General features: G+C 44.4%; 1 protein-coding gene and 1 long non-coding RNA gene across 3 annotated transcripts; one reads left to right on the forward strand and one right to left on the reverse strand.

Moving 5' to 3' along the window:
- Positions 1-3,703: 3,703 nt before the first annotated feature.
- On the reverse strand, positions 3,704-55,829 carry NDRG2 (NDRG family member 2). 2 transcript variants are annotated; one of them, XM_040416740.1, is made up of 17 exons: positions 55,680-55,829; positions 39,543-39,613; positions 39,421-39,462; positions 37,105-37,210; positions 35,186-35,306; positions 34,057-34,119; positions 33,679-33,739; positions 21,160-21,246; positions 20,343-20,399; positions 20,154-20,257; positions 18,722-18,766; positions 18,584-18,635; positions 18,453-18,500; positions 17,738-17,773; positions 13,609-13,660; positions 5,865-5,898; positions 3,704-5,288 (listed from the first exon to the last, which is right to left on the reverse strand). In XM_040416740.1, exons 2-17 carry the CDS (start codon positions 39,603-39,605, stop codon positions 5,117-5,119), a joined length of 1,143 nt encoding a protein of 380 aa, XP_040272674.1. In that variant the 5' UTR covers positions 39,606-39,613; positions 55,680-55,829; the 3' UTR covers positions 3,704-5,116. The 2 variants fall into 2 exon arrangements, with proteins under 2 accessions (XP_040272674.1, XP_040272675.1); XM_040416741.1 differs by lacking the exon at positions 5,865-5,898 and having other exon boundaries at positions 55,680-55,828.
- On the forward strand, positions 11,805-35,777 carry LOC120988946. Its single transcript, XR_005776205.1, has 4 exons — positions 11,805-12,653; positions 33,552-33,559; positions 34,394-34,400; positions 35,765-35,777. It is a non-coding gene; the product is annotated as an uncharacterized LOC120988946 (long non-coding RNA).
- Positions 55,830-72,089: the final 16,260 nt, after the last annotated feature.

Consider the following 72,089-nt stretch of genomic DNA (forward strand, 5'->3'; position numbering starts at 1 on the left):
AATGCCTGTGCCGGAAGGAGAGTGTGTTCCACCCTGGAACGCACGCCTCCGTGCGCCGTCCTCGGCCGAAGGAGCGAGCCGGCCAACCAGGCCCCCCCACCCCCCCAGAATATGAAGAGAGCCGTGCTGGCTCCTAGGTGCGCTCCCCGCCGCCGAGCCGCCAGAAAGGCAGGGAGACGGGCGGTGACCAGAACCAGGAAGCGCGTGCGTTCCACGCTGGAACGCACCCGCTGAATGAAGAGGCGGTAAGGAGCCGGACTGCTGCTGTCCTCTGCTCCGCAAAAGTGCCTCATACTTACCCACTAGAAGAGAAGAACTCTGCGCGAGGCGGCCGGAGGAACAAGGAGACACACGTAGCAAACACAAGTGCAAAATCCATGAACCGGAACGCCTACTAAGGTGAGAGCAGAGGGGTTTATAAAGGCTCAAGCTCCTCCCACAAATGCAGGCTGAACTTCAGCCTTACCAACTTGTAGAAGCCAACCTCTTTTCTGCGTCAGCTTTTTTACAGTTGGTGTTAGGTTTGCTTCCGGAATTTGCCTAAATTTCATTGAATCCATTCTTTCCATTATACATGAAATGTTCCCAAAGCCATTGGCTGCAACACAAACCCAAAGTGTCATTGCTCCACCCCATGCTTAATGGTTAGCGTAATGTTCTTTTCATGAAATATTATGCCTTTTTTTCCAAACATACTTTTGCTCATTGTGGCCAAAGAGTTATTTTAACCTAATCGGTCCACAGGACCTGTTTGCAAAATGCATCAGGCTTGTTTATATGTTCTTTTTGCAAACTTCTGGTGCACAATTTTGTCTTGGGGATGCAGGAGGTTTTCTTCTTATGACTCTTCCATGAAAGCCATATTTGTTCAGGTGTTGCCAAGCAGAACAATGTACCACAACTCAGTCTGCTAAATCTTCCTGAAGGTCTTTTGCAGTTCTAGCAATCCTACGAGCAACTGTCTGTCTTCCAGACCTTCTCTTGACCTCCACTGTTTATGTTAACTGGAATTTCATAATTACATTTCAACCTGATGAAATGGCAACCTTAAAATGCTTTGCTATCTTATTATAGCCTTCTTTTACTCCTTTGTGGGCCCCATCCATTTTAATTTTCAGAGTATTAGGTAGCTACTTAGAAGAACCCATGGCTGCTGCTTTTTTATGACAAGGTTAGAGGACTCAGGTATTTATAAAGCTTTGAAATTTGCATCACCTGGCCTTTCTTAATGATGATTGTGAACAAGCCTTAACCCTAACAGGCTAGACTGTTACAATCCCTTTATCACTAAAGCAGATAACTTTCTCCACATAATAAATGCTAATACAAGCCACTTAGTAAATGTATAGTTATTATCCATATTGCTTCCTTTGCTGACTGGATTCATTTTTCCACCACATTATACACTTCTCATTTCCATGGTTATGACCACCCTGCAATCCATTAATGGTGGTCGTGGTTGCTCACTATAGGAAAAAGCGCAGACCTATGTGTACTCCCATGGTCCTGGCCACCAGAGAGGCCTTTTTTCCTATAGTGTGCAAACATGAATACCACTGATGGATTGAGGAAGGGGAGGGGGGGGGGGATGTAACCATGGAAACAAACAGTGTATAATGTGTTAGAAAAATGAATCTAGCCAGCAAAGGAAGCAATATGGATAATAAGAATGCACTAGTTGGCTTGTATTAACTTTCTCTACATGATAAATGCCACTTGCTGAAGTGAGACAACCCCTTTAAGGTCTGAGACCTCGGTCAAAGTTATCTGAGCACTCAAATCTCCTTGGGTTCCCGAATTTTTGTAAGGTACGCTTTTCCTTTTTTTCACTTAAAATTGTACAAAACCAAAACATTACACTAATATTGCTTAAAATTTTGAAAAGTGTGTTTCAACTTTAACTTTATGCCTTTTGGAGATCATTTCATCTTCAACTTGCTTAACTGTTCACAGTAACAGTAATTTTGACCAGGAGTGCCCAAACTTTTGCATGCCACTGTAGCTACGGTGGTACTTTGAAACGGATGCACTGTTAAGAATTTTCTGTATTTCTGCATAGATGTGACCTAAAACTACATAAGATTTTCACACAAGTCCTAAAAGTAGATAAAGATAACAAAATCTTATTAGATGTAGTAATTGTATTGAGGAAAATGATCCAAATGGTCATAGCTCAAAGTTTTCGGTTTTGAGGCAATTGAATAATTGGTTTCTTAGACAGTAAGAGGGTTGGTGTAGCGCCAAACTGATTTAGAGCTCTGTGCTACTACATAATTTTGATACTTCCGCCGGCAGCGCAGAAGGACTTGGGACCGGCGTAGAAAATGCAAGTCTTAATAATTGTCACTATTTTTCTTGACATGTGGGAACACAATGTGAATGCACCCGAAGTGATCATTCCTTTTCAGCTAAAACAAATATGTTATCAATACGAAGTCCAAAGGAAGCTAAATCCAGTAGGGGTTCCTTCAAATGATTTGATTCAGAACATAAAAGAAAAGAGAAATGTGAAATGGCTCTCATGCATGTCACAGCTACTCATAATTGCTTCAATAAAATATTACTGAACTTTATGACGACACAAAGCAGTTCTTTAATTTTTTTTATTTTACAGTGTGAGGGAAAAAAAAAAAACTAAAAACAGAAAAATATAAAGAGTACAACAAAATGAATCCTATACAGAATGCCCCCTTCTATACATCAACTCTTCAGAACATCCAGAATTAAAACGTGATGTAGTGCCTTTCTCTATACAAACTTAAAAACATAAATTTTTTGAGATTGAGTAACCTTTTAGTAGGGCCAGAATCACAAAATATCAACTATGCAAAACAGCATCTCAAACTTGGACACATAGGGGTATGCCTGTGGAAGACTACTGCATCATTCAAACAGAATCTCAAGACTATTAAAATCTATGTAGAGTCACAGGTTTTGGACTTATGCATACGACTATTTTTTGGCCTTGTCCGATCCGCATTTTTTTTGCAGATTGCACAGAGACCCATTCATCTCTATGGGTCTGCAAAAAACAAACACCTGTCCTATTTTTGTCGATTTTGCAGACGAGAAAAAAAAAAAATATATTTTTTTTTTTTACAGTGGGTCCCATGAAGACTGTGGGATGCACACGGACCGCATCAGATTTGCTGCTTGTCTTCAACTCGTGTGATATGACCCTGAACATACAGGTTATGCGGGCCTTGCACTTTAGATAACTGTGAGTAACCTCCCATAAACAAATGCTCAGATCCACAAGCAATTGTATTACCATATGGAGACAGGATAGTCAACTACCAGACACATTCAATACTGCTTATCACTCTCGGCAAGAAAAAAGAAAAGAAAAGAAAAAATACAAAAATTGGACACGTTGTACATGCTCAATCCATGTTTTCTCCAATGTACACACACAGTAGATTGTCTGATGATCTGCTCACAATTATCTAACTCTGTATAACCAGCGCAAGACTGTGCTTAAATGTTGAGAATACTTGCTCTTTGTAGGTCCCTTTCACATTAGAGTGTGTAGATTGAAGGACCCACTGTAATGAGTAGGGGACCCAGCATTTACCATGCCTGCATTAGTATGTTGGGTGCATTCTGCACTAGGCTTGGCTAAAATTCAGCAGCTCTCATTTTATTAACAGTAAGAGAAACAAAGTTCCCATTCTTACTCGCAAGCCTTCTAGATCTTATTTTGTATGTATAAATAGCTGATGAAGTAGCTTCTGCCTTTGAGTGAAAGCCTATATGATACATAATGTTTCTGACAATAGTCTTAAAATCTGTGTCCATACATATTCTTATGCGTTGTGAGAAACACGCAAGGCGAAGTAGTGAAACAGTGTATGGTTGGCACAATGACCATAGTACAATACTGATTGTTTTCTTGAAGTCACGGCTTGCAGTTAGCACTAGTGATACTGAGCTGTTCAGGATCTTGATGAAGGCATAAATTACCATACTCTAGCTAAAAACAAAACACTGTAGCCTTTAATAAAAATTTTGATACATTTAAGAGTAGCGGATAACTGGCTAAATTATTAATGTCCTCTATATTACTCCTAAATCCAATTCTAACATTTATTATTAGGTTTCATTGATATTACACCTAGAAATTATGATAGATAGGGAGATCTCCGGCTTGTGTCTACAGTGGGGCCATTACTGGTAGGACACCATTTTGAATGAGGATGGAAGTACATGACACTTAATCTTATAACTATACATGTCCCCAACCAATCTACACCTTTATTAAAATAAAATAAAAAAAATGCATCTACCTTGTGATTTATCTACATGTTTTACAACTGAAAAGCAAATACTAGTCTTGTAAAATCTCCCCCTAAGACTCATGGAAGCAACCCTGAGCAAGTGGCAGCGGGGAAGAGTTATGGCAAAGTATTCAAAAAGAAAAAAAAAGGCATCAAACACTACTACTTCAAGGTAAAGCATGTAAAGGGAGTTGACTTAAAGACAGCAGCTTTAAGCTTCTTAATAGCATGAATGTCTTATTTTGCGCCGTCCTCTATTGTGTGCTGTAATCTTTACACTGACCTCAAAAATGTAAGTATTCCAGTGGTTGGACCTTTGAGAACCTCCCCCCTTCCCCCAATTCCTCTTGGGCATAATGATAGGAGATGAAGCTATCCCACATTATAAGTTCTAATGTGCCATGGAGGGCTTGTTAGGATAATACAATGCATTAGAGATACATAGAGGTGGAACTGTAAAGAACTGTTCTGTAGTCTGCCTGGCTTTGGAGAGATCAAGAGCAACCAAAGGAGAAAAAACAATTACAGAATATGCTGAAGAAAAAGTAACATTAGATACTTAAATATCCCGTGTGATCTCGGGTTAGTCTATTCAGCTGTATGCTACTACAAAATAAGCAACCCTGCAAATCTTTTACACAAGTATATGAATTGTAAGTAAAAAAGAAGAAAGGCAAAGTGATCAGAAAAAGGGGTAATACAAATCTGGCGATAGGAGAGAAAGAAAGACAGGTACAGACATCTCATCTCTCATGTGAAATCTGGGTTTGTGGTTTAGTTTCCTAATTCGCATAATTAGCTCTGCTAAAATGCCTTCCCCTCAGACAGAGCGGGGCTGATCACATGTCCCCAGCGTCACGGCTTCTCAGCAGGTCACCTCCGTGAATGTTCCTGTTGGTCCTCCCCCCGACTCGCTGCTCTGTGACAGGGTACGAGAGCGTGAGCGATTCCCCTCGCTGGAGAGAGAGGCGGTGCGGGAGCGAGACAGACGAGTCATGCAGGAGGATGCCACTGCAATGAGAAAAACACAACAGAATGAGAGAAGGAATGGACAGAAGAAACAAGGATCTTTACTTCAGGTTTATCCAAAGCACTTGACCACCGCTCCATAAAATGTTTCACAATTCTGCTAAATACGCAGGAAAAAACAAAGGTGTGAACGGTTTTCTTTTTTTTTTATGAGCTCTCCTAAAGCATTTTAAGAAAAAAAGTGACAACACAGTGACAAAACTAACATGACGTGGTGCAGCTGTGGGATCTTGTAAACTACAGGTCAGCAGTCTAAAGTAGGATAGCCATGCTTAGGTAACAGGTCAAAGGGTCGTCGGCCAATAAATAAAAGATCCTCCATAGTCCAAACAAGCTGCAATGAGTTCAGCTCATCTGACCAAAAAAAGATTGTAGCTAGGTATTAAGGTATAAGCTCACACAAGATATAAAAGTACATTGTAAGCACACAAAAGGTGAGGTGAGTGTCATGCCCAAGCACCTGGACAGAAGCTGGGTGACAAGAGGCAGCAAGGGTGCAAGGGCTAAGAGCAGTGAAGGAGGATGGAAAAATTGATAGGTTCTTCAAAGATACTTCACCCCATACTGCGCTTCTTATCCAGAATGTGGGGGACTGGGAAAAAGAAACAGCAAGACAAATGAAAACTACTGGAAGTGCTGAGAACATCAGTAAGCACTTGGCCAGTATTTAGAGCCTGTGGGGTTGGACAGGCATCAATAGGGTTCTTACAGGATAAAACATCCATACTTCTGGAGAAAGCTCATCTGACAGGTCTTTAGGGTTTTGACATGCCAGTGGACTATGATAAAGTGTGGAATTTTAGGTGGCCTTGTGAAGAAGCCACTTATAGATTCAGGATATAGGGAATACTTTTTTGGAAACTAGTCTCCATACTTGAATTATTGACCTCTACAGTATATTCTCTTTACCAACTAACCAGACTGATGGTTACATATGTCATCACAAGTCACCTCCAGCAGCAGCCAGAGCAAGTCCAGTTGAGGTTGAAGCCAGTATACGTCATTGCACTGTACAGGTACCAGATGGTGCTGGAGTTGCCTTGAGCTGGTCATAGTGATGCTTCAGAGAAGCAGCCTCACCCCAATGAGACCCTACAGTTCATTTGAATATTGCTTTGGTGCTTTATACTCTTGATGGGTTCCCTTTAAATATTCAACTAGTACCAAGTCTGGATTTCCACATTGTTCAGGTTTTCTGATGCAGTTCTGAACACCTCCCCACCACACACTGGACTATTACAACATGGTAAGCAGCCTGTTGCTGTGAACTCATGTAATTGTACTGTCCATCATGTAGACGGCAAGGCACTGGAGCTGTGCCCTTCCATCTGCTGCAGAAGCCAGGTGTTATTGCATCCCCCACATGATCATGTTGTAAGGTGCCAGTGATTATTATTAAAGCTGAAAGCCCAACAACGGCCTCCAGGTCCACCAAGTATAGAAACCTATTAGGCTCTGTGCATTATGTAAAGATAGGTTCATGTTTGCGTTTAACGGATCCTGCAGGCCGTTTCAGCCAGTTAGTCCAGATACTGCCGCTCACTACAGGACCCCATTGACTATAATGGAATCTAGCGACACAAAAACTGTTGCATGCCATGTTTTTGTCTGGCCAAAAGCCACCATTTCACCGGCCGGATCCCATTATAGTCAGTGGGTCCGGCAGTGAACGGCAGTATCTGGCCTAGCCAGATCCGGTTAACTCCAGCCGACTGTTCTTTGCTGAAACAGCCTGCTGGATCTGTTAAACACAAATGTGAACCAACCCCTATCAAATCAAAGGATCAGATGTTTAAGTTGCATTTTGGGAGGTATAGACAGACATAGTATTAAAAAAACAACAACCCCCCCAAAAACAAAAAAAAAAAAAAAAATGCATTAATTTTGCCTCCCAAAACATGAATAACAATTCATATATTATCAAAAATGGTACCAATAAAAACTACAACTCAGGATACTTTCAGACTAGGGTTAATATTTTCCGGTATTGAGATCCGTCATAGAGTGTCAATACTGGAAAAAACGCTTCCGTTTTGTCCCCATTCATTGTCAATGGGGACAAAATGTAACTGAACAGAACAGAATGCTCCAAAATGTATTCCATTCCGTTCTCATAACGGAGAGCAAGTCCTGGAATGTGGAGCAAGACAGATCAGTCATGACCCACAATGCTAGTCAATGGGGACACAATAGAAAACTGATCCGTCCCCCATTGACTTTGAATAGAGTTCATGACTGATCCGTCCTTGCTATGTTAAAGGGGTTCAGCAGTTTTTTTAAACTGATGATCTATCCTCTGGATAGATCATAATCATCTGATCGGCAGGGGTCCGACACCTGGGACCCCTTCTGATCAGCTGTTTGAGAAGGCAGCGGCGCTGGCAGTTGCGCCGCGGCCTTTTAGTTGTTTACCGCAGGCCCAGTGATGTCATGGCTAGTATCAATGGCCTGGGGCTAAGCTCTGTTCACTTGAATGGAGCTTAGCGCGGCCCAGGCCATTGATACTAGTCGTGATGTCACTGGGCCAGCAGTAAACAGCGAGAAGGCCGCCGCGCTACTGCCAGCACCGCTGCCTTCTCAAACAGCTAATCGGCAGGGGTCCCGGGTGTTGGAGCCCCGCCGATCAGATGCTGATGATCTATCCAGAGGATAGAACAGTTTAAAAAAAAAACAGCAGAACCCCTTTAAAGATAATACAACCGGATCCGTTCATAACAGATGCAGATGGTTGTTTTATCAGTAACGGAAGTATTTTTTGCTGAACCTTACCGGATCCAGCAAAAACACTAGTGTGAAAGTAGCCTCACCCAGTATTCCATAGAATTGTAACACTGACAGGCAACCTATTAGGACACACCTCTGGTATGGTCTAATAGACAGATATCAATGGCAAACATGGGGGTCTTTGTTAGTTCTTGACTGTCATGGTAACCAACGATGTCCCACAATTGTATTAAAGGGGGGAAAGTGGGAGGTTGGATGGGCTGAAATGGTAGCTCCCTTACATGCCACTGTCACTATTGACTGCAGCATTTCTAAGGGGTTAAATATTATAAATCAGAGGTTCGACTGATCATTGCCTAATATTACAGCTCCTCATTGTGCAGGCAGTTGTTTTGTCTATACAGTTATCATCATCCTGATGTGGCAATTGCCTAAGAAAGGAAGATCATAACATGGACAACACATATACAGCAAATCCTGAAAAAACTGCTTCCAAAAACCTGAGCGTGGAAATTCAGCCTAAATACCATACTTAGGGCTCATGCACACGAATGTATTTTCTTTCAGTGTCCGTTCAGGTTTTTTTGCGGACCGTATGCGGAACCATTCACTTTAACGGGTCCGCAAAAAAAAGGAAGTTACTCCGTGTGCATGTCCGTTCCGTCAAAAAATAGAACATGTCCTAATATTGTCCGCATTACGGACAAGGATAGTACTGTTCTATTAGGGGCCAGCTGTTCCTATGTAACCTATGATGCTGTGCATTCCTGTGCGCACGATTTATGCCGCTCCGGGACATATGGCCCGCTCACGAACCGTATGTCTCGGAGGGCATACGGTCGTGTGCATGAGCCCTTATGCATAGGATTGCAACGGATCCGTATTTTTTTTACAGGATCCAGTAAAAAAACAGATCCTGTTGCATCAGTTTGAGCCATTTCTGTCTTGAGATAAAAATTAGACGGAAACAAAACTACGGCATGCAAAACTTTTTTCTCCTGTTGAAGGGTACTTTCACACTAGCGTTAAAGTTTTCTGGTATTGAATTCCGTCATAGTGGCTCAATAACGGAAAAAAACGCTTCAGTTTTATCCTAATGCATTCTGAATGGAAAGCAATCCGTTTAGTATGCATCAGGATGTCTTCAGTTCAGTACCTCTTACGGTATTTGTTGGAAAAAAATACTGCAGCATGCTGCGATATTTTCTCAGACTAAAATTCCGGAACACTTGCCGGAATGCCGCAAGTATTAATGCTGCATCCGGTACCAAGTGTTCTGGAAAAACGGGTCCGGTTTCCCAGTCTGCGCATGTACAGGCCTTTAAAAATGCAAAAATAAATAAATAAATACCGGACCCGTTTTTCCGGATGACACCAGAGAGACAGATCCGGTATTTCAATGCATTTGTCAGCCGAATCCGCATCCGGAAACAAATGCTATTCGTTTGCATACGGATTTCTGGATCCGGTATAATTTTAGCACTTCACCACACAACGGCTAATAAGCCCTGCCTGCCGGAATCCTCTAATGCAAGTGTGAAAGTACCCTAAAGAACGCATCTCAGACGGAAATGGCTCAAACTGATGCAACAGGATCCTGTTTTATTTCTCCTCCTCCTCCTCTTCTGAGATCAGAAGAATGGAAAGCCAAAACGGTAATGTGAATGCACCCTGAATTATGCATTAATGGAAGTCAAAATCAGCTGGACTTTAAGACATATGGTTACCCAGATGGGAAATGTCTTCAAGACTTTTAATAGGTTTATTTTGTCCAGCTAACAAAAATATACCTTAATTTAGGTGAATGAAAACCAATGGAAGGATTGTACTTTACTTTCTAATTGCAAAAATTAGGAGACTTAAGCCTCCTGCACACAACGTATCCATTTTTCAGTCAGCAAACCGCTGATCTGCAAAATAAAGATGCCTTCAGTGTGCAATCCGCATTTTTCTCAGTCCCATTTATAGAAATGGCAATTCTTGTCCACAAAGTTGACAAGAATAGGACATGTTCTATAATCTGTGGGACGGGCATATGGATGCGAAAAGCATGTGGATGATATCTGTGTGCTGTCCATTTTGTCTGCAGACCCAGAAGAGAACAGCCATAGACACAAAACCCCCAAAATCTTTATTCATCCCTAAACAAATCTTAAGTCAGTCTAGGGGCAAAAGAAAGAGGACGTGACTCATGGTATTTGTGACTATTCTCTTCTGATCCCAAATGGCAGAAGAATCCTTTTATTATGTAAATATTACTTTATTATTATAATTATATTACCAAATACCTTTCATTAGTTATAATAGCAGTTTTGTCTAGGGAGCAATGATTAAGAGAAACAAAATGGCCGCTGTCCTACTACTACACACAAAACCTGTCCTGATTACACAGGAGGACAAGTTAGTTCACAACGCTGAGGTAAAAAGCTGCCTCATCCTCCTCTCTGCTCTGCTTATCAGGGATTATGATCCTGAATGCAGTTTAATATGATAGATGAATCTTTGTGGGAATGGAGTTCATGAGGAGACATGAAGTACAGAGAGGATGGACAGGACAGACTGTGGTAATGGAGAATGCATACAAGTGCTGCTGCTCATTAGCCACATCTGCTCATGAACTAAATTCCTACAGAGATTCAGCTAAAGATCTTATCTGTATTCAGGATCATAATGCCTGACAAGCAGAGCAGAGAGGATGATGAGGCAGCTCTTTATCTCAGTGTTGTGAAGTAACTTGTCCTCCTGTGTGATTAGAACAGTTTTTGTGTGTACTAATAGGACGGCGGCCATTTAGTTTCTTCTAATCATTGCTCCGTAGACAAAACGAGCCTTTATAACTAATGTAAGGTATTTGGGAATATATTTATAATTAAAGGGGTTGTCCGGGTTCAGAGCTGAACCCGAACATATCCTTATTTTCACCCAGGCAGCCCCCCTGAGGCTACCATCGGAGCATCTCATGCTCAGATGCGCTCCCTTGCCCTGCGCTAAATCGTAGTGTGTTCTGTGACATCACCGGCACTGATGGGCGGGCTTTAGCGCTGCCCTAGCCGTTTTACTGGCTAGGGCAGCGCTAAATCCCGCCCATCAGTGCCGGTGACGTCACCAGGCTTCCTGGCAGCCCCATGGAGATCCCTGGTACGTCACCGGATCTCCAAAAAAATGCCTTAGCCCTGCGCGATGTAGCGCAGTGCAAAGGAGAGCATCGGAGCATGAACTGCTCCGATGCTCAAGTCAGGGGGGCTGCCGGGGTGAAAATAGAGGTATGTCCGGGTTCAGCTCTGAACCCAGACAACCCCTTTAAGTAATATTTAAAGGGTTTGTCACCACAATTAACCCTATTAAACTAGCTGACATTAGCGATGTGCTAATGTCAGCTGAACCCAACTAGCCTATTCCTACTTTTATCTATGCCTCAGTTACTGCAGAAATATAAAACTTTTATAATATGCTAAATAGCCTCTAGGGCCAGGGAGGGGGGGGGGGGGGGGGAAGGGGTTACCACTGCTCCTAGAGGCTCTGTTCTCCCACCTCTAGCCACGCCCTACTACACTAGATTGACCGGGCCAGACAGCCTTCACCTCCAACTGCTGGCCCTGTGGAAATCTCACGTCGTTCAGTATCCGGCAGCTGGTGAGCGCCCTTCATTCACTGCACCTAATACTGAACGGGACGGCGCAGGCGCGAGATTTACACGGCAGACAGGGCCGGCAGTAGGAGACCAACTCTGCATGGCCAGAGGTGGGAGAACGGAGCCTCTAGGAGCAGTAGTTAGATTCAGCTGACATTAGCACATCGCTAATGTTAGCTAGTTTAATAGGGTTAATTCTGGTGACAGAAACCCTTTAAGTATTTTCAATTTCTTACTTCCCAGAGAACCCCTGGGAAAAACCTCTGTGTGTGTTCCCATTGTTACGCATTTAAACAAAGAGTGATGTACATATCCTCACAGTGTGCATCTGGATGCAATTAAGGATAATCTAGCACAGGAAAAACCAAAGCAAAGTAATTCTTTTGTCTAGACACATGATGTCCTCTATGTAGCCATCGAGCTTTTATACCAAATATTGCAACCTAGATACATCCGGGTGTATTCTGTCTTATATAGGATTCAGAAAATAAATTGCTCAGTGTCCAAAGTGTCTCTATATCTGTAGCTAATGGCGCTCCATCCCATCACTCCTGGTGTAGGTCCTATGTGTCTCCGCACTATGTATAATGGGAGTAGGTACTCTCCAGCCCTCCTGCAAACTCTGATTCGGCCATCGTTAGTACCAAGGTAGAAAAGTGCTTTGCCTTTCATTACTGAAAAACTCCTTGGAATGCACTTAGTGTGTGCACATAATGGAGAGCACTGCAGGAGAAGCCCTCTCAAAGTCCACAGGGTATGGACTGGAAGTCAGCAGCAGTCCTATTCATGTAGTACTGCCCGTTTTACCACTTCCCAGCTCTGGATCAAGGCTCATGAACACTGAATCCCTAAACATGGGGTAGAGGGGCCTGCGCGTACATATTCAGAACCTGCAGAAAATGGCTGCGTAGCCAGCTGTTTGCAGTCTGAACTCCAAAGGGAAATTATAGACACCGCAGTCTGTAGTGAATAGAAAGTGAAACTCATGACCAGTCCTTTGTTTTTGGAGAGATTCCACCAGTGACCGTACATCTGCTTTTGCAACTCCAAACCAGAACTACCATTATACCATGAACTACCATTAAGTACATTTTGAAGGTTTTACATTGATTAGTTACCAAGTTAATGGGGTTGTGTCATCTCAGACTTTGAGGACATATCACTAGGATGTCAGATAGGTGCAGATCTCAGAGGTGGGACCCGCACCTATCTGCAGAACGTGCCCCCGAAAGTGAAGGAGGGCGCACCGAACATGAGTGACATGCTCTCCATTCATTTCTATGGGAGTCCCGAAAACTGCCAAGCGAGCGTGCTCGGATGTTTTCAGAAGTCCCATAGAAGAAAGAGGACGGACGTGCATGGGTGCTCTTTTGGGGGGTCCTCTTACTGGAGATTGGTGTGGGTCCCAGAGATGGCCACCAATGTCTAAGATGAGACTGCATGTTTATTTAGGAGAAATAACAGACTTATCATGAAACTAATTCAAGGTTTGCCATGGGAGAAAGTCATAGCAAACCAAAGCGCAGAGTCAGCAGAAATTACATGATGTAAAGTTTTCCAATATGGGGGAAACCTTAATTATATTTGTTCTCAAATAAGTACACAAGTAGTTTATAATAAAAAATAAAAATAAAAATAAAAAAAACTTTTCTCCATTAAACGCTATCATTTACACGTTTCATTGCATCATGAGCTTTTATATTGGAGCAGAAGGCTGCAGCATTCATTATGTTGTATTTCAGCGAACCATTTATATGTATGAGTAATTGAAACTTGACTAGAGCGGGACCAGACCAACATCTGTCCTGCAACACAGCTTAGCTGATAAGTCTGCAGATCATGCAATTGCTTCTAAAGCCACCATTTTAAGAGGACAGCTGTGAGGCTCGCCTACTTTAGAGGACAACATGTGTAGTCAGTGCCGAGCACAGAGACGTCAATACTTACTGTAGCCCATTCCCTGCACAAAGTACTTGAAAGCCTCAGCGAGTTTTCCAGGCTATAATAGCATGGAAAGAATAATAAAAAGTCAGAACGTTTCATTCTACAACATTAGCTAATGAGACTAGAAACATATAGTGTATTATTATTGTGATGCTATTCAGTACATGGGTGTAAAAAAGAGTGCAATAATCTAGAAAAGAAAAAATTTGAAAAAATATAGGGGCACATCTATTAAAGGGTTTCTGTCATCAGAAAAATCGTTATGTATTTGGCTGACATTAGCGATGCGCTAATGTCAGCAGTACATAACAGTGTGCTTTATATCTCCCTGCATGCCGCCGATCCCTCAAAATAAAGACTTTTATAATATGCTAATGAGCCTCTAGGTGCTAGTGGGGCGTTGCTGCAGCACCTAGAGGCTCAGTCTTCTCACCCTCTGGCACGCCCATGTCCAGTTGATTGACGTCCTAGTTCTCCTCAGTGCCCCGTAAATTCTGCGCCTGCGCCGTCCCGTTTAGTATTCGGCGCAGGCGCAGTGAGTGAAGCTGGCAGTATGAGAGCGTCCTTCACTCACTGTGCCGAATACTAAACGGGACGTTGCAGGATTTACGGGGCACTGAGGAGAACTAGGACGTCAATCAACTGGACATGGGCGTGCGAAGGGTGAGAAGACTGAGCCTCTAGGTGCTGCAGCAAAGCCCCACTAGCACCTAGAGGCTCATTAGCATATTATAAAAGTCTTTATTTTGAGGGAACGGCGGCATGCAGGGAGATATAAAGCACACTGTTATGTACTGCTGACATTAGCACATCGCTAATGTCAGCCAGATACAGTACAGACCAAAAGTTTGGACACACCTTCTCATTCAAAGAGTTTTCTTTATTTTCATGACTATGAAGGCATCAAAACTATGAATTAACACATGTGGAATTATATACATAACAAACAAGTGTGAAACAACAGAAAATATGTCATATTCTAGGTTCTTCAAAGTAGCCACCTTTTGCTTTGATTACTGCTTTGCACACTCTTGGCATTCACTTGATGAGCTTCAAGAGGTAGTCCCCTGAAATGGTCTTCCAACAGTCTTGAAGGAGTACCCAGAGATGCTTAGCACTTGTTGGCCCTTTTGCCTTCACTCTGCGGTCCAGCTCACCCCAAACCATCTCGATTGGGTTCAGGTCCGGTGACTGTGGAGGCCAGGTCATCTGGCGCAGCAACCCATCACTCTCCTTCATGGTCAAATAGCCCTTACTTTCAAAGTTTTCCCAATTTTTCGGCTGACTGACTGACCTTCATTTCTTAAAGTAATGATGTCCACTCGTTTTTCTTTACTTAGAATTTGTATTATGGCAAGAAAAAAACAGCTAACAGTCTATTCAGTAGGACTATCAGCTGTGTATCCACCTGACTTCTCCTCAACGCCACTGATGGTCCCAACCCCATTTATAAGGCAAGAAATCCCACTTATTAAACCTGACAGGGCACACCTGTGAAGTGAAAAACATTTCAGGGGACTACCTCTTGAAGCTCATCAAGAGAATGCCAAGAGTGTGCAAAGCAGTAATCAAAGCAAAAGGTGGCTACTTTGAAGAACTTAGAATATGACGTATTTTCTGTTTCACACTTGTTTGTTATGTATATAATTCCACATGTGTTAATTCATAGTTTTGATGCCTTCAGTGTGAATCTGCAATTTTCATAGTCATGAAAATAAAGAAAACTCTTTGAATGAGAAGGCGTGTCCAAACTTTTGGTCTGTACTGTACATAACGATTTTTCTGATGACAGAAACCCTTTAAGACCAGCGTTTTTAGATCTTTAGGTCTTAATAAACCCCCAAGTTGGCGGTGGTCCGCCGCAGGCCTATCCACAACTTCAGTGCCAGTTCTAAATGTAAGACAGCTTCCCCACCACACCCACTTTTTGTTGTAAAATTATTTTTATTGTTTTATGTCATAGACAATAAGTTAGGTCACAAAACGCATGTACATTATGCTTTTTGACATTCAGGTGATAACATAACTTTTGGAAATAATTGCCCAAACAGGGTCAAATTTTTACAGGACTGTATATAGCCGTGTACCAGACTAATAGTGCAATACAAATATACAAAAAAAATTATGAACAAAATAATGGATTTAAGGGAACAGGGGGGGGGGGGGGGGAGCCTGGATGGTCTTCAGGTAGGTTTCAATTGTAGGCAGGGTACTGTGACAGGTATGGCACTACATGGAACAGTTCTCATGGAAGAGGGGCATTGTGTAAATGTAATTTAGTAAGTATAGTGCATCTCGTATGATATTGTAGTTGTACTCAAAGAGGAGATCTATTTCACCATGCCCACTTTTTTAGACCTGGCGTAAGCGGGGAGAAGTTGCAGATTGCAGCACAACTTGCCGTTGCACCGCAATCTGCCCTGAAAACTGCCTAATATAGGCGTATTTCAGCTTCATAAAATGACCCCCAGAGTCTTAAGAAGTATTCATACAGTAGAATTTCACATACCCTTATAGACAAAAGATGTATAGAGAAGAAAATAAAGGATGGCGATAAGAGGGTACACCATCTTGCTATTTGTCTCAAGAAGAGGCATTTACAATAAAAGCCGAACCTAGGAGAATTACTAAGAAATGATGGAGGAATAAACATACTGTCAGGATGAGGAGATTACAGTGCCAGGAGAGTGATGGAGTGGTTGACAGTTACTCAATTTATTGCAATATATAAACATACTACTAACATAGAATGAGTAAAGGAACATTCAATATACCATCCAGAAGAAACCTTGTAAAATAAACCTTAAAGAGATCATCCCATGATTAATGCAAAAAAATTTATAATCAGACATCATACAAAACATGACCATCTCTTTCTTGCAAAAGCTAGAACCAGCCAAGTACCTCACGTGGATCGAGAGCTCCTCCGATTCATTACTTCAATTGCAGCTCAGGAGGAGTGTCCTTTCTACTGCAGCTCTCTCCCTGTCACTGCTCAGGAGGAGTGTACTTTCTACTGCAGCTCTCTCCCTGTCACTGCTCAGGAGGAGTGTACTTTCTACTGCAGCTCTCTCCCAGTCAGTGCTCAGGAGGAGTGTACTTTCGACTGCAGCTCTCTCCCAGTCAGTGCTCAGGAGGAGTGTACTTTCTACTGCAGCTCTCTCCCAGTCAGTGCTCAGGAGGAGTGTACTTTCTACTGCAGCTCTCTCCCAGTCAGTGCTCAGGAGGAGTGTACTTTCTACTGAAGCTCTCTCCCAGTCAGTGCTCAGGAGGAGTGTACTTTCGACTGCAGCTCTCTCCCAGTCAGTGCTCAGGAGGAGTGTACTTTCTACTGCAGCTCTCTCCCAGTCAGTGCTCAGGAGGAGTGTACTTTCTACTGCAGCTCTCTCCCAGTCAGTGCTCAGGAGGAGTGTACTTTCTACTGCAGCTCTCTCCCTGTCACTGCTCAGGAGGAGTGTACTTCCTGCTGCAGCTCTCTCCCTGTATCGGTCACAGCTTCTAAGAGTAGATATGGCTGGTTGCAAGTGAAGGATAGAACTGAGCATGTGCGACCTTCTCCGTGGGTGGACAGAAATATAGAACAAACAGCAGGAGGTACTATAAAGATACATTTTACCGAGTAGCTCAATAGCTATACTAAAATTTTAATTACATGCAAAGGCAAAGTATTCAGATCCAGGTGTTGGTTTGCAAAATGTGAAATATTTTTTTGTGGGACAAATCCTTTAATTGCTAGTTATGGACTCTGAATGCATCAACATGTACTGCATGTTGGAAGGGGACACAAAACAGCTGACTACCAGTAGAGGTAGTGGGTGGTTGCCTGTTCCCTTAGTACTACCTGGCACCCACTGAAATGAATGAGCTGACATGAAGTAAATGCAGAGACTGCCAGAGCTGCAGCTGCTCTTTCTAGCAGCTCTCCATTTTGGCTCTGAGTTGTGTCACGGGGGGGAGCCCCCTGCCAAATCACGTCCAAATGCCCTAAACAGACATTTTTTTTATACAAATTTAGAAGGTCCTTCAAAAAAGAACTTTGACAGTATGATAATGATGTGAGGGAACTGTTGTATTTTAGCTAGCTATAAGATGCCGTTTATTGCAGTTCTTTGGCAATATTCTTGATGCGTACCTGTGTTATCTGTGGCTGTCCACCAGAGTCTGCCATCTGAAAAAAAAGTTATAGTAAAAACAGTTCAGGCATCTTGATCCATTTTGGTGCCCTCTGACTATGCAGCTTACCAACCATCCCATGGTTCTACTTCTGTGCTTAGTGTTGGCAGCAGGGATACTCCTATCTGCCAAGAGGGCCTCCCCAGACCCTAAATATAGTCTCATGAGCTGTAAGAGCTGACCAAGTCTAAAAGCTGGAGGAGTTATGACATTTGGAGCCTATACAAAATTAAAGTGTATCTGGGATCTTAATATTTATTGTACAAACTGGCCGGGTGCCTTCCATCATTATAAAAGCTCTAAGCATATACTCAGGCATAATTAACAGTCTATTGCTGCCCATCACCTCAGGGTTTAGTACAATCCAACACCCTCACTTTCCGTGCCATAAGTATTCGCTTTACTCATTGCTCTCTTTATACAAGTTTCTTTGTTTCGGGTGTATATTAGGTTTACATGCTTCTATACAGTTTATACTCAAACTGAACCAAAACACCACATAAAAACACAAATGCTGATCGCCATTGCTACTATTTAGCTTTTAAATCGATTATTTTACTTTCACTTCTACACTGGTAATAAGATTGGAAAGACCCTTGTCCCAGTTTCCAGACTACACTGCTACTTCTGCGCAATCCCCAGCACTGGGGCATAGAACTGATCTTCTAACTCACCTTTAAGAATGAAGTCTGGGTTGGATCCAGTTTTGAGTTGCATTCCACCTGCAAGGACACATCATGTGAGATGGCAGAAGATTCACCCACGAAAGAAATCTAACACGTAGCATAAATACATTTATCCTTACCACTGCATCCTCATGAGGAGCTTGATCACCAACTACTAGCATCACAGGGCACCTAAAATTAGAAGTAGTGGGAAGTCAGAACACTGCTTGCTAAATTAGTATGAACTGATAAGTACAGTATGCCTTCATATCACTTACTTTAAAGTGACATCTCCACCACGTTCCAGGTTCAAGTCTCTGCGGCTGTAGATAAACAGTACAAAGTTTTATTAACGCAGAAGAAGCAGAACAGAATGTTGCCAGAGGCCATCTTTGTTAAAGGGTTTTTCCAGAACTTATGCTTTAGGCAGGGGCGTAATAAGGGGGGTGGAGGAATGAGCGGAGCACAGACTGTGGGTGCAGAGGGTTGGGGACACAACCGGACAGTTTATTTACACGGTGAAGCAGGGAGCTGTCCGCTACTGTGAGGAGGGCACTATGTGGGCATTACTACTGTAAGGGGGGCACAATGTGAATAGTACTGCCGTGAGGGGGAACAATGTGGATATTACTACCATGAAGGAAGCACAATGTGGGCATTATTACTGTGAAGGAGGCACAATATGAGCATTACTACAGTGACAGGGCACACCGTGGCCATTACTACTGTGAGGGGGCACAATAAAGGCCAAACTACCTAGAGAGGTCACAATGTGGGCATAACTACTGTGAGGGTGCACAATAGTACTGAGAGGGGGCCGGGGCCCAGGAGTGACAGACACCAAACCCAGGTAAGTATGATCTCCACCGGGGGTTGGCCACTCTGGGAAGTCTGTATCAATGTTGAATAACCCCTTTAAAAAGGGGCCATAACTGCCGGATTACAGTGTGGTTGTAAAGAAGGAAACGAACCACATACAATGCCATGGAAAAATGAATCCAGCCAGCAAAGGAAGCAATATGGAAAATCACAATACATTAATAAGTGCCTTGTATTAAAGGAAATGTGTAATCAGAAAACTACCTATTATTTAAATCACGTTTTTATGTTTAACATTTTAAAAAAATATTTGAGGATGTTATTTTTAATTTTCCATGTCAATATCTATATTTAAACAAAAAACATAAAATCCTGCGGTTTTCGCACTGGTCACTAAGCCTAATAATAGGCGTCAATTCTTGGTCTGTACAGATCACTTTACTGCAGTTACCTGCTTATCTATACACAAAGGTGATATCATTAGAGGCAGGATTACAATGACAGATAAGTCCTGATCCACTATTCATAATAGGCGATTGTCACAGTTTATCTATTCTTTCTTCTTACAATAACCTCTGCACAGGTCACAGTGCATGCCTAGAAAATTCTCCCATAGAAGTCAAAAAAGTACCTCTCGGAACCAAAGCAGAGTTTGGATCCAAGTTTTAAAGTGATTTTCCACCTTAAAAATCAAATATTGAAGTTATTCAACGAAGTCTTGCTCGACTTAGTGAATAACTAACTTCGCCTCATTAAGGCCGTACATTTTAATGCTGTATGGAGACGGGTCTACGTACAGGATTAATCCGAAGTTTTCATCAAAGCAACTTTGGATCTATGAACCAAGCCCTCTTCGTTCAACTCTAATCCAAACTTGACTGTTTTGCTTACCTGTTGTAGCTGTTCCAGTACAGATGGTTGTTGCTGAGAATAGGAGAGTTCAAAATGGCGGCTTTGTACTGACTCACAACATCCGAGTTTCCAGAAAGCTCCTCCTGCACAAACACATCCAACAATGGCACTAATAAGCATTTTATTCACTTCACTAGCAATATTGCATTATCTGCAGGCTTTACTTACTGTACTGAAGAGGTGTGACAGAATCATTTCTGGGATGGATGAAGTGAGGCCTGTAAGCTAGAGAAGAAAAAGACAATGTGTGGGAAATAATAGGGAAATGCCAAGCAATATGATAGGTTTCATCTAGGTTTAAAAAGGCAATGGACACCTTTGATATCGAAAATGATTTTTACATATGTTAGTGGTTACCTTGAGTAAAAAAAAAAAAATGCAAGTCTAAGGACACCTTATTCAGACTCCTTGATACACAGTTTGCAACATGCTCCTAGTTCAGATCCTTTTCATGTGGATGTCTCACCAGCTAATATATGTAAGCTTTAAGATCTGTGTGGCCAGGATGCTGCTGTCTTCCCCTGTGACTACCTTGTGTGTGCTTTCCTCCCTATATACAGCCTGTGTGAGCTGTGCTCCTTAGATTCTTCCCGTTTCACAGGCTGATCTTACCGTGTACAACCTCCTCCTTCCTGCTGCTATCTGTAACCCTGAGAGACTGGGAGGGACTAAGCATTAGAAACAGGAGTAGAGCTCCGAAGGATTAATGATTCAGGAGCTAGGTGAAGGACACTCAAGGCCATTTAGAAAGGAGCTTAATTTGTATTCAGGAAGTACATGAACAATAAAAAAAAATCCTTGCAAAGATGTCCATAGTCTTTAAATAAAAACCATGGCCATACAACTTGGCAGAGGAAAAACGGAAGTATAAATGAGTATACAGGTATTGAAAATTACATACAACCTCCTTAGAACACAATATAAGCAATATGCTGTATATATCAATGCTTGAACAGTACAGCAGATAACACAAATCTTATTCTACCTTATGTGCTGCCCAGTCCATCCAGCCTTTGGCATTTGGATCAATATTAAGGAGAACTAGACCTTCCACTGTGTTCGGATGAGAAAGCTGTTAGGAGACGCAGAAACGCATGAAAATTAGATTTTAATAATACAAACCTGAATTACATGATACTAACAAAAAGGATGGTTTTCATCAAAAACCTTGCTTCCAGAGCCAATTTACCAAAGCTAGTACACATTTCCTTTTTTCTATGTAATTACAATCATTCCAATAACGCGCTACTTTTAACGGCCAAGGTAGGCCACGCAAGCAGAGACTTCTGCTGTTTAAGGATCCAGGTTTAGACTACATTCACACTTCAGTATCTCCCATCAGCATTTGTAAGCCAAACCCAAGAATGTGTTCAAACGTGGCAGAGGTGCAAATCTTCCAATGATAGTTTCTCTCTGTAGTGGTTTTGGCTAACACATTTTGTTATTAAAGGTAACCCGTCACATTGAACCAGCAGGTTATAGAGCAGGAAGAGCTGAGCAGATTGATAACTGGATTTCTGTACTCACCGTAAAATCCTTTTCCCGTAGGATGCATTGGGGTACACAGCACCATGGGTATATGCCCAGCTACCACTAGGAGGCACTAGGTATAAAAAAAAAAGGTTGGCTCCGCCCAGGTGGGCTATACCCTCTCCTCAGCACTAGGCTATCCAGTTCATACCAAAAGCAGTAGGAGAGAGAAACAAAAGCAAAGAACCAACATATCCCAGACTGGGAAACAGCAGTCCGGTGACAGGGAGAGTAAATAAAAACAGAGGGTGGGATCTGTGTCTCCCAATGCATCCTACGAGAAAAGGATTTTACGGTGAGTACAAAAATCCAGTTTTCTCTTGAATGCATTGGGGGACACAGCACCATGGGACGTCCTAAAGCAGTCCTCGAGGGTGGGATTGAAACCTCATGCAAAAAGAAGGATGCACAGGTGCAGAAGAACCATGTGACCCAACAGGACCAGGAGAGACCCTAGCATGAAAAGGTCCCAAGGAAAAATGGAAAGATCCCAAGGTGCCTGGAAAACAAGACCTGCCAGAAGGACCAAAGGAACACCCAGCTCCACCCAAAGTGGGAAACAATAGAGCGCTAGAGGATAAGGGACAGGGCCAGATGTCCTGCGCGAGAGGCTGACAAAAATGCACTTAAAGAGGACCTTTCACTAGAATAAAAAATGTAAGCTAAGCATATAGACATGGACAGCGGCGCCCAGGGATCTCCCTGAACTTACTATTATCCCTGGGCGCCGCTCCGTTCTCCCGGTATAGGCTCCGGTAGCTTCATATGTTCGGTTCAACTGGGTGGAGCCTGCCGGCGTCTCCTTCTCCCAGGCTATAGCGCTGGCCAATCGCAGCGCTCAGCTCATAACCTGAGAGTTTTTTTTCTCTCTCAGGCTATGAGCTGAGCGCTGCGATTGGCCAGCACTACAGCCTGGGAGAAGGAGATGCCGTTAGGCTCCACCCAGTTGAACCGAACATATGAAGTTACCAGGGCCTATACCGGGAGAACGGAGCGGCGTCCAGGGATAATAGTAAGTGCAGGGAGATCCCTGGGCGCCGCTGTCCATGTCTGTATGCTTAGTTTACATTTTTTATTCTAGTGAAAGGTCCTCTTTAAGAGAGCCAGAGAATGGATCTAGAAGAACCAAGGCTCCCCCTGAGGAAACAGGAGACTAGCACAGCAACGCCTGTTGGTAATGACCTAGCGCTCTGCATATGGAAGGACGTAAGTTGGAAACAACCTAGCGCTCTGCATCTATAAGGAAGCTCCAGGGAAGACACAGAGAAGCACTGGAGACTAAACTCTTGAGAGAAATCATAACGAAGGCTCACAAGGGAAGGGAGCGAGCCTCCTTTCACAGCAAGGAAGGGGGAAAGAGGAACACCCATGAGAAGGTGGAAACCTCTTCCTGCCAGAGAACATCCGACCCCCGGAGGAGGGGGCCTAGGTAATGGTCCGGAGAAAAAGATCTGCCCCCCATGCAGAGGAGCCGAGGAACAAGCCTCTGTAAGACATAATATCACTGTGAAATGTAAGACCAGGGAAAACCCTAGCTACATAAAGCCACAGGGAAAAAAAGGGACCAGTCGCAGGTCCTGGAAATACAAGCGGAGATGCACTGGTGTAAGAGATATTGGAGTAGAAGGAGAGGACTCCAAACAGCCTAAGGAGGAACATTGCTCCGAAGGAGGGAAAGCTCAGTCACAAAAGTGACCATATGATGTAAACTACAAACCATAGCACGAAACAACTAGGTACCAGGTCTTGACCTGGGGGGATGGGAAGAGAGGTTAGAAGCTCAAAAAAAAAACAACCACCTTTGAGGACCCAGGGGAAAAAAGGAGCCATGGTGGAGGCCGCAAAGGAAGAGGAATGACCAGGAGAAGGGGAAGGAGGCCAGGGGTGGGGGGGAAGAGAGGACCGGAGAGTAGGTCCCCCTCCCTCTCCCAGAGAGAGAATTCCTCCCCGCATGAGAGAGAAAGCGACTCCCCAGGTGGAAAAAACTTCCACATCGGCCACGGGATGGATCCCACTCCCTGGCCACAAAAAGGGGACCTCACCCTGGACCCCCACTAACTCTGGGACAGGGTCGCAGGAGGAATACTCACTGTCCGACGTCTTTGGGCGCCGCAGTGTCACCCCATCGGCAGACTCAACACGGAACCCTGTGGAATGCCAGCATGCAGTCAATGGGGACTGGGTGACCGGCGAGGTACCTGGGTACACGCCCGCAGGGGGTGCAGCTAAAGTGGCAGCCCGCGATGGAGTACCCGCCTGCAGCAGGTGAAAACCTGCAGAAAAGAAAACTGCAGAAAAAAAAACTGCAGAAAAATCTTGCTGCAGAAAAAGCAGCAAGACCTGCAGGAAAAAAGCAGGACACGTCTGCCTCCTACGGCACTAGACAAAGAACTGGATAGCCTAGTACTGTGGAGAGGGTATAGCCCACCTGGGTGGAGCCAACCTTTTTTTTTATATCTAGTGCCTCCTAGTGGTAGCTGGGCATATACCCATGGTGCTGTGTCCCCCAATGCATTCAAGAGAAATATAGCTTTATGTGGAAAGATTCAGTATAACTTGTAATTTATACATTTATATCCCTGCTCATTCTGGGCTGTGAAGTCATAGAGGCGGTCCAATCAGTGATTGACAGCCTTCCCTCTATGACTTTGTATACAGAGACAACTGTCAATCACGGATAGGACCGCCTCCACTTCAAAGCCCAGAATGAGCAGGTATTTAAATGAATAAATTAGAAGTTTTACTGAACGTTTTCCAATAAAACAATATACTAATCTGCTCAGCTCCTCCTGCTCTACAACCTGCTGCTGGCAGATAACACTGCATTTTCATGGTGACAGTTTTTACTAGACTGCAACTGATTGCAATAGGGTCAAGAACACAAAAGTAGGAATCAAAAGCCGCTCACAAAGCATCTCACCGCAGTCCTGTGGAGCGTAAAGGGGTTATCCAACATTGTATCAGATCTCATTGATCTCATTGAGTGTCCAGCCCACCGTGGTGATCATACTTAACTGGTGCCTGCCACTGGGTTTGTTCTCTGTTGTTCCCTGGTTGCTGATATCATCCTGTCCCCAGGGGGCACATGACTGCTGCAGTCAATCGATTGCCACAGAGGTGACCTGCTCCCCTTGCGTCACAACAAATGGTCACGTGACGCATGGGAAGCAGGTCACCGCTGAATGACTGCGGCGGTCACATATTCCCTTCCTTCAACAGAATGTTGATATCAAAGAGCCGACTGAAGAGTGACAGAGACAAAACCCAGAGGGTGGGATCAGTTAAGTATGATCACCACCATCGGTCAGCCACTCTGAGGTCTTGGATAACAACTTTTTTTTTTTTAAACTCGTTTTATTAAAAGATGTTTATCACAAGCATGATGCACACAGGACATTGCATCAACCCACGCAGGGGTCAAACGTTTGAACAGCAAGTTAGACAGAATTACATTGGACAGGGTTGCAAATATGCCATGAGCCCCAGGCGGGGGATAATAAATTGGAAGATGAACAGTCAGCACATAGTACAGCATCAGGCACAATAGCGCATAATTACAATGAGAACCGCATTTGACATTATAATTTCCTTGGGGCTGAGGAGGAGGGTCACTGAGGACCATCACCTGTCACATACATGTGCAAAGAGTGTAAAGTGATCGGAGAGGCACACCAGTCACCCCACACTCTATCGAATTTCTGAGGGCACCCTCTGTGCCTGTAGACAACCTTCTCCATAGAGACTGTGTGGTTCACCAGGGAGATCCACTGTCCCTTAGAGGGAGGGAAGTCACCCATCCACCTCAAGGCAATTGCCTTTCTGGCAAGGAATAAAGTTTCAATTATAAAGATTCTATGGTAATGGGACCATGACTCCTCATCCACAACCCCCAGTATAGACAACTTGGGGCAGAGAGGTAGTTCCTCTGGGACCATGGTAGTGAGGACTGCCAGCACTGCTATCCAGAATTGGCGAATGATTTCGCAAACCCAAATCATATGCCAGAAGTTTGCTCCCTCTATATTACATCGATGACACCTATTGAGAGCAAGTCTTCCCATCTTTTGAAGTCTAGTGGGAGTAAGGTAGCTGCGATGGAGAATGAAAAGTTGAATCAATTTGTTATTTATGGAGGGTGATACTTTGGTCAGAACTGCCAAAGCCTCCTCCCAGTCTTCAGGAGATAGAGAAGGAATCAGCTGCCTCCATTTATCCTCAACTGTCAGCGGAGCTGCCGTCATGCGGCAATTAAGCAGGTGAGTGTATAATGCTGACACCATGCCTCTCGGACCCTGCGATTTCAAAACACCAATGACGGGGTACTTAGACATGTCTCTGCATCCCCCCGGAAATTGGGCCTGTAGTGCATGTCTCAGCTGGAGGTATCTGAAGAAGAGAGTGCGAGGCACAAGAAATTTGTCTTGTATTTGCTAAAATGAACAGAGTTGGGCACTCTCATATATATCTCCCAATGTCAAAACGCCGTGCCGTCTCCAGTCAGACACACCCTCCAGCCGAGCCAGGTGAGGGAACATGAGATTGTCCCAGATCGGGACCTCGTTGGGAAGATCCGTATAAACACTCAACTTAGAGGCCTGCCATATCTGATGGGCCAGCTTGTGGATTGAAAGGAGCCCTCTACGCAGATGGGCAGATCCCTCCAATACAGGCCACAGCGTAGACACCCTCAAGTGTTGATGAAGATAGAGTTCGGAACTGGGCATTAGAGCATCAGTGACCCAGCTCCTAAGGAATCTCAGTTGGCTCGCTATGAAATACAGAAAGAAATCTGGGAGGGAGGCGCCCCCCTGCAGCTTTGATCTCTGCAGGACCGCCATCGAAAGTTTCCTCCTAGATTTGCCCCACACAAATGAGGTGACTAATGCATGGATACGTTTGAAGAAACCCCGAGCTTGAAGAGCCTCCCAAGCTTTAAATTTCTCCATAAACAGAGATTCCAAGGGTTCAATATTCAGGGTATAGGAAAGGTGCGGCTCTCTGGTAATTATTACCCCCAGATATTTAAAACTATCTACTACGGGCAGATTATAATGACTCTCGGGCCAATCGTGCAGCCATAGGGGCATGATGGCCGATTTGCCCCAATTGATATGCAACCCCGAGTAGCGTCCAAAACACTCTATGATCTCAATTGCTCTGGGAAGGGACACCTCCGGGTCCGACATAAACAAAATCAGGTCATCCGCATATAACCCAATTCTGTCCTCCCTCCCATCCGCTCCCACACCAACATATATCTGATCTTGTCTGAATCTAATGGCCAGATGTTCTATCGCTATTGCGAACAGTAGAGGCGACAGGGGACAACCCTGCCTCGTGCCTCTACATAAGGGAAGTTTGTTAGAATGAGATCCATTAAGCTGAATGCTAGCAGTGGGGCACCTATATAGTGTTTCAATCCATTTAATAAAATTAGGGCCAAAGCTCCTGAGCGCTGCTAACAGAAAGGGCCATTCCAAAGAGTCAAAAGCTTTGGCGGTGTCTAGGGAGGCTAGGGCCCATCTCGCTTTCTCCGCCACCCCAACCTGTGCGACAACCTGAGCTCTCCTTATATTGTCTGAAGTAGACCTACCAGGCATGAAGCCCGACTGATCAGAGTGGACCACAGATGTAACCACCTTATTCAGTCTATTGGCCAGTATTCTGGTCAGGATTTTATAATCCAAGTTCAAAAGAGAAATTGGACGATAAGATCCGCAATCCAGAGGATTCTTGCCAGATTTGAGGATCACGACAATGGCGGCATCATACATAGAGTCCGGCAAGGATCCGCGGGAGTGCGCGTCCCGATACAGACTAAGGAGTTGAGGACCCAGGTTTTCCAGATATCGAGAATAAACCTCAACCGGGATGCCATCTGGGCCTGGAGCTTTCCCTGCTGGTAAATCCTTGATAGCTCTCTCTACTTCCTCAAGCGTAATATCCTCCTCCAAAAGACCTCTATCCAGGTCTTCTAACCGAGGATAAGACACTTCACCAAGGTAGGTCTCTAGGTCTTGTCCTGAGTAATCAACAGCCGACTGATATACGTCCCTGTAGAAATCGTGAAAGCATGTCAATATGTCTTGCACTGTCTCCACCAAGTGTCCGCTCGCATCTCGTATGCGGAGCACTGGGGGGGCCATATTATTATTACGCGCAATATGAGCAAGTAACTTCCCAGTCTGATTGCCAGTTTCAAACTACTGCTGCTTGAGAAAGAAAAGCTTCCTTTTGCTCCTTACCTCCAGATGCAGCATGTACATTCTACCTCTAGACAGCCATTCCACCCTGCATTCCTCAGTGGGGGCCTCAGTGAACGCTCTTTCAGCCTCTCTGCATCTGTTATGCAAGTCAAGCTCCTTACGGTGCGAGTCGTTTTTGACATAAGAGATAGAGGATTTGAGGCACCCCCTGAGGTACGCCTTCGTAGTCTCCCAGAGAAGCTGGGATTCAGTAGTATCCCCCTGTATTTCAAAAAACACCTTCAACTGGTCCGGGATTCTGTCATTCAAACCAAACAAGGATAGCCAAAAAGGATGTATACGCATCTTACCACCCCTATTGACAGAGTCAGACAGAGCTAACTCAGCCATCACCGGAGCATGGTCCGAGGGCCCCTGAGGTCCATGACGTATCTCAACCAGATCTGTATATACCATCGCATTACCAAATATGTAATCTATCATAGATAATGCTCCTCTGGCAGGTGTGAAGCAGGAGTACTCCCTAACACCCAGATGCCTGGCCCTCCACATGTCTATCCATCCCATCTCCTGAGATATTCTGGCGAGAACCGTATCGTCGCCACCGACCCCGACCCTGTCGGCACCACTTCTGAACCTATCTAAGCTCTCACTCATAACTAAGTTGAAGTCTCCCATGCAGACAGGGTGGATAAAAATCAATGATTTAAAAAAATAATAAAAATAAAAAAAGGATTTTTTTTATTTAAATCTGATTTTCCTTTTAATATAAAATGCTTTTTGAGGAAAATATATTACCATCCAAAGGTTATTCCATCATGAAATAAAGATTAGTTTTTTAATTATGTAGAATAAGGCTGTATGTAGACTCCCATATTGTTGAATGGATTAGGCAGTGGCTGAGGGACAGGCAACAGAGGGTTGTAGTCAATGGAGTATATTCAGACCAAGGTCTTGTTACCAGTGGGGTACCTCAGGGATGTGTTCTGGGACCCATATATTTAATATATATTGCAGAAGGCCTCGATGGTAAGGTGTGTCTTTTCGGATGACACAAAGATTTGTAACAGGGTTGATGTTCCTGGAGGGATACACCAAATGGAAAAGGATTTAGGAAAACTAGAGGAATGGTCAAAAATCTGGCAACTAAAATGTAATGTTGATAAGTGCAAGATAATGCACATGGGGCGTAAAAAACCCAAGAGCAGAATATACAATCAGTGATACAGTCCTAACCTCAGTATCTGAGGAAAGGGATTTAGGGGTCATTATTTCAGAAGACAATGTCATAGAGCAGCAGGAAATGCTAGCAGAATGCTTGGGTGTATAGGGAGAGGCATTAACAGTAGACAGAGGGGGGCGCTCATGCCGCTCTACAGAGCACTAGTGAGACCTCATTTGGAGTATTGTGCTCAGTACTGGAGACCATATCTCCAGAAGGATATTGATACTTTGGAGAGAGTTCAGAGAAGAGCTACTAAACTGGTACATGGATTGCAGGATAAAACTTACCAGGAAAGATTAAAGGACCTTAACATGTATAGCTTGGAAGAAAGACGAGACAGAGGGGATATGATAGAAACTTTTAAATACATAAAGGGAATCAACAAGGTAAAAGAGGAGAGAATATTTAAAAGAAGAAAAACTGCTACAAGAGGACATAGTTTTAAATTAGAGGGGCAAAGGTTTAAAAGTAATATCAGGAAGTATTACTTTACTGAGAGAGTAGTGGATGCATGGAATAGCCTTCCTGCAGAAGTGGTAGCTGCAAATACAGTGGAGGAGTTTAAGCATGTATGGGATAGGCATAAGGCCATCCTTCATATAAGATAGGGCCTGGGGCTATTCATAGTATTCAGTATATTGGGCAGACTAGATGGGCCGAATGGTTCTTATCTGCCGACACATTCTATGTTTCTATATGTGTAATTTTTTTGGTAAATAAATTCCATTAATCCATTCACAATGTCCTGCTCTTCCAGAGGTTTTTGTAAGATTATTGGGCAGTTTCTCTGCCTACAAGATATTATCACAGATGCTTGGTTTACTTTTGCAGTTCTCAAAACTGAATTTGACTCAGCAGAGATCACAGGCCTCTTCTTCACAGCAAAAATGTTATAACATGAACAGAGTTGAGAAAAATACCTTAATCCTAACTTCTACAAACCTATGAATACAGAATCAACCTAATCAAACTAATATGAAAAGTTGTTTAAATCTTCATCTACTTGCATATTATAAGTTATACCAGCAAGAATTAGTCTTTATGTAGAAAACTATGATTTAAATCAAGCCATACCGACTAGTGATTTAAATCGTGATTTAAATCATTTTGATTTAAATCAAATCCACCCTGCATGCAGATCAAGCGGGCCGTGGGGTAATGGGCTACAAAGCCCGTTATAGCCTGTAATAGAGAAATGGAGGCAGGGGGAGGGTTATATACGTTGACCACCACGTAGGGGACACTGTTGATGTGGACATGTAGGAAAATATACTGTCCGCTTGGGTCCACGACCGTATTACTAACCTCGCATCTAAGACTCTTATGAAGCAGCAGGGAAACACCTCTAGAATGAGTACCATAGGCATTAAATAAATGTTCCTCAGCCTATTGCCCGTTTCAGGGATGAGAGGAGTTTCTTGGAGACCAACTATATGCGGGTTAAAGGAACGGATGTGGGAGAACACCGCGATCCTCTTTTTGGGATCCCCCAAACCCCGCACGTTCTATGACAGCACTCTCATGGAAGCCATGAGATCCTTAATGGTATATCAATGACATAAATCCCCGCCCGGGACGCGGTTACTGAATCCACAGGTGCATGGCAATTGAGCAACAGTAATTCCCTTGCTACTACTGTGTAGAGGAGCAATCGTGCTTGTGACATAAATATATGAGTAATTAAGTAAAACATAATGCAGAACATTAACAGTATTAACCTGAGAATGTCGGACATAAAACCGACTAACTTGGTGGCCCTTAACTCGGGGACCTGTATAGTGTAAAAAGATGTAATTACTACACAGGTTTTGCTCCCCCCCTCTTTTTGTCGATATAAGACAAATTGCCAGCATAAAAGTATAACAGTGGAACACATATTAGGAAAAATCAATAGTTATCAGGAGGATAACCCAAACCGCTGAAGGGTCCAGACAAGTTATACGTCCCCATCTAAGAAAAACAAGGATAATGAAAAGGTCTCTACATAGTACTTTAAAGCTTGAGCGGGAATTATCTAGTGCAAAAAGAAAAAGGAGAAAAAATATGGAGGCGGCATTAGGGTCCAGAGACCTCAGCCTAGTCCCATTGAAAACAGGAGAGAGGGGAAAACATAATAATACTTGCTGGTATCGATCAGATGATAGTTCAGCGTGGTTCAGGACGAGCTATCTTCCTTGAGGCCCACTCCTCGGCTTCCTTAGGATCGTTGAAGAAAACTGATTTGTCGCCATCAACAACTCTGAGGCGCGCCGGATAAGCCATTGAGTACTGAAGATTCAGTTCGCGGAGACGGCGTTTAACTGCAACAAATGTGGCCCTTTTCTTCTGGAGATCGGCGGAAAAATCCGGGAACAGGGAGACACACGCATTGTCATGCCTTATGTCTTGCTTGCTTCTGGCTTGACTAAGGAGAAGGTCTCTGTCCCTCCAGTTCAGCAGACGTGCCAATAAGGGCCTTGGAGGAGCCCCAGGTGGGGGATGCCTGGCTGGGACACGGTGCGCTCTCTCCACAGCGTACGCAGAGGAAAAGGACGCCTCTGGGAATTGCTCCTTGAACCAGGTTTCCAGGAAGGCCGCAGGATCCCTGCCCTCAGCTTTCTCCGGTAAGCCCAGGATTCTTACATTGTTGCGGCGAGATCTGTTCTCCAGATCATCACATTTCTGCTGCCATTGGCCCACTGAGCGCTCCAACTCCTGCACTTTTCCTGCCATCGGTCTAGTCAGATCTTCCAGGGCAGACACCCGGTCCTCAGTGGTCTTGACCCGGTCCCGCAGCTGTTGCACATCATGACGGCTCACGTCCACCCTCACCTCCTCTATCTTACCGGTAAGTGAGGACTGGCACGACGATATCGCCACCAGCAGTTGTTTATAAGCTGCTTTCAGGGTGAATTCAGGCTCGGTGTCTTCCTCAGCCTCCGCTTGTTGGGCAGCTTGACCGCGTGTAACGGCCGCGGCGCCATTTTGGGCCTCAGAGCGGGCAAACTCTTTTAGCCTCTCTCAGCAGTTTGTCAGGATGGCTCAGGATTAGCGAGGGTAAGCGGAGCTACACTGAGATGCGTGCTTACATGCCGGCTGTTGGCCACGCCCCCCCTGGATAACCCCTTTTAAGTGTCACTGTGCTTTCTTTTCATAGGTCATAGCAACATATCAAAGGATTTGACTGTGGGGGTCTGAGTGATGAGATCCCCACCGATCACTAGAACGAGGAGAAAGAAGCACTCCTATAGCATTCCTTCTTTCTTCGCTGTAGGAGACACAATTGAGGTATGCCCATAGACTTTGTATTGAGCCTGTCTCCTGCAGTGAAGAGAGAGAGCTCTATGAGGGTCTTGGGACCCCCACCGATTAAAACCTTTGATGTGTTGCCATGACATACCAAAAGTTTTTTAAAAGCTCAGTGGCACTTTTACATTGCATGACGTTGACAAGCATCTAATATTTGGGATGGGTCAAGTTACACTGTCTTCAAGTCTGAGATGATGACACATTTGCTGCTGGCAAATACAGGAAGGTCTATGAGACAGTCAGCCTTGTGTAAAGCAATGCATTTACAATGAATGGAAGCAACTGAAACTATAGGTGGATTTACATGGCCTGATTTGCGGGAACGACCGTTCCTGGGAAAACTCGCTCCCAACATTCTGCCCATCTAAATGTGCTGCCGATCACCCGATGAACGAGCAAAACGCTCATTCTTTGGATGATCCTGTTGTTCATGCAAGCACATCAAGGTTTCTGGGCAGCAGATCGTGCTGTCTAAACAGCGATCTGCTGCTCATAAAATGATTCTGCAATTGCGATCCCTGGTCCTCATACTGTGAAGGAGATCACTGTATATAAATGCAGCGGTCTCCTTCACTGAGCGAGCAGCCAGGGGTGCACCACCAATGAGGCCAGTTGAGGCGATTGCCTCAGGCAGCACCAGGTAGGGGAAAGAGGGAGGCAGTGGAAGGGCCATGGGCAATGAGAGCTTTCATTGTGGCAAAGGAGTTAGGTTAAGAAAATGTTATGGGGGGGGAGCATTTCAATTTTTGCCTCAGGCAGCAGAAAGGCTAGGTGCACTCCTGCGAGCAGCTGACTATCGGGAAGGAACACTTCCTTCCTAACAATCAACTGTTACATCGGGACGTGTAAACCCGCCTTAAGACATCAAAGTCAGATTTGAAAACAAGAGTATGTGTATAGGAGATATTCTGGGATGAAGCAGTTCATGTGTATACAAAAGGGCCCGGCACACATCACATATTGCAGTTTGTGTTGCGGTTGGTAAAACCTATAGTAAAGTCAGAAGACAACATTAATAGTCAGGAAGTGTAGAGATGCTGCCCTTATCAACCATGCAGGTTATCACGTTCGTTTTCTAAAAATGTGAACTGAAATCTGATTGCCGTGGGCAACTCCTAGACTTTTCAGTTTTATTTGTAAGGTAATGGGTGGTGGGATGAAAACCAAAAAAGAACAATGTTTTCTGTTAAGCACGGCCATAAAATTTGCTTAACTGTGCTATTCCTGACTCTAAGAGACAATGAATGTCATTTACCGTGTATCGGGCTAAGACGTACGCACCAGCACCAACACCAATCCCAATAATGCTGGGGAAACTGTAGAGAAAAGACAAAATAGATATATATATAACCAAGAAGCCGTTTGTGATTTAAAGGGGTTTTCCAAGATTGTGATCCTCAGGGTTATAACACACAGGACTGATCAGCTGTTTGAAGAGGCCATGGCACTTTGATGAGTGGCCTCCTCACACCTTACCAATCACAGCTCCGTTTATTGGATATCGGCCATGCTTGGCTTTGCAGCTCAGCCCGGTTCACCTGAATGGGGCCATGTGATTGATGAACATGACGTCACAGGCCTAGGAAGAGGCAGCAGCCTCTTCAAACAGCTGCAGACTTACATATTTACTTACTTCAGGTATTGCAGCACACATGGGATGGTTTCAGACAGTTGATCAAGTGACGGGTATTGGTACCTAAGAGGATGTGAAATGAGAGCATAAGGAGGAAGCACATACAGTGGAAAAAGTGAGGCTATATACTTTGCAAACCCATATGCAAAAAACATCATTACATGTTCTCCATGGATATGATTTTAAAAAAAGGGTAAAAAAAGACAGTCGATCTATAAACTGCACAGACATTATGGGGCACATTTATTAAGACCGGCGTTTCACTCGCCGGTCTTAATAAGCCCCTGCACTGGTGGTCGATCGCTGAAGTAATGTAGAGGTGCCAGCTTCTACATAGCTTCGGCGTATCCACCGCAGATTCTAAATGTAAGGCAGCTTCCTATGAATGAGACTGGCTCGTGACAGAATCTGCGCCAGAAATATGCCACCAAAGTGGTGTATATCTATTTGTAACCCCCTATATTCTTGTCACTATATCGATAGTATTGATCTTGCCTGCTCATGCCACCTGCACCACCACCACATCGCTAGACTCTGCCCTTCAGTGATGCTCTGACCCATTCTCGCCTGGATTACTGTAACAATATTAAAATCGGTCTTCCCTTCACTAATCTGTCCCCTTTCCAACCTATACTTAATGCAGCAGCCAGGGATTGCGACATTTCTAAACGCCATTTGCATCAAACGTTTTGTACAACTAGTGTTTAACCAACACAGTCACCACATTCTGAAAAGGGGCATGGTGGTGGCAGGGCCACTGGCGTCATAGTAGGTACACTTACTGCCGGAATGCGGCTCCTCATAAATTAAGCAAGTCCTCTGGAGGCAGAGGGGATATCAAGAAAAGTTGAAACCGCCGGTCTGAGATATATATATCCCCACAGCCCATTGTCATGGTGCACAAGGATCGGAATAGTTAGATTTTACCCACTGGATAATATGGTTCTCTGGGGATAAGTGGTGCCAGAAGTGCTTGGCAATCCCTCATCTTTCCTAATTCTATTGCAACAGTATACACAAGGCTGAGAGAAGTCATCTACATGACTGACCAACCACTATCTTCTGTGTATAGCTACCTTCAGACAGTATCCAAGGTCTATGCCCAATATCCTACATACGGTAACCTCACCCAGCAGGATAGACAGCAGCCCCCTCCTCTTGTCCTGGAGCATCAATGTGGCACACAACAAAATTCTTCACAATCTCATACATGTCCTCGTTGTCGAAGAGCGATTTAAAGCACAATTTATCTGAGAGGGGAAATAAAATAAGAAAGAAGAGAGAGAAGACACATTTATGAGGGTATACCTAATAATAAGGTTAGCGGTGGGAACTAGAAGGAATAGTAAACTTCCATAGTCCTGATCAGGTCTACAGACTGACTGTCAGCAGCTATGCTCCTGGGCACATCATTTAGAAAACGGTCTAAAAGAAAAATGGTCTTCATAGCCCAGAGCAACCAATCCCAGCACAGCTTTCATTTCTTATATTGTTTACTATTGGCAAGAAGGCTTTGCTTTAGACAGTTTTCATAAATCTGCCCAATTCCTAATTCTGATGCAAGCTATCCACCATGACAGCAAAAACTAGCTAGGCTTCCTTTTCTGCTTCCGCTTACTGCTCAAGTTATGACCGCCTCAATCACTAGGAATTTGCAAATCTGGCTAAAAAACTAGAAAGAGCATCTTGGATAGAGCAGGAAATAAAGTGTCAGCTCCTTTTAGAGTCATGCATTGCCTTAACCCCTTAAGGACCCTGGGATTTCCCATTTTCGTTTTTCACTTCCCATAGTCCTAAGTTTTCACATAGCCTTAGGAGGCTTATTTTTTGCGGGACAAGTTGTACTTTCTAATGGCACCATTTACGGTTGCATATCATGTAGTAGGGAGCAGGAAAGAAATTCAAAATGGGGTAGAATTGGGAAAAAACGTAATTCTGATAAAAGTTTATTATTTTATTTTTACACTGTACACTATGTGGTAAAATTGACCTGTTATCTTCATTCTCCAGGTCAGTACGGTTCTAAAGATACCACACTTGTATAATATTTCTTGCGTTTTAATACTGAATTTTTTTTTTTTTAAACCTTTAAAAGGGAAAAAAAAAAAAAATTTTTCATAACCATATTCTGACCGCTATAACTTTTTTGTAGCTATGTGTGAGGGCTGTGTGAGGGCTCATTTTTTGCGGGTCGATCTGTTCTTTTCAGGGATACCAATTTTAAGTGTGCGACTTTTTGATCACTTTTTATTAAAAAATTATTTGGTAGTTGAAGTGACAAAAAATGTCAAATTGGCAGTTTTTATTTTTTTCCCCCGCTTCGCCATTTGCCATAAATATTGTCATATTTTAATAGTTATGGGCATTTTCGCACATGGCGATGCCCATGATGTTTATATTTTTTATTTGTTAAGTATTTTTATTTTAAGGAAAGGGGGGTGATTTGAACTTTTTTTTTTTATATATATTTTAAAGGGGGAGGTTAACTTTTTTTAAGTCACCTTGTTGACAATAACTGGCAATCATTCGATTGCCCACACTTTTCAGTGATGGCTAAATAGCCATCATTGAAGACTTTATTTGCACTATATCAATACAAGGCTGCCACCTAGTGGCCTGTATTGATATATACATCTAATTGACTCTAAAGCCAGCTTCGATCAATTAGCTGAAGGTAACAGATTCCCCGATCTCAGCCGGGGAACGCTGTTACCAGACCGGAAGCACGCGACTTCCGGTTCAAGTCTGCACAGATGCCATGGTCACATTTGACCACGGCATCTTAAAGGTAAGATGTATGCGATCAGCCTGAAACCCTGCGGCTAAGGCGCCCACTGCATGTGCGAGCGGGCGCCATGTTTAGGGATCGGACCCATGACGTACAGCTACGTTGTGGGTCCTTAAGGGGTTAAAGTGCACAAATACCACCACACAGACAGAGAAGCCCCAACAAGCCCGTGACAAACAAAAGGACCACATGAACCACCAAGACAGACGTACACAACACTCAACAATGAAGAGATGGACACAGACAGCCCTCATACTCACGGTCCATCCCCACATCATGGAATGTTACAATCGCTGGCCTCTTGGGTTTGGGGGAGCCCTGAATTGTGACTGTCACCATCCCATAGGGAGTTTCGATAGAATGTTTCTATACCATGAGATACACAAAGAGCGAGATCAGCATAAACCAGAGGATCAGTAGCACGAACTCAATGTACAGTAAATGCTGGTTATATATATAGCTTGAGCACAAGATATGGTGGTTTCTGCAGCGGTATAAGATTTTGCATTTGTTTAGGAGACTAAATTGGTACATTGTGTGTATGCAGTCCAACTAAAGGTAAGAATAGGATTTAAAGACAACCTGTAACCTCTCCTGACAGTACTTTCTGAAGCATCTACTCTGTTGTATATATGATGTGCCATCACTTTATTATTCCAGCTAAAAGTTATGAATAAATTGCCAGCTATTTACAATGAAGATCCAGATGGGTGTTACCAGTTGGGGGCATGTCCCTGCACTGTACTACATTATCCAATCCGTGCTGCCAGTGCAGGGACACAATCTCAACCATCTGGACCTTTATTGCAAACTGCTAGCAATTCATTCATAATTTCCAGCAGGAATAATAAAGGAATGGCACATCAGAGTGATAATAGATGCTCCAGAATTATTACAAGGTGAATACAAGTAGTTGCTAAAACAGACATGTCGGGAGAAAGGACAGGTCCTCTTTTAGGCGGTTCAAAGAATTTGAAAGCGTTGTCATTTAGTAGCCTTTCTTTCTTTAAATCGATTCAAATGCTGATATATTCAATACAGATAATGCCTATTAATATGGATGAACTTCGATTGTGAGCCCCATTGGGGGCAGCTTGATGCTAATGTCTGTAAAGTGCTGCGGAATATGTCAGCGCTTTATAAGTGCGTAAAATTAAATAAAAAATAAATGTCTCCCAAACAGACATGTCAACCCTAGTCCCACAAGCCAATACAAAGAACCAAGAAGTAGTTAAACCTCGTAAGCGCCTCTGAAAGGATCTCACGAAATAGATTCACTCTTAATACATTATTCAGTTTAATAGCAAAATCCCATTAACAGTACCTAAAAACACCACAGGACCGCAGACTGGCTGAAGGAACCATGTAGAGTGCTCAAAAGCATCCAAGACGCAATGGTACACAACGTGTATACAACAGGACACTGCTACACCACACTATAGGAGTAGCTGTCCTATCCATCCGATACGCAGAACTTCTAATAAATGCTCCAGCTCATTAATATGTGCTCCATATTTAAAGCCAGCAAATTGAAATCTTGCATGTTTTATTAGATCTTCATTACCCTTTTGTTTTGCTTTTAACCATAGTTTTGGTCAGAAAAAAATAAATAAAAAAAATAATTATATATATATATAAAATAAACTGCAGAAACCTGCAGCTGAGGAATCCTAAAGGGGTTTTCCAGGAGCAGAATATTTATGACCTCTCCTCAGGATAGGTTATCAATATCTAAATCGGTGGGGGGTCCGACTGCAGCTTGTCTCCTGAAAACAAAAAGGACTGGGAAATCCTGATTCTTCTACTCTGACATCTGCCATACCCCATGCCCACGACCACATCCGTTCTGCCGCGGTCTTCAAATCACGGATCTGTAGAATACGGATACAGTCCGTGTGCTGTCCGCATTTGCAGATCCATTATTTTCAATGGGTCTGTGGTCTTTTTTTGTGGGACGTACATGCGGATGTGGAAAGAACACGGATGATCCATGTGCTTTCTGCATTCGTATGTCTGTTCCGCAAAATGGTAGAACATGTCTTATACTTGTCTGCAAAACGCAGACCATGGGGAGGCATTGAAGTCAACGGGTCTGCCAAAAATGTAGATGCAACACGTACGACATCCATATTTTACGGAACCGCCATTCGTGGACCACCGAACATATAAGGTTGTGTGCCTAGGGCCTTAGGACACTTTCACAGGTCAGAAGAAAAGAGACCAGCAGTCACTTGTTTAGATAATCTTGCTGTGATTTATTGTCACATTCCAGTGACACGTTTCGGCATACAATCTGCCATGGAAATTGGTGGGTTTGGCCAACATACATCTAATGTGTGTGGGCAGCTTTTTTTCACATGACGTGTGAACAGCCTGTCTAGTAACCTATGAACAGTCAAGAGTCTGATATTCGTATACCCAATATATGTATTTTAGCATGCTACATGGGATTTCTGTAAATAGGAGGACCATCCCATACAGAGGACACAGACGGCACCTTCATAGAAGGCATGGCTATGCCTTACACACTGATGGGAGGCCCTCCATCATAAACACAGCAATAGACGCAGGCATACCTGTTCTTGCACTTGAAGTAGTTTTGCTGCTAGCTCAGCTGCCTGAAGGGGAGAAGGAGAGGTCTCTGATAAGCATGAAGGAGAAGGCAGTGACAGGGTACGAGAAGATGTTCAGAAGTTACCTTTAAGGGATCCTGCAGAAGAGCATTCTCATCCGTGATCTGAACTTCTTGTAACTCCGACATCTCCAGATCTAAAACACACAAATACGGTTCACACGTTAAGAAAGGTAGTGTGAAAGGAAGGCAGTTCTATACGTTATGTACAGTAGGTGCATGGCGGGATCCCAGGCGAGCAACCCTACACAATCAATATCTAGTGAAGCAAAAGTGGTTTCTGGCCATTTCTTGGAACCAGTCAAGCCTCATCCTGGTGCCCCTTCCATAAGACCTCACTGTATAAGCCTGTATTGGAACAGCAGCTTTTTGGGTGCACGGAACCAAGGGACTGCAATATCATGAAGGTCCAGGGCGACATGCGATGCCCCAAAATTCCTAGAATTTGTGGGGTACATCCAACCACACAAGACACAGCACTAATCATATCAACTGCAGCCTTCCAATGAGCAGGAATCCTTAGGCTAATTTCACACTCGCGTTTGGTGCGGATCCATCATGGATCTGCACAAACGCATCCGTTCAGATAATACAACCGCATGCATCCATTCATAACGGATCCGTTTGTATTACCTGTAACATAGCCAAGACGGATCCGTCTTGAACACCATTGAAAGTCAATGGAGGACGGATCCGTTTTCTATTGTGCCAGATTGTGTCAGTGAAAACGGATCCGTCCCCATTGACTTACATTGTGTGCCAGGACGGATCCGTTTGGCTCAGTTTCATCAGACGGACACCAAAACGCTGCAAACAGCAGTGTGCTGGTAGCCTAAGGCTGCATCTGCAGCGTCCTTTTACCATGTGCATCAAACACATCTGTAGGCCCTGTGGTATACAGATTTTTAGGACTCATGGACATGACTATTATTAATCCACGTTTTTTGCCACTAGCACACTGACCCATTCATTTCTACAGGCCTTGCACATATCAGTGTTTTTCTGCACATCTGGGCAGCCATTCCCCAAATTACAGAACCAGTTCTATTCTGGCCCTGGTCTGTACTGTGGAAGAGAATATTGATGGGAATGCACATGGAAGGTAGCCACATTTGTGGATCCGATGTTAGCGGAAAGAAATATAGACACGGCTGTGTGCAATAAGCCTACTGGCAGTGTATGGCATTCAGTGACATCCGTCAGGAAATCTTACCCATGTATATCTCCAACGTGTACTGCAAACGGACTTAAAAATTTAAATTAAATGTGGAATCTGATTGGTTAGGCACTTTTTCGGACACAGGCCCAACATGTACCAAAAGCAAAATGGACAGGCGTTAATACTTTGCTCACATTTTCAGGGGGATCTGCCACGATACATTTAGAAGAGGTCCAGTCCCTTCATAGACCCTTCAGCAGACCACAGTCTTTAGTCTCTTTCATCATGATGATCGGACACGTTTATAGACAACCAGAGGGGGCTTTGGCATTTCTGGGACCCCTGTCACCTATCTAGCACCACTCCGTTGTGAAGTAGCATAATTCTGCTACTGCTCCGCAGCTAGAAAGGGCCTGGGACGCACAGGTGATGTGGTCGCCGCTGGCTTAGCTGTTTCACTTGGGCCAGTATGGGCCCCCAAGCTTGGTCCACTCCTAGGAACATGTTCACATTCTTGTGGTGACTTCCTATTACATCTTACAGCAGATTTACTGAGAAAAGTCTGAAATTCGTTGTACTAAGAACCCTTCTAAGAACCCTTGCTCTTCTTTCGCAGGATTGTCAGGAATTTACTGCAGCCATTTTTAGCAGCTATGAAGCTGAAATGTAGTCACCAGGACTCGCACATTGACACGGTGCTTACTCTCCATAGTCCCTTCTTCGGCGAGTCACTCCTGTGGATTCAATTAAAGTGACCCAATCCCATTAACAATTAACCAAATGCTCATCAGGCAGACAGACAGATTCCCACACACACATGCTAGGATGAGCAGACTGTGCATGTCTATTTCAATGGGCAGAGGGGAATAAGCTGCTGTCAGACACCACTGTGTGGATCAGGCAATTGGGGGAAGAGTCAGCCAGCCCAAAGAGTCATCTTACACCTTTGGACAAGTTTGTATGGGCCACTTATAGGGGTTCTCCAAGATTTTTAGAATGATGGCCTATTCTCAGTAAACAAATCACTGTCAGATCGGTGCCGATCAGCTGTGTGGAGTAACTCCTGCGCTGAAAATGGAAGCGGAAACTACACAGCTCCATCCCCCAGCTAGTGGTTGGAACTGGTTACTGCAGCTCTGCTCCCATTCACCTCAGTGGGAGCAGCTGCACAGTGGATGGAGCTACTCCCTAACAGCTGATCGGCAGGGGTCTATGGAGTAAAATAACCACTAGTGCCATTTCATTTACACTGCGAAGAAATCACGACATTAGGTTTCATAGAAATAAGTGAAGATCTGCTTCTAGCTGAGAAATTCACTAGTGGTCAGAGCCACCCAGATACATGATTTTTATCTACAGTGGCGATCAAAACTAGAGAACACACAATATCCGAAATGTCAAGGTCATAGTGTAGTCCTGTGTGAATATATCCTAACATGAGTAAAATAGCAGTATTTTAAGATTATTTCATAAATTGTATTTATTCTAAAGCACAGAATAAAAAAAATTTAAACGAGATAATTGAAAAAAAAAAAAAAACACTGATCAAAATTAGAGAACACTTTCAGATACCTGCAAGTTATTGGTGTTAAGCTAGGTCTACACGACGACATTGGTGCAACAAAATGACAAATGCCGCGCAACAATTTTTATAATGGCAGTCTATGGTGTCGCACTGCAACATGCTGCGACTGTTGCAGAAAATCCATTCGAGATGGATTTTTCTGCGACTGACGTGTCGCAGCACGTAGCATGTTGCAGTGCGACACCATAGACTGCCATCATAAAAATTGTTGCGTGACATTGGTGCAACAAAATGTCGTGCGACAAATGTCGTCATGTAGACCTAGCCTTAGGTCTCATGCACAAGGCCGTGTTCCGCGGCCGAGAGCGGTCCGAGGTAACCCGGCCGGAATTCGAGTACAGCAGCGGCAGCATGAAGCGCACGGCGTCATAGCAACCAATGACGCCGTGCGCTCCTGCTGTCAGAAGGAATCCCGGCCGGGTTACCACGGACCTCTCTCGGCTGCGGAACACGGCCGTGTGCATGAGGCCTTAATCTGGCAACTGGTGCCAATTTCCTTAATGATCTGACAAACCCTATTTAAACTTTCCAGTTTTCACAGACTTTGCCAAAATGGTGTGCCGTTCCAAAGTGACTGAAACCCTCCGGCAGCAGGTTGTCCAGATGAAGGCCAAGGGGATGACCCCATCAGCCATAGCAAGAGAAGTTGGTCGTTCCAAGTCTGTGATTTCTAGAATATTGCATCTTTACAACATCACAAACTCATTCAAGTCCCCCAAGAAGGCTGGTCGCCCTCGAAAGACAAATGCAAGAGGACAGGATAATGCGGAGAATCTCCATTGGTAATTGTTTCAACCCATAAGGATCCGTCTCATCATACAGGGTCTCCATGTTTAGGAGCATTTGGACTGAAAGCCCACTCTGCAGTGACCAAACCTCTCATTAGTAGAAAGAAACAGAAGGCTAGACTCACCTTTGCTGAGGAGCAAGTTGTGTGGACAGAGGAGAAGTGCTCCAGAGTTTATTTTAGCGATGAAAGCAAGTTTAATTTATTTGGATCTGATGGGAGACATTATGTTCGTCGACAAACTGGGGAAAGACTGAACCCAAAGTGTGTAAAGAAGTCAGTGAGAGGTGGAGGAGGAAGTGTCATGGTTTGGGGAATTTTTTCTACAGCAGGAGTTGGACCTCTCATACAGCTACATGGCCGAGTGAATGAAGAACCTTCTTCAACACCACATGGTTCCTTCCTTGAGTTCATCACTCAGCCAGCAATTTTCATGTAGGACAATGCCCCCTGTCACACAGCAAAACGGGTAAAGAAGTTCCTTGAAACTGAAAACATTGAAACAATGAAATGGCCGGCCCAGAGTCCTGATCTAAACCCAATAGAAAACCTCTGGAAGATCCTTGGTGACAAAGTTATGGTCACGAAACCCACAAAGTTATGGTCACGAAACCCACACCAGTCACAGAACTGTCAGAGACTGGAAGAAGAGTGGACCAAAATCCCACCAGAGCAGTGTGAGGACTAGTGATGTCCTGTGGCCGCAGATGTGCTGAAGTCATTCAAAGTAAGGGCCTGTGCACTTCTACTGATTGGGGACTGGTGTAACCTTCAGAATCGTTCTCTGTGCTAGTCATTGCTGTTCTCCAATTATGATCATCACGTTTTTTGAAAAATAAAGGTTTTATGTGGATATACTTTGGTAATTTTGGAAAACACTGTTCTAATGGCATGGTGTACCCCTTACAAAAAATCCTTCAAATGATGATCAATGTACAGGGTGGGCCATTTATATGGATACATCTTAATAAAATGGGAATGGTTGGTGATATTAACTTCCTGTTTGTGGCACATTAGTATATGTGAGGGGGGAAACTTTTCAAGATGGGTGGTGACCATGGTGGCCATTTTGAAGTCGGACATTTTGAATCCAACTTTTGTTTTTTCAATAGGAAGAGGGTCATGTGACACATCAAACTTATTGGGAATTTCACAAGAAAAACAATGGTGTGCTTGGTTTTAGCGTAACTTTATTCTTTCGTGAGTTATTTACAAGTTTCTGACCACTTATAAAATGTGTTCAATGTGCTGCCCATTGTGTTGGATTGTCAATGGAACCCTCTTCTCCCACTCTTCACACACTGATAGCAACACCACAGGAGAAATGCTAGCACAGGCTTCCAGTATCCCTAGTTTCAGGTGCTGCACATCTCGTATCTTCACAGCATAGACGATTGCCTTCAGATGATACGAGATGTGCAGCACCTGAAACTACGGATACTGGAAGCCTGTGCTAGCATTTCTCCTGCAGTGTTGCCATCAGGGTGTGAAGAGTGGGAGAAGAGGGTTGCATTGACAATCCAACACAATGGGCAGCACATTGAACACATTTTGTAAGTGGTCAGAAACTTGTAAATAACTCATGAAAGAATAAAGTTACGTTAAAACCAAGCACACCATTGTTTTTCTTGTGAAATTCCCAATAAGTTTGATGTGTCACATGACCCTCTTCCTATTGAAAAAACAAAAGTTGGATTCAAAATGGCCGACTTCAAAATGGCCACCATGGTCACCACCCATCTTGAAAAGTTTCCCCCCTCACATATACTAATGTGCCACAAACAGGAAGTTAATATCACCAACCATTCCCATTTTATTAAGGTGTATCCATATAAATGGCCCACCCTGTAGATTACATTATTTCTGAAAAAAATCAAGTGTTCATAAATTGTTCGATAATTTTGATTGCCACTGTATATTGCTGATATTCATTACTGTTTTGTGTAATCGCCCCATTTTTTATAGTTTTGTTCTATAGGTGTGCCCCCCAAGGTGCAGGTTAAGTCTTTCAAGGTGACCATCAGCTGAGAAGGGAACACAGTTGGGTAAGAGGATGCATTTGACAGCCCCACGCTGATTTGTTACTATACAGGACCAAGCCTGTTGTAAAACTTTCAAAATATCAATTTCTTAAAAAAGAACAAAAACAATCAATCATCCCACTGAAAGCAGACAAGTCTCGGCTGTGCTCACCTGGCAACCTCCCATTTCGCCGTGCCCACCCACAGACTGGTTCTAGCAAGGACTATAAGTAAGGACTGCTCGCTCCCTGCCAGTCTCATCATGTACAACTAGAGCTGCGGGGAAGCGGCACAGAACATTATATAGGAACACCGCCCTGAAGTAACCTCTTCTCACGTGCCCGTTTTAGCAACTACTTGCATCCCCATGTAATAACAATTCTTACGACCCTATGTTCTGCCATTCCTGCGAGAAACTAGCAATTTACAGTGAAGGTCCAGATTGGCGTTACCGGTTTCCAGTTAGAGTGTCCCTGCATAGTCTGGCACAGATTGGATAATGTCAGACCTCCAACTGGTAAAGCCCATCAGGACCATCACTGAAAACTGCAGACAATTCATAACTTCTAGCAGGAATAATAGAGGAATGGCACAACATGCAGTTATAAGAATGGATGCTCCAGGATTGTTAGTACATGGGAAATTCAAATAGTTACTAAAACAGACATGTCAGGAGATGATACAGGTCCTCTTTAAAAAGAGTTGGCCCATCATAGACAAAGGGGGCATATCGCTAGGATATGCCCCCATTGACTGATAGGTGCGGCTCCCGCACCTACACCAAGAACAGAGCGGGGAAAGTTGGTGGAGGGCTCACTGCACATGTGCAGCCGCCCTCCATTCATTTCTATGGGGCCGCCGAAAATAGCTGACTATTGGCTTGGCTATTTCCATTGGCCCCATAGAAATTAATGGGAGCGGTGGCTGGAACCCGGGGTCCCCCAGCCACCCCTCTCCCCGCTCCGTTCTTGGCGTAAGTGCAGGTCCTCTGGGATCCGCACCTACCAGACAATGGAGGCATATCCTAGCAATATGCCCCCATTGTCTATGATGGGAAAACCCCTTTAACGCTCACCAAGTAAGAAAATACTCTAACCCATCAACATCCATGCAGCGGACCATGGGGTGTAACACTATAATATTCAGGGTTGTTGGAGTAAAGGTGGATGAACAGGTCCTACTCCAGAGCAGTGCATTACTTATCATGGAGAGACTAGAAAAAGTTAGCACCTTGTACAAGAAACTTATATTGTCACCTGTGGCCCATTCGTTAATGAGGAGCTGTCACCTCTCCTGACGGGTCTGCTTTAGTAACTACTTACATTCCCCGTGTGCTACCTATTCTGGAGCATCTATTCCTATGACTCTATGATGTGCCATTCCTTTACTATTCCTCCTAGAAGTCATGAATGAAGGTCCGGCTGGGTGTTACCAGTTGCACATTCTGACACTATTCAATCAGTGCTGCCATTGTCAGACTCCCAACTGGTAACACCCATCTGGACCTTCACTGCAAACTGCTGGTCATTTATTCATAACTTCTAGCAGAAATAATAAAGGAATGGCACAACATAGAGTCATAAGACTAGATGCTCCAGAATTGGTATTACATGTGGAATGCATGGAGCTATTAAAACAGGCAGGTCAGGAGTGGTGACGGGTCCCCTTTAAAGCTAGCCATAACCCTCAAATAACTAGAGCCAACGCTGGGGGAGAGCAATAGGGACTGAGGGCAAACAACTGAAGATAAATGTATAGGCATGGACCTTCTTCGTATTTGTGACCTGGTGAAGGTGCCACTACCCCTTGTAAAACCCTGTTCGGGGCAACTCCATAACTTACATTGTGCACATGTTTCAAGGTGTCCCTGCCCAATCAGTCAAGAGGCATCCGGTATCCGCAGTACGACAGATGGGACCACAGTATACCAGAGCCATCCTGGTCACGGATACAGATTTATTCCGGCCGATTTCTGCATGCCATTTAAATTCTGTTGGTTGCTCCTCAGTTTCTTCTTAGCAACAGGTTATAAATTGCCATCATTAAAAAGGAAATGCATCAATTTGTTGCTAAGGAGCAAGTGGGAAACAGCAGACAGCATTTTAATGCCGCACTTTAATAACAGCCCCCCTCCGACCCTGCCCTAATCTAATCTCTGCAGCATCAATTATGTATATTTCCCAGCAGAATACATGATCTCATGGTCACAGCTTCCCGTCCTTGCAGTCTCATTTGGCTTCCATTAACTAATGTTATCTTGCATGATAAAAAAGTTGCAATGTAACACTGACGGGATTCACTGTGTCATGGACAGGTCCTCACGGGTGTCATGGACAGGTCCTCAGGAATCTATGGGCGGACTCGTATACATGGCGGCCCAGTGACCAGCAACATGCCTGCACCATACGTGACTGTATCCAGGGGGAGGGTCACATTGTGTTAGGAGATTACTTGAAATTAAATGCTGACCATACTACGCAAGTGTCTGATGCGGAAGCCAATTTTAAAAACACCCCCACCAGCAGAATAAACGCTATTAAACAGACAAACTGCCCGAAAGGGTTGATCCTGCTGATTAAAACCATGCCCATCTTGACAAAATCACTGGCAGCATCCCCATGAAAAATATGTTTATTCTTTATGCGCATGAGGGCCTCCGCGCACTGTAGGGCGTGGTCAGCCCTGGAAAGGAGGAGGGGCTAGGGAAAGTGATTGGCTGAGCCCCACCCCTTGGTGCACTGCAATAAAAAGTCTTTTTTCAGGAACTCCGCTACCGATTTTTATAAGAAAAAGGTATCATTTTAATCAGTTACTCTTCTGGACCTGGAAAGGCTCCCCAACACAGCGATTGGAGGACTTGTTGTGAAAGGTAAGAACCTGCGGGAGCCTCTGATGCCTTTCGCAGGTATATTCCAATATTCCTGCAGATGGCAGCACTACATTGGAATATACTGAATCTTCCATTTATAAATGGATTTAATTCCATAGCTGCATAGAAGTGGCAATCTTACAACTGCATGTTGTTAGGCCCCTGTATACATATACATAAGGTTTTCAAAAAAAATTAATTAAATAAAAATTATACATATAAAATGTCCATACTTAAATATAAAAATATTTATCCTGCATGGTGATCGGAGTAATGTAAAAGAAAAAAACTAAATGGCTGATTCACCATTTTTTCGTCATCTAACCTCCCAAAACATATCATCCTGTAAAAAAAAAATTAACCCCCACTCACCTCCCTAAACGTAACTATAAAAAAAGTTATTGGGATCAGATTATGGCAGTGAAATGAAAATATTTTATTTTTTCCAAAGTTTTTATTTTTTTCAGTATTAAAACACAAGAAAAACTAAATGAACGCGGTATAGTTGTAATCGTACTGACCCAGAGAATAAAGGGCATGGGTCAGTTTTACTGCTTAGGGACGGACTTAAAAACCAGACCCATAAAACCATGGAGTCATTTTTGTTTTCCATCCAATTCCACACCATTTGGAATTTATTTTCCAGCTTCCCACTACATCGTATGTAAAACTAAATGGTGCCAATATAAAATACAAATTGTCTTGCCTAAAAGCAAGCCCTGATATAGCTATGTAAATAGAAAAATAAAAAAGTTATGGCTCCAGGAAGGCAGGGAGTATAAAAAAAAAAAAAAAAAAAAAAAAAAAAAAACACACACACGGCAACAGCAGGGTCCTAGAGGGGTTAAATACTATGGGCGCATACATCCGGAGCGTATTCCGGACTATGTGCGATGTGAAATGAGCCGGAGTTTCCATTGTTCGTTCTCCACAGAATAAATTGCACACTGGGCCTCCTGCATCAAAACCAGGGCAGACCAAAAGTGCCTGTGCAACCAGTCAAATTCCAGGACCGTCTCCCATTGCAACCACTTCTATCTGCACAAGATTGCCTTCATGTCGGGTTCTCTACATCGCCACATACCCTTCAAATAGCAGAAGATTCAAAATAGGTCCCAAACACTCTTTATCCCACACATGAAATGCTCAGTTACCACATGCCGAGGGTCCATGCACACAGCCGCGTACTTTGTGTGGATTTCGCGGTATTTCTGCACTAAATCCGCATGCATTAGTAGATTTGGTCATGGATTTGCCCCAGATCCGACCCGTGGCATTGGGCAAACGGTGAAGTCTGCTATGAAAATCTGCACAATCGACGACCTGCAATTTCAAAATCCACCTCACCAGTCGGATTCTGCCCGGTGCAGATGAGAACCTCCCTTCCGTGGGCTTCCAAGTCCGTGCCTCCCCGCAGCAAAAGATAGGACATGTCCTATCTTTCACTGCATCTTGCGGATTGCACATGGCCAGTGCCCGCGTTTTGTGGACCCGCAGTTTGCAGCACAGGCATGGCGGCCCTACGATGGTATGCAGGAGGCCTAATACGCACTTTGTGCAGGTAGCGTTAGGCTATAGTCACACAACAAAATGCTCCATTTTTCATGGATGCGTTCTGACAAACGGCCACCCCCTTGAACTGCATGGGGGCTGTCTGCCCATAAAAACGTACAAAATAGGACATGTTGGCAGGTAACTTAAGGGTGTAGAAGACCCGCACTGGGCTTTTTGGTGCGTTTTTGATTTGGTTTTGCTACAGATCGCACCTTTGCATTGGAAAGGGTGAAATCCGCAACAGAAAGATCCGCAAACGTAACTGACATGCTGAGGATTTCTACATCTGCACGGCAGGTCCATTTCTGTGAAGTGCACATGAGATTTGCCGTACACTTTGCTAGTACTGTAATTCGCTGCGGTTTTTCTGCAGGAGAACCGGTGTGTAAAGCCTCATTCACACGTCAGTGTTTCACGGACATGTTCGGCACGGACAGCACACGTCCCCATTCATTTTAGGCTACATGCACATGAACGTTGTTTGTTTCCGTGTCCGTTCCGTTTTTTTTTTGGCGGATAGGATGCGGACCCATTCATTTCAATGGGTCCGCAAAAAATGCAGACAGCACACAGTGTGCTGTCCGCATTAGTATGTCCGTTCTGTAGCCCCGCAAAAAAATAAATAAATAATAGAACATGTCCTATTCTTGTCAGTTTTAGGCATTGTTACAATGGATCCGCAAAAAAAAAATAATTATTGCATAATTTTTTTTTTTGCGGATCCGCAATTTGCCGTATGCATGTAGCCTTAATGTGTGTATTTAGACATCAGTGTTTTAGCACGGATGCATGCTCTATTTTGTCTGTGTTCACGGATCCATCACGCCCGTTATAGTCTATGGGTCCGTGAAAACCACGGATGCAACACAGATAGCAAAAAACGAACACACAGACCCAACACGGATCCGTCACTGACCACCTGCTCACAGATTTGAGCACGGACGTGTGAATAAGGCTTAATCCACATCGTGTGCAGGTAGCCTAATGATGTGCGCAGTAATACGAAAGCTGATATGTAAAAAATGCCAAATAAACTAGTCTAACAGGTGCCCTATACAAGAAAATGGCTAGATGCCTTCAAGCAAGGCGGTGAAAGCCCCTTATCTTGAGCATATACAGTGTATGTGCTGTGCTTGAAACACAGCCCTCCCCCGTGTCATTTAGTATGAAATCATCTCATCAGACTACACCGGAACGGCCTGCACTCCCCTTTAAATAATGGTATGTCCCAGGCAGAATGGGCTGGAGCTATGGCAAGGCTCCCAGGAGTTACGCAGCTTCTGCCCTTCAGATCCTGAAGGTCACGAGATCAAACCCAGCAGGCTGGTAGAAGGCACACACATACTACACATAGATATCAAGGACTGCAGGTAGGTTGGCACAGGAGATGCCAGGCACGGGGTGCTGCTTGAATGTTAATTAAAAGCAATCTGTTCTGTTCACTGAGCCGGTCATTAACTGTAATTCCATTAGTAAAGCAAATCGATTAACGCTTCTATACAGCCACATCTGGGCACAGTGATGTACAAAGCATTACAATTACGGATGTGGCGGGGTATTGCATACGTCCACTAGGAGGACAACAGTATAGGTAAATGTATAGAAATCTGTAGGATATAAAACGGCGTTGTACGTAAATGAACGTGGAACAGTCTGCCGGATAGTTTTAACGCTAGGGTGACACTAGCCTAAGGCCTCATGCACACGACCGTTGTTTTGGGCCGCATCCATTGCGCCGTTCCGTAGCCCCACAACAAAAATATAACATGTCCTATTCTTATCCGTTTTGCGGACAAGAATAGGCATTTCTACAATGGGCTGCCCGTGATCACCTCGATCACCTGCGATCGCTCATCCTCTTATGGCTGCATTTAACTCCACGATCAGATAGGAACGGACGATCATAAATTACCATGATGCAGTCAGTTCGGGTCAGGGGAGCCGCTCGGTCCAAAAGATGCAGTCGACCCAGGGGCCACGTTTCACACGGTCATATGAATCAGCCCTTACGGCTCCTTTACATGGGCTCACTGTGCAGGCAGTTATCGGGAATGAAGCATTTGTTCCTGATAATTGCCTAATCTTTAGAGGAGGTGAGAGCTGCATTTACATACAGCAATCGTCTCCTCTGTATGGGGACAAGGGATTGCTGCTGTGATCTCGCCTCTCAATACAGCTTCATGGTTTCTGGGTAGCAGATGCTTGCTCACACAGCACAGTCTGCTGCCCAGAAAGGGCGATTCTGGGTGCCACATCAACAAAGCTTTTACCCGAGGAATGAAAGATTGCTTCTTCATCGCTGGCACCAATACACAGGGCAATTAACAGGAGCATGCATCCATACCAGATAATTGGCCCAAGTAAAAGGGCTTTAAACATAATGGAATAATGTTAGAACCAGTCCTGCTCCTTCCGGTCCCCGGCATGTAAACCTCCACATGGAATCAATTGCGCCGCTGCAACCAATCAATGGTCTCAGGGGTGACGTATCCCCAAGCAGCACTTCACTGCTGGGTCATGTGCTGCAAATGAGGACTTCAGTGCATCAAGGGGCATTGCCAGCATTGGAAAGAAAACATGCAGAGGACCTGACCGGACTAGGCACCAACTCATGCAGATTTTGGTGTGGACTTCAGTGCTGAAATGATGCAGATTTGCCGCATAGGGAGCTGTTACACCTGCTGGTGTGGATCATAAAAGGAGACAAAGTATTAGGCTGGGTCTCCGCAATCCGGTTTCTTGATAGAGAGTCCAAGCCAGGAACAGGTTATAAACTGAGGACACCTATAAAGGAAAGCCTGTCCTAAACAAGGCCTAATTGTCTGGAGAATGTAAGGACCACAGTTCTCACAGAATTGGAAAAGTTACATCTACAGATGACTATCTCGCTTTCTGCAATTATGACAATTTGCTTCCTGAATGAAGTTTAACAAGTGTAGCGAGACTGATCGAGGTACATGACCCTTCCAGCCAGTTCTGGTCCAAGCCAGAATAGGCATGGACCTGAAGCAGTAACACTCGCCTACTGGTAAACACGTCCCCGCCGCTCCCCAATGACTATATGATAAATCTCTGATGTAGTCAGTGTGGGTCAGGGGAGCCGCGGCTGACACACAGGCCATGTATCCTGGACTGAGCACCGTCATGCGAATCACGCTTTGTATATACAGTATAAAGACTGCAAGAGTACAACTCCATACATAAAGTCAATCCTCCTCGGGACAACCCCCCAAAATGCCATTGGAACGCGGTGGAATATATGGTGGAACTGAAAATCCGTCATGAGAAATCTAGTCTAGAGAAGGAGGTGGTCTTCTCATAAAGGAGGACTTTGAGAGGTTCCACTGTATTTCTTCTCAGTATGCATAACACATAGGGCATATATAGGTAATACAGGGGGTCCAGATAGGCTCTTGAGGACCACAGTCAATGAGGTGGGAAAAAGGTATGTTCACACAGCAAAAGTCCCCCATGGCTTCAGTAGCGGGAAAAAGCGGTTTTCCTCTACGTAATCTGTGATCAAAACAGCAGCTTCCCATTGATTTCAATAGGGAACGCACCACCATGTGTACATGGCGGAATTTTTTATTTTTGCCGCCGATTTGCAATTGGCTTTAGAAGTAGCATGTTACGGCTATAAAGTGGATTATAGCAAAGCAGCTAGTGTTTTTGTGCACGTTTTTGGCAGCGTTTCCACCATCAAAAAACACGCTGCTCACAGAGGTAGATCAGCTAGTTTTATACATGGTGGATTTTTGCCTTGTAAACACACCCCAGGGTTTACTCTGGATTCCAGCTTCACTCATGGAGACCCTCAACGTCACGTGGTCCATTTACAGAGTCCTTGTACGATCCTTCTTCTGTGGGTAACACAGCAGCAGCGGTTACGCTTGTTTGCCTATACTGGGACGTGACCCAAAAAGGGAATAAAGATATAAAATGTCTTCCTAGTTGGATCTCATCCTGGTTTTGGTTTAAAAAAAAATTGCTGACAAACGAGATCTGCAAGTGGGACGCGGGGCTGCAGTCTTAGGGCTCATGCACATGAACGCAAGGGCTCAATGCCTGTATTAAGGACCGTAAATGGCGGTCCACAATATACGGGCACTGGGCGTGCGCACATGCTGCAGACTTATAGACATGAGTAGGTCCACGATCCGCAAGTTACGAACGAAGATAGGACATGTCCTATCTTTTGCAGAGCGAGGACACGGATCGGAAACCCGCAGAAGCACTACAATGCACTTCCTTGAGATTTCAGGTCTGTGCCTCCGCACCACAGAAGATAAGACATGTCCTATCTTTTGCGGATCGCTGACCCATTCAAGTCAATGGGTCTACATCTGCACCGCTACCACTGGAGCCTGTGCATTGTGGACCACTATTTGCGGTGTGCAGCATGAGCACAGAGCCCTTACGTTCGTGTGAATGAGCCCTTGGGGTATGTTCAGGTTTCAGAGCAGATTTGGTGCCGAAATCTTGGAGTCTGCGCCACAGTTCATGCGGCCAAGGATTTTTGAAACGCACAGGTCCATTCTTGGCGCAGTTACCACTCAGACCCCTCACAAAGCCGCAGCGGGAGCCTGCTTGTGGAACTAAATCTAAAGCGGATCCGTGCCATGTAAAATGAAAACTGGGTTATGTGGCAGATTCTGTCACTGACAAAATCATCCATGTGAACAAGGGTACCGCCACTTTTTTATGCAGATTTGGGAGATACACTATCACTCCTGAATTTGGTTTCAAAAACTGCATAAAAAAAAAAAAAAAAAAAAAAACACGGAACATGCGGCCGTGCGCTAAGGTCAGCCATACACATTCAATCTCTATCGAGTGGGCTGAACAGGTACGTGTACTCAGTGGGGAGAAAGTCGTTATCGGGCACTTTACCCCCTCGGAGGACAAAAGGATCAGGTGAAAATATTCGCTTTGCCTGCACTCCGTATACTTCCGACCAAACACTGACCGTTATGGTCCGCATCCAAGCCGCAGTTTTTGCTGCTCATTTGCGGACCCTTTCACTTCAATGGGGCCGCAAAAGATGCGTACAGCAATCCGTGTGCTGTACGCATCCGTTGCGTGGCCCCGCAAAAAAAAAATATATAACATTACCTATTCTTGTCCGTTTTGCGGATCTGCAATTTGCAGAAAATGGAATGGTCGTGTGCACGAGGCCTAAGGGTAGGTTCACACACAGGCTTCGAGGCAGATCCGCCTGCGGGTTTTTCAGCTTAAAGCCAAAGTGTATTCGAAAGGAATGGGAAATATAAAGGACGGACTTCTACTTCTCCTTCCTGCTAGATCCACTTCTGGCTTTGGCTGAAAAACCTGCCTAACAACCTCCGTGTGAATTGGCCCTTACGACTGCGATCGGCCCAGTAAACATAGTCCATGTGTCAGCCGCATCTCCCAGGCCGACCCGAACTGCCTGTGTCATAGCTCCTATCTGATCCCGCATCATGTCAGTACACCGCAGCCCTGCGATCAGAAACTACCATGAGGCAGTCAGTTCCGGGAGCCGCTGTCAACACACAGGCCATGTTTTTTGGACTGATCACGGTCGTGTGCATGAGCCCTTATTCACACTGTGTTCGAGCAGAGTCCCAGTTACCGCCTTCACTCCTGGTTTTGGCTCACAATCACTGACTGTGTAGATACAGCCCTATATCATTAGAGGCGCTCACACACACGTTGCGCAATGTCCCCATCCACACAGCAGCACAGGGATCACACCCTGCCACACATGGAGGAGAGCGCCCCCTGTCAGGCGACTGCAGGAGCAGGCCAGCTGCCTGGTGGTGTTGTTGTTCCACGTGGGGACAATGCTCTGCTGGGCGGGGTTACGGGACGTGTTTATGGGCGTGGCTACCCGGAGACTGACTCTAACAGAGGTGGGCGTGGCTTTCTGCTTCCAGAAAGGATTGATGTTTACTTAACTCCGAGGCGATGTGTCCTTCAGCGTGCTGGGCGTTGTAGTGCGCAGCAGCTCCTGGACGTCCCCGCCTATGCCCAGCGCTGGGCCGCAGTCCGCCGCTGTGACATTCCCCACAAGGACACCGCGTTCCCAGTACATTATAATACCACCACACCCACACACGGAGCATCTGTGCCCGCGACACACACGGCCATCTGTCAGATGAAAAGCAGCACAAGGACAGGCATTCCGCCACACAAACATGGAGGGGGCACCTCACCACCACACGCACCCGTCAGCCCGAGGACACTCACTGTGATCTGGGGGTCTGGCCTCACTGAGAAACGTCTCTTGGGTCCTCTCTGTGCAGCTGTCTGAGGGATCTGAGAGACACCCAGACAAAGACACTCCTAGAGAAAGAGACAGCTAGGGGAGGAGCTGAGCGGGGGGAGGTCCGCGCAGAGACGGCTGCTGAGGAGAGGCGTGCACACAGGGGGAGGGGAGAGACAGACACATATGGAGGCAGGGGACACCTCAGGTTACGCATGGCGCTCTCCGGGTGAGACTGGCCGCATGAAGGATGGAAGCCGTCCGTGTGTCCTCCCTGAGGACGTGTGGTCTCCGAGGTTTCTCAGGGACAGCCAATATGGCCGCCCAGCGAGCTGAAGGCTGCACTTCTTATACATGGCAGCATGCAGTGGCATATTTTAGGGCACACAGGGCGGAGGATTTGACATAAATTGGGCAGTTTCCTCAGGGGATTATTTTTGCAGGGTGCAGATAAGATTTCTTTATAGCCCATGTCTATGTACCTAACCTTATGGGTGCCTCCAAACATGACTGAAAATACAGCCGAAAATAATCTGCTGTGGATTTTACCCTCTCCACTGCACAGGGTCAGATCCACGGTGGAAATGCTTCAATTGAAATGCTGCAGGTGTCAAAGCCGCACCGCAGGTCAATGTACGCTTTTTTACGCCGTGTGTGAATGAGATTTCTTAAAATCTCATCCTCTTTGCTGGTACTGTACAATGCTGCCCACGTCTGTAAATCCCCAGTGTGTCCACCACGTGTGACCATCCTCTATATTGTAGGTTCACATTGTAAAATCGACAACATTACACAGCGTCCATCTTGGGGTACTTTCACACTAGCGTTTTTCTTTTCCGGTATTAAGTTCCGTCCATGCTTTCTGAATGGAGAGCATTCCGTTTAGGATGCATCAGTTCAGTCTAGGGGTGGGCGATATGGCCAAAAAGCTATATTGCGATATAATTTTAAGCATATGCGATATATATCGCAATATATTGTTTTCTATATATAAGTGTTTAAACTTTTTATTTAATAACTATTAGCCTCCTTAAGGGCTAGAACCCTTGTCATATTCACCCTAATAGAGATCTATTAGGGTGAATAGGACTTGACACTCTCCCTGCTGCCCTGTGCTTTGTGCACATAACAGCAGGGAGCTGACCATGGCAGCCAGCCTCTCATGTGCCCCCCAGCCTCTGATCAGCCCCCCAGCCTCTCATGTGCCCCCCAGCCCCTGATCCACCCCCCAGCCTCTCATGTGCCCCCCAGCCCCTGATCCACCCCCCAGCCTCTCATGTGCCCCCCAGCCCCTGATCCACCCCCCAGCCTCTCATGTGCCCCCCAGCCCCTGATCCGCCCCTAGCCACTCATGTACCCCCCAGCCTCTCATGTGTCCCCCAGCCTCTCATGTGTCCCCAGCCTCTCATGTGTCCCCAGCCTCTCCCTCTTATCAGCCCCCTCTGGTAACTCAAACCCACTCCCCCACCCTCCCTCCCCAGTATTAATCATTGGTGGCAGTGGCCACAGGGTCCCCCTCCTCCCCCCCATCATTGGTGGCAGTGGGCAGTTCCGATCGGAGTCCCAGCAGTGTAATGCTGGGGCTCCGATCGGTTACCATGGCAGCCAGGAGTCACGCTACTGAAGTCCTGGCTGCCATGGTATGTTAGTGAGCAGCATTATACTCACGGGCGCTCCTTCTCCTCATAGGTCTGTGCGGTGCATTGCTAATGCTTATAGCATTAGCAATGCGCCGCACAGACCTATGAGAAGAAGGAGTGGCCACGGCGCACGCGAGTATAATGCTGCTCACTAACATACCATGGCAGCCAGGATTTCAGTAGCGTGACTCCTGGCTGCCATGGTAACCGATCGGAGACCCAGCATTACACTGCTGGGACTCCGATCGGAACTGCCCACTGCCACCAATGCAGAGACTGAAGAACATTCCCGGCACCCGACCTCTGACAGGACGCTGTGATCCACGCGATTAACCCCTCAACTGAGGCGTTAATTGCGGCGGATCGCAGCGTGCAGTCATAGGGTTCGGATATGGCTGGTGTTCTGCCACTTTTCTATACCCGGACAAAAGTCTATACCCGGAAGTTATGTAGCTGCACCGGAAGTCACGTGGACGCGTTGGAATATAATAATCTTAGTAAGGCCTCATGCAGACGACCGTGCTGTGGACCGCAAATTCTGGTCCGCAATGCACGGGCACTGACTGTCTGGCCGCCTTCTGCGGACGCAGACCCATTCACTTGGAAGGTTGTCCGAAATCCGCATCCAACAGTCTGCACAGCAAAAAAGTAGTGTATGCACAATTTTCTTGCGGTGCGGAGGCATGGACAGAAAACCCACAGAAGCACTCCATAGTGCTTCCGTGGGCTTCTGACCCGTTTTTCCGTTCTGTACCATATCTTCAAGTGAATGGGTCCGCATCCATGATACAGAATGCACACAGCCGGTGACCATATATTGCAGACCCGCTGTTTGCGGTCCACAGCACGGGCCTGGCCAGCACATGTTTGTGTGCATGAGCCCTAAGGCTGCTTTCACAGGAGGCTTCGTCACAGACTTTGTTGAATATAGCGGAGAAAAAAGTCCTGGAGGCAGGACTTTTCTCTCTGCAAAAAATGTTCTCCCAAACAGATCTCATTATAGTCAATGGGATCTATTAGTTTCCGTTCGTATCAGTTATTTGCCGAATCCAGCACTTTTGGAAAATGATAGCACAGATGTGAACGTAGCCTAACATAGTTTGTAAGGCTGAAAAAAGACATACAGTTGCAAGAAAAAGTATGTGAACCCATCTCCAAGTGAGGTGAGGTGTCAGCCAACTGGAGTCCAATCAATGAGATGAGATGGGAGGTGTTGGTTACAGCTGCCCTGCCCTATAAAAAACACACACCAGTTCTGGGTTTGCTTTTCACAAGAAGCATTGCCTGATGTGAATGATGCCTCGCACAAAAGAGCTCTCAGAAGACCTACGATTAAGAATTGTTGACTTGCATAAAGCTGTAAAGGGTTATAAAAGTATCTCCAAAAGCCTTGCTTTTCATCAGTCCACGGTAAGACAAATTGTCTATAAATGGAGAAAGTTCCGCACTGCTGCTACTCTCCCTAGGAGTGGCCGTCCTGTAAAGATGACTGCAAGAGAACAGCGCAGACTGCTCAATCGTCCATCCAGTTTAGCCTGTTAGGGCTCATGCACATGGCCATAATTTTGAACTGCATCTGATCCGTGTTTTTTGCAGATCAGATGCAGACCCTTTCATCTTAACGCAAAAAAATGGAGCATGTCCTATTCTTGTCTATTTTGCGGATAAGGATAGGATATTTCATAAGTAAAAAAAAAAAAATGGTGGCATATACACGGCCGGTATCCCTTGTTTTTCGGAGCCACGGTTTGCAGACTGTAAAACACTTATGGCCATGTGCATGAGCTCTTATCCTGCAAAGTAGATCCAGAGGAAGCCAATTTTCCTCATTTTAGGGAAACAATTATTTCCCGGCTCCAATCAGGTCCCTTCTCCAGGAATTTAGGATCTGCATGCAGTACTTTTTTTTCCATCTAAAATAATGGATCCCAGACGGAAATGGCTAAAACTGATGCCAAATGTGCAAAGCGGATGCTTTAAATACAGGATCTGGGATGAGGGGTCAGAAGAACGGAAAAATGAACGGGACATTTCAGGGCAAATTTTCTCCTATAAATGTAAATAAAATATATTAGAAAAAAATATTTTATATAAAATTCAAAAAATAAATAAAATATATTAGAAAAATGTTTCCTATCACTGTCCTTACACATTAGAAAAAAAGGCAGTTACACTTTAAGAACAAAAAAAGTTTTTTAAAAACTGTAAAAAAATTCAAATCACCGCCTTTCACTAAAGTAAAAATAAATTATTAAAAAATATAGATTATTTGCATCGCCGTGTCCCAAAACGCTGTAATTATTAAAATATAAACGTATTTATCCCATACAGTGTCTATAGTAAATTAATTATACCTGGGATTAACGCGTCTATACAAACAGGGCCGTCTTTAACGCGGGGTGAAAGGGGCAGCTGCCCTGGGCCCAGTTGCTCCTGGGGGGCCTCTTGAGCCCCGCTGGCCACTGCCCACAAATTATTTTTCGTCCCATAAAACGTATTTTTCCCCCAAAAGTGGGGGGAAAATGCCCCTGCGTCTTATGGGGTGAATAATAATCAGCGCTTCCATTATTGAAGCGCTAATTAGTACCGGGAAGCGGTGAAACCTCTGTACTCACCGCTTCCTGGTACTTGGCTGTGCAGTGGCTGCGCACAGCGTGACCTCATGCTGTGCGCAGCCTTGACAGCCGAGGACCAGGAGGAAGAGAGCGCTGGTGGTGAGGAGCGGCGGCGTCCAGGAGCAGGAGAGGTAAGTCGTTTATTTTATTTGCGCTGGGGGCTGATACATGAGGCTGGGGGCTGATATGAGGTCTGATTGAGGGTCTTATTAACATTGGGGGTCTGATTGGGGCTGTCAGCTGAGGTCTGATTAACATTGGTGGTCTGACTGACCTGATTGTCCTCCTCTAAAACCTAGGTGCTTCTTATGGGCCCGTGCGTCTTATAGGGTGTAAAATACGGTACTTGCTTGCTCCTCCTTCCGACCTCCCCTGCCCTCTGCGTACGCCGCACGCCGTGACATCACGTGAAGGCACTGCAACGCTAGGGTGAGCCGAGCCCCGTTCCCCTTCCTGAACTGCAGAGCAGTGCCCACTTCCAGCCCTGAGCCCAGCTGCCCAGAGCACTGATCCTGAGCCTGCTGGAGTTTTCAGAATTGTAAGTATCTACAGTAATTCACTGTAAGCTATATTACGGTATATATATTGTTTGTTTGTTTTTGTGTGTGTGTGTGTGTTGTGGTGGAGGGCGTGATTGCATTTTAGGGTGTGGAAAGGCGGGATCCAGGGGGCCCAAGTAAATTCTTGCCCAGGGTCCAATCAATATTAAAGATGGCCCTGTACAGAAAGATAAATAACAAATAATATAAGGACAGACTAGATGGACCAGGTGACAGGGAAAAATTCAAACTGGCTGATTTTCAGTTTTTTCGCCACTTTACCTCCCAAAAAGTGATCAAAAAGTCATACTCACTCCAAAATGGTATCAATAAAAGCTACAGATTGTCTTGTAAAAAATGAGCCTCCACATAGCTTTGTGGACATAAATCTAAAAAAGTTATGGTAGTCACAATACAACAATACAAATAATTTAATTTTTTTAACAAAATTTTTATTTTCTTAGTATTAAAATACAAGAAAAACTATACAAATGTGGCCTTGTTGGTTTTGGCTTTCAAAGTGGCATCAGGAAACCTGACCATGTGGCTGTACCCTTACTCCAGTTTTTGTACTCCACCCTGCTAAAAGGAGTAAGATTGAACCTTTTATTGATGGTGGTCGTACCCTTAAAGGGGTTATCCCATGGCTAATGTAAAAAATGAAAGTCTTTTTCTAACACAGCTAGAACCAACTCTGTACCTCACATGGATCCAGAGATCTCCCTATTCCCAGCTCAAGGGGAGTGTCTTTTCTGCTGCAGCTCAGGAGGCGTGTCTATTCTCTCCCTATCACTGCTCAGGATGCAGTTGGATGAAACTGAGCATGTGCGGCCTTCTCAGTGAGCAGGACAAACAAATAAGAAAAAGAAGAAACAGCAGGTGGCGCTATACAGATACATTTTATTGAATAACTCAGTGGCTATACAAAATGTTTAATTACATGCAATTACAAAAGTATTCAAATCCAGTTGCTGGTTTGAAAACTAGAATATTTTTGTGGGACAAGACCTTTAACATGTGTAGGAAAAAGTTTTATAGTGCTACAAATTTATCAAACCCTGTACAACATTGGATGAAATTAGTGCAAATGATGCCAATGTAGACTCAAAGCAAAACCGACTTCAAAAGATTCTCATGAGTGTTTCTTCCACGTCAAGTATTTGTGACCTTATCACCACGAGGATCGGATACAGATACTATCCAAGTATACTGTATTACGTTATGGCCTCCCATGTGGAGAGGGAAAAAGTAAAGCTGAAGTTGTTACAGCTGTTCTTGACTTGTGGAAACCCCCTCCTTTAAAGGGGTTTGCCAGTATCTATTACAAGCTGCATATGTCGCTGATGTCTCATAGTTTTAATATGAATAATTCATGTTTACTTGCAGGTCTGCTTCCCGGCACTGTTCTCCGAAAATGGCCGCTGGTGGAGAGTTCCGTCCATCAGTGGCCCCCATTAATTTACACTGGGGATTGATAGGGAAAGTAGCACGTACATAGTGCGTCTATTGTAAGTGAATGGTGGCTGCTGGTGGACGGAACCTTCCAGAAGCAGCCATTTTGGAGTGCAGCACTGAGAAGCTGGTGACCTTCATATTAAATCGTTGGACATCAGCGCTGATAGTTTATTGATGCCTATTACTAGCTGCATGTGTGTGCTGTGCCCAGCTAGTAGTGTACTCAGCTTGTAGTGTAAGCTGGTCAACCCCTTTAAATTAAGTAGTCTAAGGGTGGCTGCACACTGTGCAGATTAATGTGCAGAAAACCTGCATGAAATCCACACTAAAACCGTATAAAAATGCACAGATATCCATACTATTGTGTTTTTGGTGCATTTTTTGTCTGTTTTTAATGCGGTTTTTGGTGTGGATTTGATCCATTGAAAAGTGTGAAATCTGCAGAAAAAAATTTCACACCTAAGAAAAAAGCTACCGTGTACATAAGATTTGTCTAATCTCATACTTTTGCTGGTACTGTATCATGTGCAGCCACCCTTATAGTGCTTGATGTCAGGAATCTATACTTTGCAAAGAAAACAGGTATAATGGGGCTAGTCCTCATCATAACTTTAATCAGGTATAATGGGGGTAGTCCTCATCATAACTTTAATCAGGTATAATGGGGGTAGTCCTCATCATAACTTTAATCAGGTATAATGGGGGTAGTCCTCATCATAACTTTAATCGGGTATAATGGGGGTAGTCCTCATCATAACTTTAATCGGGTATAATGGGGTAGTCCTCATCATAACTTTAATCAGGTATAATGGGGGTAGTCTTCGTCATAACTTTAATCAGGTATAATGGGGGTAGTCCTCGTCATAACTTTAATCAGGTATAATGGGGGTAGTCCTTGTCATAACTTTAATCAGGTATAATGGGGGTAGTCCTCGTCGTAACTTTAATCAGTTATAATGGGGGTAGTCCTCGTCATAACTTTAATCAGGTATAATGGGGGTAGTCCTCGTCGTAACTTTAATCAGGTATAATGGGGGTAGTCCTCATCATAACTTTAATCAGGTATAATGGGGGTAGTCCTCATCATAACTTTAATCAGGTATAATGGGGGTAGTCCTCATCATAAATTTAATCAGGTATAATGGGGGTAGTCCTCATCATAACTTTAATCAGGTATAATGGGGGTAGTCCTCATCATAACTTTAATCAGGTATAATGGGGGGTAGTCCTCGTCGTAACTTTAATCAGGTATAATGGGGGTAGTCCTCGTCATAACTTTAATCAGGTATAATGGGGGTAGTCCTCGTCGTAACTTTAATCAGGTATAATGGGGGGTAGTCCTCGTCGTAACTTTAATCAGGTATAATGGGGGTAGTCCTCGTCATAACTTTAATCAGGTATACTGGGGGTAGTCCTCATCATAACTTTAATCAGGTATAATGGGGGTAGTCCTCATCAGAACTTTAATCAGTTGTCTCACTTCAGCAAATAGCATGTATCATGTAGAGAAATTTAATACAAGCCAGTTACTAATATATTGCTTCCTTCGCTGACTGGTTTCATTTTTCCATCACATTATACACTGCCGGTATCCAGCAGCGATGGCCTTGCCTACACATTTTAGGAAAAAGTCCTAGCCTCTCCGGTGGCCAGGTCTGTTGGATTGCGCATAGACACACATGCGCAGCAGCCAATGTCCCTGCCACCTCATATCTGTGCTGCAGCGGTGGCCATAACCCCTGGAAACGAACTTTGTCTACATGACAAATTCCAAATTCTGAAGTGAGACAACCCCTTTAAGCCCATCCTCCAGCAGTCCGAGTGCCTAGAATGTAAATCTACACCAGCTTGTAACTAGTATAGATTTAAAGGGAACCTGTCACCAGGATTTTGTGTATAGAGCTGAGGACATGGGTTGCTAGATGGCCGCTAGCACATCCGCAATACCCAGTCCCCATAGCTCTGTGTGAGTCAGGGACAGGACTCCTCTCAGGTTAATTTGCATATGTATCAAATCTTTTTTTTTACACAATAAAAGCACACAGAGCTATGGGGACTGGATATTGCGGATGTGCTAGCGGCCATCTAGCAACCCATGTCCTCAGCTCTATACACAAAATCCCGGTGACAGGTTCCCTTTAAGTCATCAATTGCCTCAGCATATTAGCGTAAGCGATGATAAATATGCTGGGGCCAATGTTCCCATGACCCCCTTTCGGAAAGCAGCGCGGACAGCATAAAAACACCATTTGTGCAAAATAAGTTTGTGCAAATGGTGTTTAAAAACTTTTTACACCAGTTTTCTGGTTAAGGCCAATAATAATTGACCCCCAATGTCTGCAGCTCCTAAAGTATGTTCATCAGCCGACTTCAGTTTCCATATTATATAAGCAATTCCCTGACATGTATCCTTTTCCTCCTAGCATAGCTTGAAGGAAGGAATCCACTGCTGTCCAAAAAAAAAAACATTGTCTAAAACATTGTGGCCCATCTCAAGGTTGCCCAAGTCCACCCGGATGTTCCATGATATCTTAGGGAACATGTTCTATGGACAGATGAGACAAAAGTGGAAAAAGAACTCTTTTGACTCTTTTGTGACTTTTTAGATGCAAATATGAAACACTAATCTTAATAAACCTCCCCCCTAGAATGCTTTGGGTTTTCATAGGAAGAAGTGATACTGTATTAGTGACACATTGGTGGGGTGTAAAGTTTTTTAGGTGTAGACCATTGAGCACGGTTTCCATTACCACCTGGGCCCACTCACAGCAGACATGGGCTTGTGCCCTAGTTTATTGGCCAGAAATATACGTCAGATTTTCTTATCTGTTTTATAAAAAATCTGACTAGTAAAGATCTGTGATTGGTATTTCAGAACCTAATTTTGTATATGTCGTACTCAGCAAGTGGGATGCATATCCCACCTCTGGAACCCGCTCCTCTGTCAAGAGTGGGGCCCTGCCGTGAATAGAGAGCATGTCAAACATATGTGGCATCCTCTTCATTGACTGCTACGGGACATCTAAAATTAGCCAATCTTTTGGAACACCCTTACCAGTGAAGGGATGGGTGACCACCGCATGTGCAGTTTGCTAAGCGTTCACCTTAGGGTCATTCTTCAGGTAGGAGCGTAGCCTTCAGGTGGCACCCGCACCTATCAGACAGTTAGGGTCCATTCACACGTCCGTATGTGTTTTGCGTGTGAATGGACTCTATAGAACTCTCATAGAAAATGCCTTTTCCTGTCCACAATTGCGGACAAGAATAGGACATGTTCTATGTTTTTGCGGAACGGAAGTGCGGATTCGCAAATGCGGACAGCACATTTTGACCCCATTGAAAATGAATGGGTCCGCACCTGTTTTCGCTAAATTGCGGAACGGATGCGGACCCATTTTGCGGACATGTGAATGGACCCTTATGCAGCAGGTGGACAATACACCAATGTGTATGGGGCCATGATTTTCCTCTGACATCATCTGAAGCTCCCTATACATGTTAGATGTCGGCTCCACTGTAGGCATAGCAAATATTAAGCTGTGAATGAACCATGCATGCTGTAAGTCCTGGGTATACCTCCTGGTTATGTCTGTGAAATTGGCCGTGGGGGCAGGGACTGGTGTGAATGATACAGTCTGTGTACAGCCTTGAGGAACACGCTAGTGCTATCTAAATAATGATATTATTGGACTCTGGTCACACTGGCATCATGGCTTATGTCTATAGACAGCCATGACGCATCAGTTTTGATGGCAAAGATATTTTTGCCTGCAGTCCTAGCTCTAGCCTTAGTGCAGCCGAAAAGATTTCCAAGGGTTTAATACAGGAAAAACACAAATGGTCATGCTAATCATTCCAAAGGGCCAGGAACTTTATAGGAAAAGGGTCTTCTCTTAGTAACCAGAAATAAGAGGTCGCTTTGTGACTTTACAGTACCGAGAGCTCGTCCGTTTCATGGGATTGCAGAGTGCAGGGAAAGACGAGCACTATATGTTTAAATGAAGTGGCTACATTGGCAGAACACAGAGATCTTTCTGCCAAGGAATCTGTGAAAGTGACAGAGTGAGCTGGGACAAAGATATGTCTGTGTGGAGCCGTCTCCTGGAGGTCTCCACCTGACTTCATGTCTTTTTCTTGGTACAGAGCATTGCATTAGCATACTCAATCAGTGTGTTGTTTCTCAGGTCCCTTACTTGCTACGCTGGTATATTTCCATAACAAGTGTGCCTTCTTCTGAGAACAGGCCAGTCTGGAGGTGTTAACCTCTGATCACAATACAGAAGTGCTGACACCACAAAGGTCCACCATTATGTCCACACATTAAAAAGCCTTTAGATTAGAATCAGTCACACCTTTGACTGTCTTCTCACATACTTGATACTTGATTTGTGACCCGCGAACAGCCGTGTGTATGAGCCCTTAGTTTCAGGTCTCAGACAACTTAGGGTCCATTCACACGTCCGTGTGTGTTTTGCGGATCCGTGGATCCGCAAAACACGGACATCGGCGATGTGCGTTCCGCATTTTGCGGATCGCACATCGCCGGCATTAAATAGAAAATGCCTATTCTTGTCCGCAATTGCGGACAAGAATAGGACATGTTCTATTTTTTTCGGGATCGGAATTGCGGACCCGGAAGTGCAGATCCGCAATTGTGCTGCCCAATAGAAATGAATGGGTCCGCAATTCTGTTCCGCAAAATGCGGAATGAAATTGCGGACGTGTGAATGGACCCTTAGGCTACTTTCACACTCGCGTTTGGTGCGGATCCGTCATGGATCTGCACAGAGGGATCCGTTCAGATAATACAACCGTCTGCATCCGTTCAGAACGGATCTGTTTATATTATCTTTAACATAGCCACGATGGATCCGTATTGAACACTATTGAAAGTCAATGGAGGACGGATCCGTTTTCTATTGTGTCTCAGTTTCGTCAGACGGACACAAAACCCTGCAGTCAGCGTTTTGGTGTCAGCCCCCAAAGCGGAATGGAGACGGAACGGAGGCAAACTGATGCATTCTGAGCGGATCCTTTTCCATTCAGAATGCATTAGGGCAAAACTGATCCGTTTTGGACCGCTTGTGAGATCCCTGAACGGATCTCACAAACGGAAAGCCAAAACGCCAGTGTGAAAGTAGCCTAAGGCTTATTTATTAAAGGGTTTGTCTCACCTCCTGATTTCAGTGTCTCACATTGCCGCTGTCACACTCTCTAAGCTATAGTGGGGGCGCTGTACCGATCGTGACAACCAATGGTAAATCGGTTTGCTAGCTCTCCCTCTTCAAGGCTGTGGCGCATATCCTGGATAGGTCCTATACAAGCAGCTATAGATAAAAAGGGGTGGCCAGGGATGGGTGCTTATGCCAGAGAAGATGAAGCCATGGACTGAAGCTACTTCCCACGATTCCTGGCCAGCAGAAAGGCTGGCTTTTTCTCTTGTTGAGCGTTAGCGCAACACCTGGAGATAAGCAGATTTGAAGATACTGTGGGCCACAGCCATTATGGAAAATGAACATATATTGTTACTCATGTCAACTGTATACACCTAATAAATTCAACTTGACGAGGTGAAACAACCCCTTTAAGGAATTGCTTACTTGTATTATTAAAACTGCCCTCTTTCTGATCAGGAATGAGCTGACCTTCTCTTTGGTGGGCTGCAGGTCTGTCTGCAGAATGCACGCTCGGAACAGTACTATGGGTTTTTCCTAATTTGATTGTAGGCTATCTTTTCTCTTCTATTATTGGAACTCTCCCATTCATAAAAATATTGCTTTCCTATAATAACTACAGTATGTTAGGGAATATCTAACAGGACCTGATTATAGCGATTGTAGCTTGTCGCAATATATTGTAATGCATACAAAAAGAAATGGTCTAGTCATATTGGTAGTCAATACTAATAGAAGGGCGTGAAAATATCACATTATGACAAAACAATTTACCCTAAGCTGTTAAACATCTAATCCTCCCCCACATTTGTTATGTTCATGGACAACTGGAGGTAATGACTTAGGTAAACGTTTGTCCGTCAGTACAACCAGTATATTTGAGTAGTTGATCTTTGTTAGGGGTATGTGGTAATTCTGGATTATATTGCTCCATTGCTTCCTCTGCTTGTTTAATTTGGCTTGTGCTTTTTACCTAGGGCTGTCAACTGGGGAATGGGAGATCACAGTGGTTACAGCCCGTCTAAATGAGACTGTGCCTGTAGTTTTCAGCGTGGTATGTACGCCGGCATGTCAAATGAAGTATGTAGTATCCCGGAGAGTTCACACAGAACCGTGCACCTTCACTAGTTCTCCATTCGAAAGCAGCGTTGGTACAGACAGAGACCTCTACTAATCCCTCCTGAAATACTGCTAATAAATTGTTCATACTGTATGTACATCTAGAGAACGTAATAACCACACTTATACTATGTAATCCTTTATGTACCTATGTTCTAAGGCTATGGTTTGGATCAATTACACAATGGCTTTTAGGTTGGATACCTTCAGTGATGTTTCAGGGAGCCACCTTCACTGATATGACTTCCCCCAAAAGATTAATTGTTGGCACCCTCCTCAATATAAACCGGTAATCTATCTCTCGCTTTCTCATTTTTGGCTGGTTTCCATCTTGTTATTTTCCAACTGTGAGATCTTGGCTTTCATCATGAAATAGACAGTTTAAGAGGAAAGGGAAGTTACAAAGACAGCCAGCGAAGAATATTTTCTATGTCTCACCTTGTAGAACTGGTCTTCAATGTTCTCTCAGATTGCCCTCCAGGAATTTGTTTCCAGTCTTATTTTACCTCCTGGTTTGGATCCACCTATAGTTCTCCTTTTGTGTGTGCTCAGATTCTTCTTTTTCTCTTTCACTGTTATGGCCTTGCGATGAATTTAGGTGTTCTACTTGTCCTTTTAATTTTTCACCTAAGGGTTCTTCACATCATCACTGCAAACTCAATGTCAATGTTTCCAGTGTCCATTTTCCAGAAAACAAAAACTAAGAAGCGTGGACGGAGAATTAGAATTACTCTCATGAACATCTTCTAGTGATATAGGTTAGAAGTGGGGGATAGCGGTCATAGGGAACAGACCAGTGCTATGAGAAAACGGGGCTGTTGTTGCCACAGGGGATTCTGGTCATGGATTTCCAATAGGACTCTGATTTGTGTCAGGGACATGGTGTGATATACTGAGAGAGACAGTTGTTTGGTGTGTCAGAGGCAGTTAGAGTTATGGTCACCAGGATAAACCAAATAAGACAAACCATAAATCATATTTTTTTTTTATTGTGCTGAAAATTGAAATAGCTGTAGCATAGTTTGATAATTCTATGCAGGGGCCAGTGGGCTTTTCTTGCACATTTGAGGGCCTCATTGAGCAGGCTGAACTGTTACATGGCTCTCTCTCCTCGCTCCCACATAGACATACATAACATGCATGTTTATGTCAATGATGAGCCAGTGGATGTTGAAATCTAACATGACCGATCCTGCTCTTTCCGAACACCTGCCATCAGGAGACTGTCATGTCCTGTACATCATATTTCCAGTCCATGCTGACAAAATTGATGAGTGTGAACAGCTTTACAACTTTACACTGCATTTGGGAAAACCACCTTCACCCTTATGTCCTCTTGTATGGATCATTTTTCAAGAAGAAGGGAAAAATTCCCTTTGCTCTCTTTTTAATGGGATCTGATTCTTTTCCCTACTCATGAAAAACGGTTTACAGAGAAGCGGATCTCCCAAAGGCCCTAATTGTAGCAAAATTTGGAACATGCTCATGAGAAATGTTTCTAATGCAATAAGATTCATAAATACAGTATGTTGCCCAAGCTGCAGCTAATAGGCTGTGCCACTTCTGAAAGTGTCTCAGGTGTCATCAGCTGGTTAAAGCCTGAAGCGGCCACAATTTGAGAACTCTTTACCGCTGTCTGGATTTATGCGAAAACCAGGAGTTGGGTCCTAAGGACAGCTGCACCGTATGATCGTGGACATACGCTAAGATGACTTGATAACTTAATGAAATGTCTGATTTGGAAAATCATCTCATGCATTAAAGTCACTTGCACATGACTATCCTCCAGTCTAGCACACTTACGATAAGTATCACTTAACATAGTACCATTCCGGCTAAGAATATCTTTGAGAGACTGGCAGTGTACCCAGCTGCATACCGGTGGTCTTTTACATTTTTATTTCAGGTGTCTGTCTCATGCAGTTGTTTGTTGCAGTCTATGGGTCTCTTGCAGTCTCTCACAGTTCCTCCCTCTCTCCACGGTCTCTCCCTTGACTTTCACAACAAGTAATACAGGGAATGGAGCCAGAACTCTTAAATCTAGGACAGAAGAGGAGGGTGTGAGGGGGTCCGTTAGGTGAGGGCATAAAAGAGAAGGGGAGGGAGACAAGAGGGAGGGGTAAAAAGGGAGTTGCAGATGGGGGAGAGAAGCGAGAAACACTGTAGAGACACAAACAACATCCTCACCCCCCACAGAACAGTGTGTTCAAGCACATCGGTGTGCCTGCATGTTTGCTACTGTGCATAGCCTTGGTACTGTGTGTTATTGAGCACTGGAATGTGTCTGGGTGTCTATGCAAGCTACTGTGCTAACGCTACATATGTAGCACTATCAACTCTTCAGAGCTGTATTGTTTGTACATCTTGATAATAAGCAATAAGAGCTGTGTGAAATAACAAACTCAGCTCTAAGGGTACGACCACACCTTTAGGTTTCTTGAGGAGAAGTCGTATCTGTCCTTTATACTTTCTTTCCTATTATAATTCACTCCTGATTTTGGCTTTCAAATGTGCATCAGGAAACCTGACTTTGTGGTCGTACCCTTAGGCCAGTTTAACATCCAGCAGGCTGTTCTGGCAGAGAATAGCCTGCCAGAGTTCTCTTGAAAGTGCCGCTTTCCTGCCGGGCCCTGTTGACTATAATCGGAACCGGCGGAGATCCGGACGCTCCCCAGCGTGTATATGCTGGCATTTGGCCGGACAGAAGTTGCTGCGCACCAATGTTTTTCTCCTGCCGCAACAGTCTGCCAGATGTCTCTAATGCTGGTGAGAAAGTAGCTTTAGGTTAATCTATGCAAATAAGGTGGATGATAAATTAAAATATTGATCATTGTGAACAAATCTTTTAGAATAAAAATTGCTACTCAAGAAGTCTAGGTGGCATTTTCAGAATATAATTCACCAGTCATCACATATTGTGCTGCTGAACCCTTGCCTTTCTGTTCCTACAATAACATTGCAGTTATACATAAAAATAGAAGAGGTTCAGTTATTGAAATAGCCTTCTGCAAAGGCTACAAAACAATACAACCCTGAGTCATTCTCTTATTCCCCTAGGTCTCAAATGGTTAATGCTGGCGACTGTGAAAAACGTTTAGGCCGTACATTATCTGTCCTGCATGTCGCAATAGAGGTCACTCCAAGGACAAGGACAAGTAAATGCATACATACTGATAACGTCTTTTCAGTTTCATTTTCTAAAAAGTTAAAGGGGTTCTGCAGTTTTTTTAAACTGATGATCTATCCCCTGGATAGATCATCAGCATCTGATCCGCGGGGGTCCGCCGATCAGCTGTTTGAGAAGGCCGCGGCACTGCTGGAGCGCCGCGGCCTTCTCACTGTTTACCGCAGGCCCAGTGACATCACGATTAGTATCAACTGGCCTGGGCGGGGCTAAGCTCTGTTCACTTGAATGGAGCTTAGCTCCGCCCAGGCCAGTTGATACTAGTCGTGATATCACTGGGCTTGCGGTAAACAGTGAGAAGGCCGCAGCGCTCCTGGAGCACCGCTGCCTTCTCAAACAGCTGATCGGCGGGGGTCCCGGGTGTCGGACCCCGCCGATCAGATGAGGATGATCTATCCAGAGGATAGATCATCAGTTTAAACAAACTGCAGAACCCCTTTAAATCTAGGGTCAGCATGTCAATAGCATGACACTTCTTTTCCCGTAGTCAAACTCTGCTGTAATTTAAAGTGACAGTGTTATTATCGTAATGTCTACTCTGCTCTGGGTGGATAAACATAGGCTTGTAGTGAGCTGCCATGTGCCTGACAATACTTTTGATTTAGAAACAGCGAGGCTTAAGGCCAATTTCAAACGAGCATAATACGGCCACGTTTCTGGGCCCGAAA

The sequence above is a fragment of the Bufo bufo genome, chromosome 2, assembly GCF_905171765.1.
Source record: "Bufo bufo chromosome 2, aBufBuf1.1, whole genome shotgun sequence".
NCBI lineage: Eukaryota > Metazoa > Chordata > Amphibia > Anura > Bufonidae > Bufo > Bufo bufo.

Coding starts and splice junctions, on each gene's coding strand:
- NDRG2 (XM_040416740.1), bottom strand. CDS start 39,605: ATGTCGGAGTTACAAGAAGTTCAGATCACGGATGAGAATGCTCTTCTG. Junction 39,463..39,542: donor TTCTGCAGGATCCCTTAAAG/GTAACTTCTGAA, acceptor TCTCCCCTTCAG/GCAGCTGAGCTAGCAGCAAA. Junction 20,258..20,342: donor TGTCACACCTCTTCAGTACA/GTAAGTAAAGCC, acceptor GTGTTTGTGCAG/GAGGAGCTTTCTGGAAACTC.